This window comes from Arachis ipaensis, chromosome B5 (assembly GCF_059453495.1).
Source record: "Arachis ipaensis isolate K30076 ecotype BB chromosome B5, ASM5945349v1, whole genome shotgun sequence".
In the NCBI taxonomy this organism is placed as follows: Eukaryota; Viridiplantae; Streptophyta; class Magnoliopsida; order Fabales; family Fabaceae; genus Arachis; species Arachis ipaensis.
This window is the reverse complement of record NC_142440.1, coordinates 121,261,516-121,322,463: the sequence shown is the minus strand read 5'-3', so window position 1 is coordinate 121,322,463 and position 60,948 is coordinate 121,261,516. Positions and strand designations below refer to the sequence as shown.

The 60,948-nt window shown below is 34.4% G+C and overlaps 5 protein-coding genes across 6 annotated transcripts; 4 read left to right on the top strand and 1 right to left on the bottom strand.

The window, feature by feature from the left end:
- Positions 1–6,072: 6,072 nt before the first annotated feature.
- On the top strand, positions 6,073–7,527 carry LOC107641988 (large ribosomal subunit protein uL15c-like). Its single transcript, XM_016345332.3, has 2 exons — positions 6,073–6,222; positions 7,097–7,527. Exons 1-2 carry the CDS (start codon positions 6,073–6,075, stop codon positions 7,316–7,318), a joined length of 372 nt encoding a protein of 123 aa, XP_016200818.1. The 3' UTR covers positions 7,319–7,527.
- Positions 7,528–10,787: 3,260 nt separating this feature from the next.
- On the top strand, positions 10,788–12,708 carry LOC148565609 (FH protein interacting protein FIP2-like). The gene is made up of 5 exons (XM_088489159.1): positions 10,788–11,180; positions 11,362–11,471; positions 11,589–11,723; positions 12,325–12,449; positions 12,570–12,708. Exons 2-4 carry the CDS (start codon positions 11,418–11,420, stop codon positions 12,373–12,375), a joined length of 240 nt encoding a protein of 79 aa, XP_088345285.1. The 5' UTR covers positions 10,788–11,180; positions 11,362–11,417; the 3' UTR covers positions 12,376–12,449; positions 12,570–12,708.
- A 396-nt stretch (positions 12,709–13,104) lies between these two features.
- LOC107643818 (acetyl-CoA acetyltransferase 1) lies at positions 13,105–16,447 on the top strand. The gene is made up of 9 exons (XM_088487195.1): positions 13,105–13,200; positions 13,275–13,478; positions 14,424–14,441; positions 14,665–14,750; positions 15,305–15,344; positions 15,497–15,583; positions 15,678–15,763; positions 15,893–15,970; positions 16,171–16,447. Exons 1-8 carry the CDS (start codon positions 13,105–13,107, stop codon positions 15,927–15,929), a joined length of 654 nt encoding a protein of 217 aa, XP_088343321.1. The 3' UTR covers positions 15,930–15,970; positions 16,171–16,447.
- A 387-nt stretch (positions 16,448–16,834) lies between these two features.
- On the bottom strand, positions 16,835–19,625 carry LOC107643816 (large ribosomal subunit protein uL15c). Its single transcript, XM_088489158.1, has 4 exons — positions 19,408–19,625; positions 18,981–19,326; positions 18,134–18,285; positions 16,835–17,265 (listed from the first exon to the last, which is right to left on the bottom strand). Exons 1-4 carry the CDS (start codon positions 19,513–19,515, stop codon positions 17,044–17,046), a joined length of 828 nt encoding a protein of 275 aa, XP_088345284.1. The 5' UTR covers positions 19,516–19,625; the 3' UTR covers positions 16,835–17,043.
- Positions 19,626–19,636: 11 nt separating this feature from the next.
- On the top strand, positions 19,637–26,325 carry LOC107643815 (Metallo-hydrolase/oxidoreductase superfamily protein). 2 transcript variants are annotated; one of them, XM_016347568.3, is made up of 8 exons: positions 19,637–19,975; positions 20,101–20,197; positions 20,988–21,113; positions 21,219–21,377; positions 23,365–23,483; positions 24,098–24,289; positions 24,635–24,725; positions 26,139–26,325. In XM_016347568.3, the coding sequence occupies exons 1-8, from the start codon at positions 19,812–19,814 to the stop codon at positions 26,217–26,219; spliced, it is 1,029 nt and encodes a 342-aa protein (XP_016203054.1). In that variant the 5' UTR covers positions 19,637–19,811; the 3' UTR covers positions 26,220–26,325. The 2 variants fall into 2 exon arrangements, with proteins under 2 accessions (XP_016203054.1, XP_016203055.1); XM_016347569.3 differs by having other exon boundaries at positions 19,683–19,975; positions 20,104–20,197.
- The last annotated feature ends 34,623 nt before the right edge of the window (positions 26,326–60,948 follow it).

Below are 60,948 nucleotides of genomic sequence, written 5' to 3'. Positions count from 1 at the left end.
TTAATTTATGATGGTTGATATTTTTAGTCAGCATTCAGCAGTCTAATATTCTTAGTTTAATAGTTAATGCTATTGTTTTAGTTTTAATTGGGTCTGTAGTTATTTTTTGTGTGAAGTTCTTATTTACTTCATGTTTATTGTTTAAGTTTATTGCTTTTTGAGTCATGGTAGTTGAGTTTGGTTTGAATGTTCTGATACCAATTATTGAAGAAAATAAGTATCCATTTCCAATCTTAATTCAACCAAATTTAAACTTATATTCATATGTACGGTTAATCTTGGTACCTGATTAAATAGTAACATTGAGTAATAACTTCTAAGCAATAATAATTGCTGAAAAAATAATAGACAACGATGTGTATTTATTTGCAAATAACTCCCATGCTTTTAGTTACGAGTTCAGGAACAAGACTATTTGATAAACATCTTTTTGCAAATTAAGTTAAAAGAATAAATGAATCATTGAAACAATGAATGAAATTTTAAAGAAAAGGACCTGACATATTAGTAACAAACAAACCTCTTTTGTTTTGGTATGCAAATGGCAATGTAGCCTACCACCTAGTAAAACCAGCTAACAATAGGAGCTGTGCAGGTGAAAATTTTTATATGTATTAATGGAATTTCAACCATGTTCCATAATTATTATAAACTCTCTAACTCTTTGACTAGTTAAAAGACAATTTCAAGTTACCACTCATTATCTATTTTCGAAAAGCATCTATAGATGGATGTTGATGCTTTTCTTCAAACATAATTTATTTTCCTAATCACATTGTTCTAGTTTTACTTTCTCTTTAATGTTAAATGATACAATAACCATTGGAACCTAAAATTTTGAATTCAAGCTAATAAAGTTTTATTTTATCTAAGCATCAATATTTATACAAAATATATATAAAAAATAAGTTATCATTATTGTTTTATGTGCATGTAACATTTTTGTTTAATAATTCATCTTGTAAATATATGTTGGTGTTCACTTTTAACACATACAAAAAAAATTAGTTATCATTATTGAAGAAGTAGTTAGTATTTATGTTTCTGGGTATTTGTTGGTACGAACAAGCGGTTCTAAGTGTAGGATTATTTGGGTCAATAGTAATAGCAAGAAATATAATTAAAAAAAGTTCCAAATTACAACTAGCATTCTCAAAGAAGAAAACTTAAAAAAATAAATTAGTACTAGAAATAAAATTAGTCCTATACCTGGAATAAAAAGTTTGGGTTTAACTATTATTATTGTATATATGTACATTTTGTTTTGTTATGTATGTCCATATTAATCTTTTCGAAGGCAGTAATTTAATGTTGTAATTTAAAGTTATTCGATAATAATAACTTAAATTCCAAGGGAAATTAAAGTATTATGTACAATATTTTTAATTTTTAAAGAATAATAGTAATTTTTCCAAAATTTGATGTCTAAGCATTAAGGATATTATTTTTAGAGGAACGCTGACTAATAAAATTTATTATTTTTTATTAGTAATTAACCAACCATGTTTAAAGTATAAATTAAAAATATGTTATTAGACTGTTAAACAAAAAGTATTACCAATAGTTAAAAATATTGATAAAAAATAATAAATTTTGTTTTTTTTTATTTGATTAATATTTTGCCAACTTAAATAATTTTAAATCTTAAATCCTATTAGTATAAAAATAAACTAATGATGCAATTAATAAAAAGTATTAGTTTTTAATATTTTTTATTTTTATTTTGGTAAAATGACGATAATAGCTAAGATGTATATATAATTATATATTAAACAGTTTAATAAAACATGTGGAATCATTTAATAACTAGTAGTTATTAGTTATTATTTTCACATGAATGAATATGGAGTGATTCGATCTGGTGTGACTTTGGTTGGGAGTTGGGACTAACATAAAGAAAAGAACACAAGAAGGAATGGGATGTTTGGAGGAAAAGGTGAAGAGAGAAGAGTATTATGGTAAGAAAATAATTGATGAGCTTGGAAGTAATTAGTTACGAGACGAAACGAAATGAAAGCTGGTATATGGTGAGAAGAAGAATCAGATAATTGTCTTTATCCCCTATGTGCCCATTACCATATGGATCAATAGTAGTGATTGATTGGTCTTATTATATATTGACCCCCAAAAATGGAGGTCAAAGAGTTAGGTTATTATATTGTTCACTACTCACTAGTCTTCCGCAATGAGTACTGTGCCTCCCTCATTGCCACTTCATTGGGGGCTCAGCCTCCATCTAACTTTCTGTGATCGAATAGCTGTTTAGTTATTACTTCGAAATTTCGGTTGCAGTTTCCCTTTGCATATAGCCATTTTTTCATTCTTATAAAAGTAGCTTCTCCTCCTAATATATATCTAGCTCCATAGTTTTCACCATAATGTTACCACTTCCTATCTCTTCTTCTCTATCGTAGCTTGCCTTCATTCCCAACCGGGAACAAATATAATTAAACCCCCCTATATAAAATCATTTTCAACTTTTTCGGCATGCATATCAGAACAATCATAGGACTCGGATATGATCTTCAATAATCATTTTTTTAAATAATTTCTATTGTCTTTGGTTCCACTAAATTATAATAATCTAAGAATACTCAGTTAATACTCAAATTCATCCCGAAAAGATCACTCATTCTTTAAATTAGTCCTCAAATAATTTTTTTTAGTTATATTAGTCCCTTAAAGATAAAATGTAAGTCAAATTAGTCATTCCGTCAGTTGGATGATGACGTGTCACGTTAAGTGCCATGTGTCATAAGATGATTGGTTGACGTGTCAGGTCAATGACACATGGCACGCCACATTGCAGGTCAATGCACTTGACATGTAAAAAAAATTTTTATAATAAAAATAGTCCTTAAAAGTTCAGACATGAGTCATTTTCATCAAATTAGTCCTTATATGAACAACCACTAGACTAATTAGTTAATTTAGTAATCTAAAGCATTAATTTTTTATTTTTTATTTTATTAATATGTATAAAATTTGGAATGATTGAATTTTATATTTGTTTTGAAAAAAATTGATATTTCAGCCAGTAGAATAGAGTAGGGTAGGGTTTAGAACTTTAGGATGCAGGTATAATTAGTGTTGAGAGATTCTCGACCTACAGATAAAGTAAAATAGAGTTTTAATAAAATTTTCAACTCGCAAATAGAGTTAAACCCTACTCTACCCTACCAATTACCAGTCCTAATTTACACGCATTTATAATTTATAATAAAAAAAATTTAGCCTTACGAATATCTAAATATAAGAATATGAATGCAAAAATAAGAAATAAGAAAAAGGTGACATACATCAACAAAATTTATAGGGAATCTATCTACTTACAATATAAGTTGAGAAATCCAGAATAGCAAAGTGGTTAATTTTGTTGGGTGGTGGTTGTAAATGAAGTTAGAAATGGACTCCAAGCTAAGAATTGCAACTACAGTAACCTCAATTTGCTGAAACAAAGAACTACAGTGGGCTAAACAAGCATAGTGTGTACCTCTTAAGAGAACGCATATGTCATGATGGTGTTGGGTGACATTTAATTTACCACGCCCTACGATGCGAAGCTAAATAAAAATGACATGATATATTTGGGGTGGATTAACTAGTATGATGAACTTGGAAAAATATCCTGAAATGGTATGTTCTAAGTAAGCTAGGTATGGACATAGGGTAATCACACTCGGGCCCCGAGGGCACACTCACCAACACCAACCTAATAAGAGGTGTCATTCTTCTCCTATTCTATATTTATACTCAATTTATGATGCCAGTACCTACTAACTACTAAGAGCTCTCGCTTAAGTATGCTAGTTTGTTACCTGCCTCATCTTATCTCCCAGGTTTTATCTATGTGCTATTCTTGCCTGCTAACACGTATTTTCTAAGCCAATATATATGCTTAAACTCTTAAATAATAACTTAATAACTAGTGCTCTCTAGTGTAGTCAAATAGTGCTTTCAAAAACATAATACAACAAAGATTAGGATGGATGACGTTAAATACATCCAAATCCAATTAGTGATTAACATGACTTATTTAAAAATATTATATAGATACAAAATATCAGTCATTATATATTTATATAAATATATGAATTATTTAATTTATTTTATTTTTATTATATATTTTATAAAAATAACTGATTGTTTTCGTATGATTTTGTTTTTCTTGCGTCCAATACATGTTTCATCTATTTGTTTTTCTTTTAGTTTAACTTTTTTTTACGTTGAATGGTTTCTCTTACGTTTAAAAGCCCAATATATCAGGACCAACTACTGGATCTTATTGAAAAATAAAATAGGAGGAATAGCCCAAAAACATCAAAAGCCCAAATCACTGCACGAGAGTTGAGATTCAGGAATAAAACAACTGCAAGTGAGAATACGATACTGTGCCCAGCCCAAAAACAAATAAACCGACCCGGAGAAAAGAAAAAGGGAGAATAAATTAACAGTAGGTAGAGAAAATCGAGATTTTACGTGAAATCGAACAAGTAAATAAAAAACGTAAAACGTAAAATCTTAACAAGATTTAAATCGTAAAATCGTCAGACTTAGTACAAATTTCGTAAAATCGATAAACTCATTTAAAATCGTAATTAAAAGTGGACATTTTAATCTTTAAAAAAAATTAATACACAGATCAATCTCTAAGGTTTTACTTCGACAGACAAAGTCTTAATTCATTTTTCGGCAAAGTAATTACCCAGATCAGTCCCAAAGATTTTAAAAACGGACATTTTAGTCCCCAAAGAAAATTAATATACCGATCAATTCTCAACGTTTTCCTCCGTCAGACATAACAGTCCTCCATCCAAAAAAATTATTATTACTATTATACCATAATTTTTTTATATTTTTTGGACAAAAATAATGATAAATTTATTCATTAGATTCTTATGTATGTATTTCTAATATAAAGAGTAGGGCAATGTACTCAAATAAATAAAAGGGGGAAAGCTTTACGTGATTGCAACAATTGAAAATTCCTTACCTGCATGTCCTTTTTTGTTATTATGTAATCTGTAGGAGCTAACCATTGTTACCTATTTATGAAGGATTTTTTAAATTCATAAACCTATGTAGGCTGTCACGGTTTATGAGAAAAATTATTAATGTTCAACAAATTAAATAGTGATGAGCATAAAGATTTTGAAAAAGCTTGAACACAATTTGATGTCAACTACAATGCTACGATTTAACTGTAACTATTAGATTTAATAAACCTTATTAGTAGCACTATAATTTAAAATTATTTTGACTAGTATACAAAAATTAAATTGATTTCAATTAAAAGTTTTAATAAATATAGCTGTTAGAAAAATCCTAACAATATATTTTAAAAAACAAAGTTTCATTAATAAAACTAAATAGTTAAATTTACAATATTTAATTAGTAAGGAAGAACCAATATTTAATTAAATAACATTTTACAATTATTTTGACTGTCAAATTATTTTTTAAACTTATTTTTTTAAGAATTTAGAATTTTTATTTATTTCTTACATATGTTTTAGTACATTCGAGTATGACGGATTAAGCATAGATTTAAATTTTATTTAAGAATTTGATATTGAACCAATGAATTTGCTGTATACTCACATGTACTCACAAGGCAAATTCATTGGTAGAGTGTAATGCTAGATTGTTCACTACTAGATAGAGTGTAATGCTAGATTGTTCACTTCTGTTGGTAGACCAATAATCTGGTGGTTGGTCTTCGCCTAACAAAGAAGGTTATTTCCGGTGATGTGCTGCATGGAGTTTTTCTTTCTAGCTGAAAATAAAATTCTAGTTAAGACTTAAGAGAACTGCTATATACTAATTTCATATGCACTGTTTATGTCTAGCTGTGTGGTTCTACCTTCATGGCTCATAACCTTTTGTGGAGTTGGCCATACTGCGCCTGGTTCTTACAACCGGATCATGATTTAATCAGCGCTATCATAATGTTATAGTATCTAATAAGGAAAGCAAGTATTCTTGCAAAAGATAATTTGCATGTGCATGTATCTCTTCCGGAACCATTTTTTTGATGCCGCTTTTCTCCCTTCTCTTCTCTTTTGATAAGGTATGCGTGTTGGGCTACGAAAATATGTCCATGTAAATCTGAGGGACATAGAGGATGCTAGATTTAAGGATGGTGAAGAGGTGTCTCTTGAAACTCTAAAGGAGAAGGGTGTGATTAATCCATCAGGAAGAGAAAAGAAACTTCCTTTGAAGGTACAGATCATGTATTGATTCAATTGCATATAAATCATGTGGCATATTTTTCTCTTACTTTCCCTTCTTGATGATTATTTTTGTAATGAGTTAGGGTATTAGGATATATATGATCTTGAACAGCAAATGAGGATGCCACATTTTCTTAGCACAATCTACCATAAAAGAACTATACCATTTTCATGCTTAGAGTAAATTTCCTTGAAATTTCCAGATGTTCTTGGATCAGACTCATGTTTAATGGATTTGTCTATAAAGTCAAATTTTAAATGACATTTTAGTGGACATGTCAATGACCTGAAACTCTAAATATGAAATATCGATCCTTCCCCTATCCAAATCGATCTTTGATAGGAGACCAAACACTTGAAAAAGATTGATATTGAAATAATGAGATCTAATGACATTTCTGTCACTGCACAGTGAATTATTAAAGGATCATTTTCTACAGAAGGCAACAAAATTTGGGTGAACCAACTGTATTTTCACATTGACATTGCTTTCAATAATATTTTGAAGAAGCCATTTGAAATAACTCTAGTAATTAACTTCTATTCTTCTGAAAGCATATTGGCTAGTGTTTAGGGACTGAAACTATAGCACATGGAGCACCATGCATTTGTTGATTAAATTCTAGCGTATTCATATCTGTAATATGCAAATGCTTTTCTGGTTTTCCAAGAAGCACACCTTTGCAACAAGTGTATTTAAGAAAGCCTTTGCTTCGAGTTAATGATGCAGTGAATTTAACTTCTTCTGGTCCAGAATCTTGTTTTGACTTTTGATAGATCAACAACCTGTACAAAGTATCTGAGATAGAGATTACGAAAGAAGAAAGAAAATAATGTGTTGCAAACTTGTGCTTTTGTTTCAGATTTTAGGTGAAGGAGAGCTTAGTAAGAAGTTGACATTTAAAGCCCGTGCTTTTTCAACATCCGCAAAGGAGAAACTAGAGAGTGCTGGTTGTTCCCTCACTGTGCTTCCTGGCCGTAAGAAATGGGTTAAGCCATCTGTTGCTAAAAACCTTGCGCGTGCTGAAGAATACTTCGCCAAGAAGCGAGCTGCTGCAGCTGCATCTGAACCAGCTTCCGCATGAAGTTGAAACATTCATGTGCATCACATGTAGAAATCTTGTACGGTGAAAAGTAGTTTCATAGGAACCACCACATGTTTCACGTTCTTTAGTATCTATGTGCTGCTTCATTTAGTTATTTTTCTACATAAAGGCAGTAATTCTTTGTTCATTTTGCATTGTAATGTATTATTATGCAAATTCAGTAATTCAATGTTGTATACCTCATTAAATTTTGTCCAGCCATCACCGATTTAGTTTTGAAAAGTATAAAGCAATTTTAAAAAAGAAAATGTAAGTTTTTTTTTTAAATCATTGATTCAGGGTTAACGGTTGGGGGTTGTAGCCTGTTTAGTTTCATAATAATATAAATGAAATCATTGTGTGGGGAGCTCTCGACAACCTTAAGGTATCAAGTTAATGGGTCTCTCATTTTATAAACTCCCACTCTTCCTTGCTTTCTTTGATGTCATCACATCTAACTCAAAACCTTAAAGTATCAAGTTAATGAATCTCTCATCTTATAAACTCTCACTCTTCCTTGCTTTCTTTTATGTGGGACTAACTTCAACACTCCTCACACTTGCAACACTAACACTACTTTCTTGTTGAATGTAGATGTTGATTACTGAAAGTTCCTCTTAGGTGCAAGTTTCCTTGTTCAGTGATGCAAAATTCATTCCAATTTCCAAACCTAGTAGAATCCATGCGTCAGGAACACTGCTTTTCTTACTGTTGCCAAATACAACTTTAAATTACAACGTTATGGTCCTTATTCCTTCCAAAACTAGAAGCCTTCCCTCTTCTACTTTTCCCTTTCTTTTTCCTATGCTCTCTATAAAATAACCTCAAGTTGAAAATTTTGGTGTTCAATTAGTTTGTTGCTTTTGTACAACGTTTTTCCCTCACTTTTTTTCCTCATTATGGTGTCATTTACCGCTTTTAAAATAACCTATTAAGTTTCTCTTAAAAGTTGAAAGCCTAGGAATTTTTCATATTTGAAATTTGATGAGAATGACTTCCATCCAAACAATAGAGAAAAGTATTAATGTATCACTACTAGATAGTGTGTAATGCTAGATTGTTCACTTCTGTTGGTAGACCAATAATCTGGTGGTTGGTCTTCGCCTAACAAGGAAGGTTATTTCCAGTGATGTGCTGCATGGAGTTTTTCTTTCTAGCTGAAAATAAAATCCTAGTTAAGACTTAAGAGAACTGCTATATACTGGTTTCATATGCACTGTTTATGTCTAGTTGTGTGGTTCTACCTTCATGGCTCATAACCTTTTGTGGAGTTGGCCATACTGCGCCTGGTTCCTACAACCGGATCATGATTCATTACAACAAAATTTATTTTTAGCGACAAACTTTTAGCGGTAATAATACAATAGCTATTATTTCCTTTATTTAACTTATATTTTTGTAGCCATTACAAATTTGCCATTATTAATATATGTTATAATGGCAATTATTAATTTATTATTATTGCCACTAAATTATTATTTTTTTTACTTTTATATTTATTTTTTTAAATTAATAACGACCATTGTTATTATTGCCAGTAAACATTTTCCTATTTTCCTAAACTAAATTGCAAGGTTCTGAAAACCGTTCGAACTACAAACCGCTATCAATTATGATTCAGACAGAAGACAAAACCGACAAATTTGTAAACCGCGGTTGGATCGTTGAACCGGCCGGTCGAACCGAACCGTGACTCGACCTGTTTTTGAATCTAACAAAAACGCTGTGTTTCGCTGTGCAGGGATGGCAACCCTAAGTTCCATAACCCCTCTTCCTTCTAGTCTCTAGCCTCCACAACGCGAAGCAGCAGTCCAGCCACCGCCGCCGTCCCAACTTCGAGCTTCGAAGGCAACGGCGCAACGTCTGTCCAGCCACCACCGTTTGAGCTTCGAAAATCGAATCAACTATCGCCGGTCTCGCCTCTTGCCTCCGTCGCGCAGTCACTTCCTGCCGGTGGCAACTCTGTTCCACACCACCACGTCGGCCACTATCTTCCCAGCCACTGTCCCCAACCACTTCCATACCCTCGCCAGCTCTGCCCTGTTCCAGCCTTCCAGGATCCAGCTTCTAGCTTAGGTATTAATTTTTTTTGTAATAATAATGTTGAATAATTGATTTATGTTATTCTGTTGCTGCTTTTTTTAATTTCTGAATGTGAAATTATGAAGGAAAATCAAATAATTAATTTTGTGTTGTTGAAATTATTGCTAAAAATGAATTTGATACTCTGTTGCTGCTTTTTTTAATTTCTGAATGTGAAATTGTGAATGGAAATCAAATAATTGATTTTGTGTTGTTGAAATTATTGCTAAAAATGGATTTGTTACTCTATAGCTGTCATTGGAGCCATTCACACACCACTTTGGCCAAGCTCTCTACTAAAAGGCAAGAAGTTCTTTCTCCAGCAGGCAACATTGTTGAACAGGTCAATAATACACCAAAGTATTAATCTTGGGAGCTTCTTTTTTTTTCATCTGGGGTGGTGTTGTGATTGTTGTTGATGATGTTGAGGCTTTTTTTTTTTTTGCAGACTATTGTTCAAATCAGAGTGGTGTTGGGCTGTTGGCATTTGTTAGGGAGAATAGAGCATTGCAAGGTTACTCATCTGCACTGAGGATTACTCAGCAGCGGCTCTGAAAAGAGCATGATTGTGTCCCTCATAGAGAGATTCTATCAGGTAAACTTAAAAGTTACAATTTCTCAATTTGAGTGATGGCTAAGTAAAGTTGCATTCTTGTTTAGTATGTAGTTTATTTGCTTGTTAAAAAATTTGGAACTGAAGTTATGCATATTAATCAAAAGCCATATGATATGGTATAGTATGTTATGTGCAGTAATTAATTGAAGAAATTGTATGTAAGACAAGTTTTGCTAGATGGGAATGATGTTAAGAGTTTGAAGCTAAAATGGTTGAGGCAGCAAATAGGACTAGTGAGTCAAGAACTGGCTTTGTTTGCGATAACAATTAGAGAAAACATGCTCTTAGAAAGATCTGATGTTGACCAAGTTGAGATTGAAGAAGCTACAAGAGTAGCCAATGTTCATTCTTTCATTATCAAACTTCCAGAGGGTTATGAAACACAAGTCAGCCAATATAGAGTTTCAATTTCTATTCTGATTTATTGGAATCAAAATTGTTTAATTTTTTGTATCATTGAAAATCTAGATAATGACTTGTAATTCTATGTTTAATTTTAGTTTTATAGTATATTTTAATAAGATCATATGGCTTTGGTCGATGACATTTCATGTAGTGTTTTAAATTTAGAAGATAGTTTAAGATATATATTAAACTATAATTATATTTTAAAATGTTTATTTATAATTTATTTATTATTTTATATTTTTTATTTTAAAACGATTTTTTCGATTGAATCACAATTGGACCAATTGAACTAATAAACTAATAAACCAGTAACTAAAACGGTTCGATGACCAGTTCGGTTCTCAAAACCTTACTAAATTCATTGAAAAAGAAAAAGAAAAAAAAACTGTTCCTGTGTTGGGGTTTGGTTCTTCAGAAGACTCACTTCCCTCCGTCACTACCTTAAAGGAACTCACTTCCCTCCATCATCGACCATCACCGCCATAGGCCTTGCCACCGCTGACAGCCGCTGTCCATCGTCCTACACTCATTCAAACCGCATCTCTATTCCTCCACCTCAGATCTGCGTTGTAAATTCCTGATTCCTTTGATCCAAATCGGAAAACCAAAAAATAGTGTCAGTGTTGTGCCATGGAAGCTTGAGCTCGTAGTTTTGGTGTGAGTCCTGCGACTGCAATACTCTTCCTTCTCTTTCTTTCTCTGCTTACAATGAAGGACTCCGAATCCCATTCGCCTTCTGTCGTTCGCCTCACATCGGTATGTTTCTTATCCTCTCATTCATTCCAATCTTTTTTTCCCCAATTCTCTAGAATTAGGGATTTTATGTAATTGCGAATTTATTATTTTGGAGTTTGGACCGTTCAATTCTTGGTTGAGGAAAGATGAATATCTGTCATAATTATGTATTTTGGTCCTTGTTCGTGAAAATTTTTTGCAGGGGGCAAGAAATTCTGCACCACAACTGATACGTTGACTCAGCGGGAGCCTCATCCAATGCTGGCTACTATGTTCAGTGGTCGCCATACTCTCTTCCTAGATTCTGATAAGGCAATGTCAAATTCTGTCTTTCTTTGTTTCTTTGTTTATACTTGTATATGGTTTCCTCAATTATGCACGTTTGGCTTTGTTTATTGATTTGGTGAAAATTGCAATGACTGGTTGCAGGGATATGTCTTTGTTGACATGGATGGTAAGCACTTCCATCACATTCTTAATTGGTTGAGAGATGGTGTGGTTCCCATTCTGGAGGACTCTGAATATAATGAACTATTGCGGGAGGCTGAGTACTATCAATTGCTTGTAAGTATTGCTCTTTTCCAATGGATTGTGGTTCAATGATTTGGAAGCTAAAATTTACATTCTTAGACTGCTTCTTGTTTGCTTTGTGTAGTTCTAAGATTGTCATCATTGTACTGTCTAGTTTTCATCTTTGACTAAAACATGTGTAAATGAGTTCCTTTATCGATTTGTCATAAGAATATCATCATCGTGGGAATGCCATGCACCATCATTATATTGATAATGTGTTTTTAAATTTTAATCAAAGAAAGGTTTTGATGTTTTTAAATTTTAGTACACAGTTCACATTTGTTTTGACATCTGTATTGAGAAGAGCAATCTGTGATGGAATTACCCCCTTCTTAAATGTAAAGAATGTCCTTCATTGTATCATAAACGAATAGAATGCATACTTGCACCTGCTATTATTGATTTGATAGCTCCATATGCCTTAATGTTGAACTTTAATTTCCTCATATACCTTCCTATAGCTTTGCTCCAGTTGCTTGATTATTTTGAAAAGAAAGTAAGAAACTTAAACTTCAGGCCTTCATGGAATCCCTGATCGGCTGATCTTGTGAGTACTTTTTAAATATCAGTGGCTAATAGTTTGATGGTTTAGGTTTATGTTCGATGCATTATCATCTATGTGAGAGATGAAGAGTTACCTTAATCTTGACAGAAATCATGCTACTACAATACTGTTTTGCAAGTTATCTTATAATTAGCTCTGTTCGGTGCTGAGTGGTGAGTGACACTTGAAAACGCAGGCTCTCTTCTGTTGAGTTTAGTTGAGTTGTTCAATATCTTGTCCTGTTAACAAAACCGACGATTTTAGTATTAATAATTATTACTGCTCGTGCTCAGTTAGTAACAGTGATTAGACACAGACAAAGAAGGGAAAAAGAGAAGAGAAATAAAGGAGAGGTTCCTTCCTGTTTTGCTGTGAACTGGAAGGAAGGAAGCTGAAGGTCAATTGGGATTCACCACTCTTGACACCCGTAAGTATTAGATCTTTTCCAATTTCTATTTCAGTTACGATTAATGGTTTCACTCACTCCCTTAGGCATAGATCGTGTTGCCGATCACTTCAGATCTACTGCATATTCTATCTAATTTCTTGTAATTAGAATGGCAATCAAATGGTTCACGATATATCCATTTAGCGTTTATTATTTACTTTTTTATTTTATTTTATGAAATAGTGAAGCGAACAAGGGAGGAATCCAAGAAGCAAGTGCATTGCATTGCATTCTGAGTAAGAGTTTGTGGAGAGTGAGTGTGGGATTAAAAAAGGGAATTCAAAATTCAGCGACTGGGGTCAGGGGGTGACTTGCCCCAATCTGGTGGTGAGTACAATCCTTATCGCGCGCTGCGCAGGGTCAATTCCAGCCACGGCATGATGATCGATGACGACAAGGAGGCTGGTTCTTTGGGGCCTTACCACGACAGGCCAAGAACTTTCCCCAACATGCGCACCAAACCTTACACCCCAGTGGTAAATTAACTCCACTACCACTGCTTCCTTCATCATCTAATTTCAACCATTTTCTCACTCCCATCTTTCTGCAGATATTTCGTATTCTCCTGGGAATAAATGTCCGTGTTCTATTCATTCTTTTGCTCCTCGGATTTGGGGCTATCTTTTACATGGGAGCCAGTACATCTCCCATCATTGTCTTTGTCATCTCTATTTGTATTCTCAGCTTCCTTGTGTCTATATATCTTACAAAGTGGGTGCTTGCAAAGGATGAGGGCCCCCCTGAAATGGTTCAGGTAACTCTATTTCCTATGCTTAACTTTTTATGTCCTGCTCCCACAAATATTCTAGATTTATATTCCCTTTTATTGAATTCTGGTCTTCATTTCGGTTACTGGGTTTATCAATATGAAATGTTGATATAAAATGTGATGTGAATCACGTAGAACAACTATATCTTTTTTATCAAATAGAGAAAAGTTGATTGTTGTGGATTCTGTAAGAGAGGATGAGGTCGATTGCTGTAGGTTGCATCCCTGGCTAAAACAAAAGTGGTATTTCATCCATAGTCTTTTGACAGAACAATTTAGCATTAATATAACTTTCATGTGGTTTTTATAATAGTAGAAAATTTAGAATTCTCATTCAATTTTCTCAAATTTAGTTGATTCGGGTTACTGAGCGTTAAGTAGCCACCTATATACGACAAGATGATGAAAACTTGTCTAGAGAGTTGATTGGAAGAAGAAGACAAATAAGCAACAAAGGCACTAGTGCAATACCCTAAAATTAAGTTTTCAATTACTATTATAATTTTCTCATAATGCATTAGGATACTTGTCAAACAATTACAATACATCATATTAAAATAATAAATTAAATACTCTAACCTAAAGGCCTAGTAGAGAATTCTTTAATTATCCACAAGTGTACTTTCAGTTACTGCCGATTATATTATTATTATATCTTTTTTTCATGGATATATTATATTACTACTTATATCTTTATTAGCTCATGCACCTTTATTATTCGCATAATGACAATGATCATTAGTGTTAGAGCACTCTTTATCATTTCTTATGTACTATGTGGAACCCCCTACCATTTATTATTTATTTGAATTAATATAGTACTAGTAACTTATAAGGGATTATTATTCTTGTGTTTAAAGGATGTTAATGGTGCAATTATTGATTTAACGTTCTTGTTATTTGTGTTTTCAGTGTTATCTCAGCATCTAGCCTTTTGGTACCGCCAAGGTTAAGGTTCTTCTGAACACCCTAAAATTAAGCTCTGTTAATATGGTATCATACAATGGTTAATGTTGGTGTGATTACTTCTGTTATTTAGTTCAGAAGTTCTTCTGACTTTTTATGATTCGCAGTTTACTTGATTTATGGTCTTTCTGACTTGCTTGGCATTGGATTATGGTGGAGACTTGTGCATTTTGATTGATATCTATATTATTGTTCTTGTGGCTAGTTTGATGCTGCAAAGTTAAAGAAGCTTAGAGCAAACTTCAAGCCGAATGGTGGTACTGTGACTGCTGGCAATGCTTCTAGCATAAGGTCTGTCTCTAAAATCTAGAGTGCATTCTTTATTCTTATGTGAATTCATGGGAATGGTTCCATGCATCATTGCAAGAAATTCGATTAGTTTTAATCATACCATTCTAGAAAACTGTGATAAAGCAATCACAAGGTTGTCAAGTGCATGCCCTTTTATTGATAATGAACTGGTTTATGGATTTGACTAATGATGGAGCTGCTGCGATAGTGCTAGTGAGTGAAGAGAAAGCACGTGAGCTCGGATTGCATGTAATAGCAAAGATAAGAGGATTCGCGGATGCGGCTCAGGTCTTGTGACTGATTATTCTAAACTGTTTTGATCTTGATAAATATGATCATGTAGAGCTGAATCAAAATGATTCTTACAGGAACCTGAATTATTTACAACTGCTCCTGCCCTTGCAATACCAAAAGCTATATCAAATGCTGGTCTAGAGGCTTCTCAAATTGATTATTATGAAATAAATGAAGCTTTTTCTATAAGGAATACAGCACCCTTTACTCATTCATTCTTATTTCCTTTATCTTTTGTTCTTCTAATTTCTTCTATACAGGTTGTCTCTTGCAAATCAGAAGCTTCTTCGTCTTAGTCCTGTGAGTGTTCATGTGACTAAACTAGTTCTTTGCACATTAATCTGACATTTTCTTTTGGCTAGCATGGCTGCTTCTCCAATTTGATTCCTTCATTCTGCCCCATTACATGACTAAATATTGTATATAATTTATGCATTTCTTATTAAATGCAGGACAAACTTAATGTACATGGTGGAGCTGTATCATTAGGCCATCCACTGGGTTGCAGCGGGGCTCGAATCCTAGTTACATTAATAGGGGTAAATTGCTATCTTGGTTACTCTAAGCATCTTATTCCTTCACCCTTACATACTTTCGCATGTATATGAACCAACTTGGGTTCGGCTGTTTTAGGTATTGAGACAGAAGAATGGGAGATATGGCGTTGCTGGCATCTGCAATGGCGGAGGCGGAGCATCTGCACTTGTCCTTGAGCTCATGTAAGCACTTTTTTACCTTGCCAAATAACATTACTCTATCCCTTGGAATATATTATTTCAACTCATTGAAAACCTTAGTTGAATCAAGTATTCATCTTGCTATTCTTTTTTTCTATGTATATCTGTTAGGACTTGTATGCCATTCAAAGCTTTGAGAGAGGAATAGCTGCTCAAAATGCTGGTCATTTTTCTTGGGAGATAGTTCTGGTGTGATTTCTAACTGCACTGAACTGTTGATAGGTTTAACTGATATCACTGACTAGTGTTTCAGCATGTCTTAATGTTCTAAAATCTCACTAAGTTTGTTTTGTTATCAGATACTTGGTTTAGCATGTCTTAATGTTCTGACTAGTGATCCTTTGATGATTTTACTTACTTGTGTTAATGATATATGGTTATTATTGTAGCAGAGGCAGCTATTCTGTTGAACCAGGATCTTGTCTTTGGCACCACACCAATAAAAGACTTGGTCAGGCAAATGGAGTACACACTTTGGCATTTTGGTCTAAACATGTTGGGACAAAGTCCATTTTGTTTTCTAAATATATAATGTAGATTTACTTTTAAATTCTTTTTTTTTTGTAATATTTGTGTTGTTTAAATTTGTATTATGCTTTATTACTTTTCAAGAGAAATTTGTGTATAAATATTTTGAATTTAATGAAATATTTCATTTTGTATTAATTAATTTTAGTGTATTTATATTACGTACAATAATAATAATTGTTGGTAAAAATAATTTGAAATTTAAAAAAAATGATAGATTGTCATTTCTAAAAGAGTGAACATAAGTAAAGTTTTAATATTTTAGTGGCAATAGTAAGAGGAACTTTCAGTAATCAACATCCACCTTCAACAAGAAAGTAGAAACAGCAAAATATCTTGTTATCTTAATCCATTACGGCTAGTTGTCACAGATGCAATGGTTTCATTTATATTATTATGAAACTAAACAGGCTACAACCCCCAATCGTTAACCCTGAATCAATGATTTAAAAAAAAAAACTTACATTTTCTTTTTTAAAAATGCTTTATACTTTTCAAAACTAAATCGGTGATGGCTGGACAAAATTTAATGAGGTATACAACATTGAATTACTGAATTTGCATAATAATACATTACAATGCAAAATGAACAAAGAATTACTGCCTTTATGTAGAAAAATAACTAAATGAAGCAGCACATAGATACTAAAGAACGTGAAACATGTGGTGGTTCCTATGAAACTACTTTTCACCGTACAAGATTTCTACATGTGATGCACATGAATGTTTCAACTTCATGTGGAAGCTGGTTCAGATGCAGCTGCAGCAGCTCGCTTCTTGGCGAAGTATTCTTCAGCACGCGCAAGGTTTTTAGCAACAGATGGCTTAACCCATTTCTTACGGCCAGGAAGCACAGTGAGGGAACAACCAGCACTCTCTAGTTTCTCCTTTGCGGATGTTGAAAAAGCACGGGCTTTAAATGTCAACTTCTTACTAAGCTCTCCTTCACCTAAAATCTGAAACAAAAGCACAAGTTTGCAACACATTATTTTCTTTCTTCTTTCGTAATCTCTATCTCAGATACTTTGTACAGGTTGTTGATCTATCAAAAGTCAAAACAAGATTCTGGACCAGAAGAAGTTAAATTCACTGCATCATTAACTCGAAGCAAAGGCTTTCTTAAATACACTTGTTGCAAAGGTGTGCTTCTTGGAAAACCAGAAAAGCATTTGCATATTACAGATATGAATACGCTAGAATTTAATCAACAAATGCATGGTGCTCCATGTGCTATAGTTTCAGTCCCTAAACACTAGCCAATATGCTTTCAGAAGAATAGAAGTTAATTACTAGAGTTATTTCAAATGGCTTCTTCAAAATATTATTGAAAGCAATGTCAATGTGAAAATACAGTTGGTTCACCCAAATTTTGTTGCCTTCTGTAGAAAATGATCCTTTAATAATTCACTGTGCAGTGACAGAAATGTCATTAGATCTCATTATTTCAATATCAATCTTTTTCAAGTGTTTGGTCTCCTATCAAAGATCGATTTGGATAGGGGAAGGATATTTCATATTTAGAGTTTCAGGTCATTGACATGTCCACTAAAATGTCATTTAAAATTTGACTTTATAGACAAATCCATTAAACATGAGTCTGATCCAAGAACATCTGGAAATTTCAAGGAAATTTACTCTAAGCATGAAAATGGTATAGTTCTTTTATGGTAGATTGTGCTAAGAAAATGTGGCATCCTCATTTGCTGTTCAAGATCATATATCCTAATACCCTAACTCATTACAAAAATAATCATCAAGAAGGGAAAGTAAGAGAAAAATATGCCACATGATTTATATGCAATTGAATCAATACATGATCTGTACCTTCAAAGGAAGTTTCCTTTCTCTTCCTGATGGATTAATCACACCCTTCTCCTTTAGAGTTTCAAGAGACACCTCTTCACCATCCTTAAATCTAGCATCCTCTATGTCCCTCAGATTTACATGGACATATTTTGGTAGCCCAGCACGCATACCTTATCAAAAGAGAAGAGAAGGGAGAAAAGGGGCATCAAAAAATGGTTCCGGAAGAGATACATGCACATGCAAATTATCTGTTGCAAGAATACTTGCTTTCCTTATTAGATACTATAACATCATGATAGCGCTGATTAAATCATGATCCGGTTGTAGGAACCAGGCGCAGTATGGCCAACTCCACAAAAGGTTATGAGCCATGAAGGTAGAACCACACAGCTAGACATAAACAGTGCATATGAAACCAGTATATAGCAGTTCTCTTAACTGGGATTTTATTTTCAGCTAGAAAGAAAAAACTCCATGCAGCACATCACCCGAAATAACCTTCCTTGTTAGGCGAAGACCAACCACCAGATTATTGGTCTACCAACAGAAGTGAACAATCTAGCATTACACTCTATCTAGTAGTGATACATTAATAATGTTCTCTATTGTTTAGTTACCATGTTGGATCAAAGCTCACCATGCAATAGATGCAATGAAAAAAACCGATTAAGCTATACATGGCAATCATAATTTACTGTTTCTTGTAGCCCTCATCTAAGTTGCAATAATTGCATTGCAGAAATGACAAAATTGCCTTGAACATCTCTCTGAGGTTCAGGTCATAATCTAATGAAATCCAATCTAGAAGCCCCTATTCTGTAGAAATAAAACATAAAGCTTTTATATTTTAAACATAATAGCATACCGCCAGCAATTCCTCGAAGTTTGGGGATTCGACGGTAAAGGGGCATCTGACCACCCTCGAAACCCTTCCTGACGCCGGGGCCAGACCGTGACTTCTGACCCCTCATCCCAAAACCACAGCTTGCGCCTTGCCCTGCCGATATGCCTCTTCCCTTTCTCTTCGCCTTCTTCCTCGAACCCGGTTGCGGGCCCAGGTTGTCAAGCCTGAACCGCACGCTCGAAGCCCCCGCCGCAGGGGCAGGGGCAGAAGCCGCCTTGTTCACTACCACCGAGAGGGGTCTTCTGAGCTGCACCCTGAGCGTTGCCGTGTAGCCGCATGGTGTCGAGTTCAACTTCTTGAGGGATCCCTGCAAGTTGAAGCCATGAAATACATGAGCATGGAGTGAAAGGAAACAGAGAGAGCGGTAATGAAGAGAACAGGTGGCCACCTTGAATGGACAAGCAAGAGACGGAAATGCGGGTGGCTTTCTGGTGCCGAATGCGAGCGAAGTCGTGGTGGTGGATGATACCGGAATTAGAGAAGCTGAAACTGCCATGTCTATCACTCACTCCACACGCTTCACAATAATTTCATCGATAGATAGGATAAGTTTTCTTTTCCCACTTTTTTCTTTCTTTATTTAATTATTTCTTTTATAATTTATATTTATATTTAATAGAAAAGCCTCGGAGAAAAAGCAGAATTCACCACCACCGTGATGTTTGAGTCATAGTTCGACATGTGGCACATTCACGTTCATATGTCATCACGTGACGAAACACGAATGTACATAAGAAGCGGTTCACAGTGGCAACGAACTCTCAAAAGCTCTCAAGACCATCATCAACCACCATGGCCACGCTTCACTGCAATTCACTCACTCTTAATAAACCGTTTTATCAACAATCCTCAAGAACAAGACCACCCTTCTTGTACCCCGTTTTCTCATCCAATCGTTTTGTACCAAATATTGGATCCTCTACCTCTAGGTCATTCAAGACCTCAACTTCTTTCAGGTAATTATAGCTTTGTGGGTCTCTCTAATTATAGTTTTGCATTAGAAAGTTGTAAACAGCATTTTTCCATGATTTCAATGTTTCTGTTTAGTTCAGATTAGGAATTATAAATTTGGTTTTTTTAGCAGGTGGAGTGGGACTGTTTCTGCTGTTGTTTCAGAGGGGAGCGCCGTTGGGGCGAGTTTTTCTGCGACTGAGGTCTTCAAACTGACATATTTGGAGGTTGGTTTTATGGTTCTTTCCCTTCAATTGCCTTAAGTTTTATTTATTTATTATTTTTTCACTTTCGTTTGAATGCTATTTTTTTAGCATAGCTTTCCCAAAAATCCTATTTGATGATGTTTGGCATACAGATTAATATTAAAAATTGCTGGAATGTTACAAAATATGAGAATCAACATTCCTATGTTAGTTAATTTTTATATGCCCGGGAATATTATAATATTTTTTTGGAAACACTACTAATAATTCTAGCTGAAAAAGTTAACATTGTTAACTAAAAAATCAGTGATGTTTACTTTCATGATCCTATTGCATACAACATAGCATTCTTATTATGTGCTCCAAGAGTATCTACAATCACTTTCACTTTGATTTATTTAGTCTTTACTCTTTTGCTGTAACTTGTATTAAACTTTATAAATTTAAACAAGTGGCTTTGAATATTTTTTTAGAGCATGAATTAGACGTGCTCTAAGTGCAGAAGTGCATTTCAACTCACATCCCATCCAATGGTAGATGGGGGGTGTGAAGGGCATGGCTCTCAAGTGGTGTTATCAAATATGATCTCTTACGATACACTTTACGTGAGACTAAGAGAAAATATGTGAGAGAAGAATCTTGTATGGTAAGAGATCACACTTGACAACACCATGTAGGAGAAAAAATTGAGAAGATCTATTCCTGGGTGTGAGTTTGCACTCAGCATGGTATTTCGCGCATTATATCTACACTTACATACCCCCCTCCCCTCTCTCTCTCTCTTTTGACATGGGTGATGTTTGGCTCTCAGGGAAATAGTTGGCTGTGGAATGTTGGTGGGGCTAACATATTGGTTGATCCAATTTTGGTTGGTAACTTGGATTTTGGAATTCCTTGGCTATATGATGCTGCTAAGAAAGTGTTAAAGAAGTTCCAGGTATCTTTTGATGGATGATAGTTACTTAATACTTACTGCTTCCCCATTTGTTATGGTGCTTTCTTTTTCTTCCTTCTCACTGGTGTATGTAATTTTGTAGTGCAGCTCAGTGATCTTCCTGAAATCGATTGCCTACTCATTACACAAAGCCTTGATGATCATTGCCATTTGAAGACCTTGAACCCTTTCTCTCAGAAATTCCCAAATGTTAGAGTTATAGCAACTCCTAACGCCAAAACTTTGCTTGATCCTCTGTTCAACAATGTAAGTAAGTATTCCATTCAGTTAAAACTGTACCATGTATGTTTGAATTTAAACCTTTCCGTTGCTTCATCTTGGCATATCTAATCTATATAGATGGGTTGGTTGGAAATAAAACCAGGTTTGAAGCTTTTTATTGATATGATATCACTTGGTAAATTATATGATTATACTGAGGTGGTTTAAATTGGTTTGAAAGAGAACCTTTACTGTTATAGCCATTTGTTGTGCTCTGAGGTACTGCAATGTAAAACATCTTTATATCAATGTTGCTTAGCATTCCGTCTTCGGAATGAGGAGGAAGCACTGGAATTTAGAACCTTACACCTTTAAATAAATATCTTTCTGTTTCTATCTTCCTTATTTTCTAAAATTTAAACAATTTCCCTCTTTTATTTCCTTCATGTTGTGAATACCTTCTTCAGCAGAGGAATGCATATCTTTTAAAAGACCTTTTGTACACTTCCATATTATAATTTTGATAGTCAAATTTTCACAAATTTTGTCAATTTTGTCCCAATTTCCGCCCCTTTTCTGTTTAGCTTTGGGACTTCACAAGTACCTGTCTATATTGGTATACTTGGAATGGTGGTCATCTCCTGTGAATTTATAAGTTCCTGAAAATGAGTAGCAACATCTATTGAAACAACAAATGAATATTATTCTGGGTACTCACATGACTAGCAAAAAAGTGCTTCTTTGACCTTTTGGCATCCTGAGACTGTTCAGGATCTTTGGCTTATAGTAGAAAAATATATTTTTTTCCCATTTTTCTCATAGTTCTTTGTAGAACAAGATTGTACTACTCAATAAGAAGCATGATTTTCAAAAATCAAAATTAAAATGAAGAGTAAATGCTATGCTATTCAGTTAAAAATAATTGAAGGTAGGATTAGGAAGTCGTAGTGGCTTTGAGGTAGAGCAGCTACAATGGGTGTAGTGAGTCCTAACATTATTTTTTCGTGGGGTTCGTATGTATATACGTGTTTCCTGAGTAAAATACTTGCATGTATAAGGAGGGAGGGAAGTTCTTTGACAGAGGACATTTCTTAAACTTGTCCAAAAATGTTTTAGTGTGATGATTAAAGACTGTAAATAGCAGATGATGACAATGCATGCATCCTTTCTCTAAATAGTCAGTATGGAATGAGGATTTTCCCTTTTTATGTCTCTTTTTTATATGAAACACACCACAAAGTGTGCTGCTCTGGGATCATTCATAGGAAAAAAGGAGCATGTAACATGATAACATTATATCATAAGAATTTGGATCCTCTAAAGTGAGGAAGTTGGTAAAATGTTAAGGTGAATGGTTAATCATCATTGATTTTGTAACTTCCATGAAATGTGTTCCTCACTTTACCACTTTACTAACTTCCTCACTTTAGAGGATCTTGATCCATATCATAAAATGTGCAAACGGTGACAAGAAAGAGGGAAGTAAAGATACAAATTTTATCATACTGATGCCTAAAGCATGAGTCCCATATTGGATGGCCGGGAAATACCAATTTCCGATTTTATGTGGCAACCCATGTAAAGTATAGGTTTTATCAGTGATTCTTCTCTACATTGTGTGTATTGGGAACATATAGCTCGGCGTCGCAGAACAACAAACCACGAAAATTGTCTCAATCTTTTTCTGCTCTCTAGCATTGTTCTCGACAGGAAAAGATAATCGCAATGCTTAAAATACTTGCTGAATTTGTCGTCCCAAACTTCTATACATGAATATACACTTGTACCCTAATCTAGTTTTAGCATTATGACACAGAAAATAGTGTCTTGGTGCATTCAGTTATATATTCTTTTAAACTGTTAAATACATGTAGTTTATTGTAATGCGTTCGATTATGCTTATCGTTGTATCCTTTCTATATTAAGAACGTAATTGTACCCATTAGTATATACAAAGCCTTATGTCATATGTTTAGTTGAGTGTTGACAAGTCATTGCCACTAAACTTTCCATGTAATTTAACTATTTTCAGGTTACATATGTTGAACCTGGAGAGAGCTCTGTTATTGAATCAAAGAATGGTTCCAACATCTGCATTAAGGCTACAGCAGGACCAGTTCTTGGACCTCCTTGGCAACGCCCTGAGAACGGGTAAATACTGTAAATTTTTCGAGCATTTTTTCTTCTTTTACGTTTTTATGTTGTTGCTTTTGCTTTTATGTATTTGGTTGTATATACAAGAAAAATGTGGTGTTGTCCCTACTAATAACGGAATTCGGATAGAATAACTACCTTACAATTTACAATTGCTTTTGTCCCATTGTGCCCCTTCACTGGCATTGAGAGATAACTACTCTAATTTTCTACTTCTCTACTACCAAAGAAGATAGTATAGAATAACTACCAATAGTTTTAACACTAAATTTTAATAATTTATTTTTTCATTTATACTTTTTAATTCAACCATGCTAGCTATACACAAAAAATCAGATACCAAATCAGCCATCCCTATAAAATATATGTTGAAATCCAAAATATACATTGAAAATGAGTTAAACAATACATGTATTTATATATGAATACATAGTGGCTGATTGTTGGTGTGCATGTAGTAGTTTTGTATTTCATTAAAGCAAATAAAAAATGTGGATTAATAGGCCTGTTAGAGCCTATTGATCCACTAGTTACCATTAAGCTTATTTTCCCCTTTCTTTTCGTTCAAATTTTAACAGAATTTAACATTTTCTGCTCCATGTGTTATGTAGGTATATTGTTAGATCTCCACAGGGGCAATTGTCTCTTTACTATGAACCTCACTGTGTGTACAATCAAAATCTGGTTGAGAAGGAAAAGGTAGATATCGTGATCACGCCGGTGATAAAGCAGCTTTTGCCGAATTTCACCCTGGTTTCAGGACAAGAAGATGCTGTGAAACTTGCTAAGCTGCTGCAAGCCAGGTAAAATTTTCGTATTTAAAGAGATAACCACGGAGAGGTCAAGAGAATACATCACCAAAATTGTAACTTTGGTTAGTAGGAATAGAACCAGAATTTACTAAATAAATAAATTGAATTGAATGTCAATTTGTACAAGTAAGTAATCATCCAAGTGATTAAGTCAATTTGTACTTTTGTAGTTACTCATTAATTAACAATATCATCCAAGAATTCCTTTAGCTGCGTAGTTTGGTTTCTTTTGGAATGATATATTTGAGTTCTGATCAATTTTTGTTCTTGGAAAGTTCAATTGGATTTTCCTATTTCGATTTACACAACTTCGATTCTTTTCCGTTTGTTTAATAGGTTCATTGTGCCAATGAAAAATGGAGACCTAGATAGCAAAGGAGTACTAGCAAGCTTAGTTCAGTCTGAAGGAACAATAGAATCATTTAAGGTTAGGTTTCTTTCAGTTTCTGTTGACAATTTGCTCAATGTATCATTTTTGTTTTGCATGTAAAAGAATTTGCTTCCTTTACGTAAGTAGCAATAACATATTGGAGACCACGGAGGAGGAAACTACTTGGAAAAGAAGTGGCCTTGTGGTTGATCATTATGGTTGGTGTTAAAATCAGGATAGGGACATGGCCCTTTTTTCAAAAAAGAAAAATTCTTTATTTACCAATTTATCTTGGAAAAGGTTTTTGGTGGCTGCCCAGGGAATATGTGAAAGAATTTGCCTCCCCATTTTTGCATGCATAGACAACGAAAATGAAGCACAAAAAATTCCCTCCCATTTTCACAGCCACCAAAAAGAAAATTGAAGGGAATTTTTTGTTCATTTTCGCAGCCATCAAAACCAAAAATGGGAGGGAATTTTTCGATTCATTTTTGCAGGCATCAGAATCGAAAATGAAAAACCGAAAATGGGAGGGAATTTTTTTTATTCATTTTCCCTTCTCCATTTTCGTAGACTGAAAAACCGAAAATGGAATGTATCATTTTAGCAGCAAAAATGACACTAAATGCGCAAATTGGTAAATTTCTTATTCTTATTTAAATTCTAAAATAGGGAATTTTTTTATTTAAATAAAAAAGCTAGTGAACATGATAGACCCTATTATAGAGGCTTAAACCTCTTACAATAGTTTGGTGTTTCTTTTGGAGTTAAAATTCAATTCAAAATACCACTTTTTATTACTAAAGGTTACTACCTTTATTTTGGATGTCGCTATTACCTTTTATATATCATTGGATCATCGTATCTTAATACAATCGGTAGCAAATGATGAGTTTAGTTTTGATACACAGTGTAAAGTCATGCAATCACATCTGTTCTTTTGGATGACCTTTCACTCTATTAATATGTAAGGTAGTTATTTTTACTAATATGACGTTACGTAATTGGATGCATGTGTAAAATTACTTGACATTGAGAGTGTATCAAAATTAAATTCAGCAAATGAAATGAAACAGAAAGATTAGATTTTAAGAATTTCTTTGGTGAAAAGTGAAGATTGTACTAAATTATTAAAGGGAGTCTGCATTGCACATGATGTTTTTATTTTTTAATATTTTTTCTATTGTAAAACAAACAATTTTCACTTTTCATCCAATTGTCCTCTTTACCATAGTAATACCCTTAGATTTTCTCATGTACAATGACAATGAAAGTATTGCTGTAAGAACAACGGCATAATGACTCGGTTCATTACAAATGATTTGGGATGGTATTGGTCTTATGTATAGAATGTATCATTAAAGTTTCTCTAGAGGTAGTTGTAATTGGCTAATTACAATGGTTATGTAACACTTTTGATTTGGCTTTATCTTCTGTGAATGATTTGTCTTGAAATGTTTACCAATGCAGGATCTTTTATCAAGAGAGTTACCAGATGCAAAGTTTATAGAGCCTGCCATTGGCGTTCCACTAGAAATTTCAGCAAACTAAAGATACAATGTAACAACGTAACGTAATGAATTCACTATTTCACAATATAGTCTATGGAGATTTTTATTTACAATGAAACATTAATAAAAAAAATGATTAATTTTCATTCTTGGTCAGAGTATAACAATCCAGATTGGGTATATGGGAAGAATAGATTTTTATTTAACTTTGAGATGTGTATATCTTTAATGTACAATATTCTTTTTAAGGTAGATTATAGCATACAGATGTTATTTCATAAAGAGATAAAGATATTCTCATTTGTGGAATGGTTATTCGACACCTAGCTCTTCTTTCCTTGTGTAGGGAGCAGCTTGACTAAGCTTGGCAGAGCTTGTCCTAACAATGGCTAGTGATACTTGTGATGGAGTCATATGTGAGATAGTAAAGCCTTATAACCAAGCCTTTTAATAAGGAATACACGATTTTATATATTTTAATATTATAAAAAAATTGTTCACCGTTTAAATAACCATATTAAGTTGAGATCAATAATTTTTATTCTGATATATTAAAAAAATCTATTCACAACTGATTTAATACATAATAATTAATAATTTTTTAATGTATATATTTTGAGTTTATTGAAATAATTATTTTGTAATAAATCAATAATCAGTTTATTTATATTGTGTAATATAATTGAAATATTAACTAATGAAATATATTTATTGAATAAAATATTTATTATCACAAAAATTTAGAAAAAAGTCATACTATGAAATAAATATTTTATTAAAAACACATTTAGTTAAAAGTATGATAGTTTGAATTTGGATTCTCTAAAGTTTGAATTTTTATTTTAGAGGATAAAGTATGATTTCTTATCTTTAAATATTTTTTCTTTTATATTTTCTCTTGATCCCACCTATAAAATAAATAATAGAAAATTATATTTTATTCTCTAAAATAAAATTTAAAATTTAGAGGATCAAAATCCATGACAATTGGGTGGAACATATCAACAAAGTATCAAATTGTCCATTTTATTTTCTGATTATAGTGCAATAAGTATAGTATATTTAGTTATAGTCCAATTCTCTTTTAATTTATATTGAAGATGGTTGAAAGCATTTAGTAGGATGAGATATTTTCGGCAATCCTTGCAATTCAATCCCATGTTTTGTTACTTCTTTGTGTGGGGAAAATTTTTAAAAATAAAATTAACTAATTAATTTATATCTCTAAAATAAACTAAATTAACTTTAAGAGTATGAAATTTTATGATTTAAGGGGGTAAGGGTTAGCTTATATAGTTTAAGATTTGAGAGTATAGGATTTGAATTTAAGTTTAGGGTTATAATTATTATGATTTTGTAAGGTTTAAGTTTTAAACTTTTAGATTTAAAGTGTATTATCATTTATTTAATTTTTTGTTTTTTGTTTTTATTTTTAACAAGAAGTTAATTTCACAAAGTGCTGCACTCTTTATTTTATTTTTTTTAAATGTATTAATATTTGTTTGTATTAATATACTAACATTTAACGTATTAAGTCCAAAATTATTTTATTTATATTGTACATATTAATATACACAAAAAATTAAATAAGATATTAAATCAGTTATTCACCTAACCTAAAATGTCAATAATTTTATCTAAAATAGTAAAAGAGAAGTCATAACAGTAGGTTGATCAGTGCACCTTTATGATAAATCTCAAATTAATGAGTTAATAGAATTTAAAATTATACACTCATATATTATTTATAGTGAATCAGTGTAAAACTTCACCACTTGTATTTAGTATTCTCTTCAATTCATATTAGTTATTATTATTTTTTTTTTTGCAAATTAAGTGTCATTTTTTAATTTTAAAAGGTCATTAATTAATTTTTATATATTATTTTTATTATTATTAAATAGAAAGAGAAATTTAAAAATTAAAGAATTAATATAAGAAAAATATTATTAAAAATATTTTAATATGTTTTTATTATTTATATTTTTAATAAAATTTAATAATTATCTTAATACTTATTTATGTATAACTTGTTGAGTTTCGTAAATAATAATAATAATTTTGATAATGACAAACATAATTTTAATAGGTTGATAATCTAAAAGTATTGTATGTTATTCTTATGAAAATTTGAGTTTCATTGAGAGTTTTTCTATTGTTTTTGCTTAATATTTTGGAAAATATTTTTATATCAAAGAAATATTCTGCTAAGATATATCAAAGAAATATTCTGCTAAGATAGATATATGAGAGTGTTGAATTTGGTTCATTCTATAATTTTAGAATTGTTCAACATCATCTCCATCATAGTTTATCATTGAATATTTTGTTTGTAAGATTTATTTTTTTTATTTATTTCACTTCAATAAAGAAGGTGTAAGACCCAGAATTTTCGAAAAATAGTATTATGAGTTAATTTTAATTTATTAATTCATTAAAGACTTTATTTTTAGAAATTATTGTATTAAAAGTAATTAAATTAAGTTTTGATAATTAAATTAAAAATTTTACTTAATTTTATAATATTGAATAATTTTATAATAGACTTTAAGTGTTTGAGGGATGGTTTGGTTTGAAACTGTTTAAGAAGACCGAGAATTCTTAACTATTGATTGATGCTGTTGGTTGAAGTCGGTTTAAATTGTGATTTATAGGATTGGTTGATTGAATTCTGGATTTTGTAATTTTCTTGGGTTGAGTGCTGTTGTTGTGATAACGGTTATTGGAAGTGATTTGACTAATTAACAGGTGTTTGGTTTGGTTTGGTTAGGACCCAAAAAGGGTGGCAGAATCTGAGTTTTAGAGGAGATGTTGACGAAATTTTATAAAATTGAAAGTTTTGTTTGAAGTAATTGTTTAAAAAGATTTAGTTCTTAAACATTATTTGAGAATGAACTTTGGTGCTGAATTAATGACTGTGTTGTTTGATTGCGTGGCTGGTTTCTGATTGAGATTTTCTTATAAAAAAAGAAAGGTTTCGGACTTCTACAAGATTAAACATTATTTCTTTGAAAAAGTTTTTAACGATTTCCTATTGGTTTTAAAAGATTCATAAGGTAATGATAATCACTGAGCTTGAAAATAGTTTTCTTATTAAATATCTTTTTATGACAACTTTGTAACACCGTGGTGAGACCGTGTGGTTAGGTTCTCACCCCCTACAGCTTTACCTTTTCAGGAACCAGATGAAGAAGCATTAAGAAGAGTTATAATGCGTTTGGTTTATATGCTGTTGTATTAATTATATTATTTTCTTCCCTCATCTTTATTATTACAAGTTTGTAAGAGGGATAGAAATTGTATGTTTTATATGTATAATATATTGAATTATTATGTAAGGATTCTTGTATATGAATCTATGCCGGTTTGTATTTTTCTTAAGATAAAGTATTTATTTCTGGTTTTTCAAAGAAATCAGCGATACAGTGTCGAGTCATAGGCTCCTATTTTAATATTTAGTATGTAAAGTAGTCGTAATACTTCTTGCTATCAGAGTAGCGTAGCCGGAAGCGTGACTTTTGATAGTGAGGGTGTTACAAAAGGCATTTAAGTGAGACATTAAGAAAAATTATAGAAAAAAAAGAGCAAAGAGAGATACTTAAAGAGAAAAGCCAAAGTTTATGTCTAATTTCTTTTTTTTATTATATTTCTGTTTTAAATCTTGTATCTATGATGTATCTCTTGTTAAGTTGGGTGAGCACTTAGTGTATTATAAGTCTAGAGAGTGTACCTAACCAAATTAAGATTGGTTAGAAGTTTGGTTTGTCTCTGATAAGATTATATTGGATCCTTGAAAATGAGTGTTTATAATATTTGAAAAGATATTGAAAATTTTACCACTGTTGTGGTGGAGACTACATGTAGGCTACATGGCACAAGAAAATAGTTGAATAAGGATATATAGTTGTGTCTTCTTCTCTTTTTTATTTTGTTTTTATTTTTTTTTAAAAGATAAAATAAAATTGTCTCATGCATAATTAATTTTATAGAGTGAAGATAGAAAAGCTAAGTTTCATTTTTTTATTTAAGAATTAATTGATCAAATTTAAAAGAATACTATAGATTCAACTCCTTATTTTCTATGTCTTAAAGAATTTTTATAACAGAAAAGAGATAGTTAAATTAAAATAGAAGAAATATTTTAATATATTTTTTAATTATTATTTCATAAAAGAATTAGATAATCTTTTAATTTTTAAATATTATATTTAGTATAGAGTATAAACATCTATTGAATCATTTTTAAAATTTTTCGTTTGAACTCCACTTTATTATACTAAAACAGTAACTTTTATTTTATAGTTATATTATATAATGTTAAATGTCTTAGATTTTATTGAATTAAAATTTCATGTACCATCTATTTAATAAAACTCTTATGTTTAATTTTTAAATAAGTCCAACATCTCATTGTATATTGTAACTAACTCTTTGTATTTTATAATAATAATAATAATAATAATAATAATAATAATAATAATAATAATTTATGGACATGACTGTGGGAATCAGATCTCGCATCATTCTTTTACCGGATTTATATATTAAAATAATATTTTAGATGAAAAGAATAAAAAAAAAGTAATCCACATGATATGAACAACAATTCATGCTAAAAAATCACGTTACTTGTCGGTCGATTAGAAAAGTAGGAGGATATGTAAAGCGACTTGGCTTGCACTCTTCAACAAGGCTTTACAAGAATTCAGACAAGCTTATCGGGATTTCTAAACATCTGCTACACGTGTCCTTCAACTATGTAAATCTATAAATCTGAATAAAATTGTATCTGTACACTAGAGTGACCCTCTTTTTAATAATCAGTTCAAATCAAGTATTGCGGCAATAATAAGAAAAATGTTTTATTTTTAAATCGCCTATTTTTCTTTTCTGTATTTTAATTAGGTGAATTCTACCTAATTTTTTTTAAAATAAAAGGTAAGTTATTTCTTTAATTGTCCTATTCTTTTCTTGCTCACTAAGATCTAATAATGCTACTTTGTATGCTTAATTATCTAATTAACATAATAAATTTTCATCATCGCCAAAAAAGAATAATGTTCTGGTAATTTCCGTGCTGAGAACTGAACATGCCTAATAAACTACTGTAATTTTGAAAAAATAAAACCTAGCTCGGGACATGATTACAATTTGACGATACAAAATACCAACCTTAAAATTGAAGTGGCAAGAAACACACAAAGAATGCTCAAAAACCATGGAAGCACTAATAGAAATGAAGAAAAAGGGGAACCTAAAAGCAAAAGAAGAGAACACGATAGGGTGACGAAAAGGAAGAGCTTCTAATAAATAGGAAGAGGGAAAGTTTTTGCCAAATGAAACGAAAAGAAAAAAAAGAAGAAAGAGACCAAATATATATGTGAGCGAGGGAAAAAAGATAATTTTATCATGTTTTAAATGCTGTGCACAATTACCAAGAAAACTAAAAAGGTGCATGAACAGTTATGAAAAGATAAAGCAACAGTCTCATCAAATTATGTCGAGTTCTCCGAAATTACTACCCGACCTATCAGAGTAAGAAGTTTTGCATCTATACAACTTAACAAATAAGAAAAATGGCAACAACATGACAACCTTTTATGCTAGAAGTCCGACTTTCATAAACTCAGTCACAAGCAGGAGAATTATTCGTACCATGGCCCAAAAGCATGGTCCAAATAAACATTCACTTCCACAAGGAATCCAAAAAGGCCAAATAGATCCATACAGATTGTACCAGTAAACCACATGGGATGATGATAAATTCATATTTTACGATTATTTTTTGTTTGAAAAGAGTGGATTTTATTAACTTACCTTGCATTTATTCATTAAAATTGCATGTTTTTGTGAATCTCTCTCTAATTGTGCTTAATTGTGAAAAACATATTTTTTATACTTAAAATTACCAATTTTAATTCACTTTTCTCCCATTTAATGTCTTGATATATTTGTTTGAGTGATTCAAGATTTTTAAGGGAAGAATAGATTGAAGAAATGAAGAAAAAATATGCAAAAGTGGAGAATTTATGAAGAAAATGAGTTTTGAAAATCTGCCCAGTTGCGTGTACGCATCCCTTGCAAGTACGCATCATCTGCAAGTTGTGCAGGTTGTGCGTACGCATGGCAGATGCGTACGCACAACTTCTTGCACGTGATTCACTTAAGTGAACATGTAGATCGCGATTTCAGGCCAATTTTGGGCCCAATCCAACTCATTTTTAAGCATTTGAAGCATGGACCAAGGGAGGATCAAGCAAGGAGTGTTAGAGTAGTGTTAGTTTAGGTTTTTATCATGTTTTAGCATAGAATTCTAGATAGAGAAGCTCCAACTTCTCTCTAGAATTTAGGGTTCCATAGTTTAATTTCTTCTTAGTTTTAGGTTTTGATCATTATTTTAGTTTAGTTTTCTTTATATTTTCATGTTCTAGCATCCTAATTTGTCTAGTTTTACTTTTTAGTTCCTTTATTTTGTCAATTTTAGTTTATAAACTCTCTTGTTTAATTTCCAATTTTCTTTAATGCAATTGATGTTTTTCATATTAATTGTTCCTTATTTGAATTATTGTTATTGATTTCTTGTTTTGGTTAGTTATATTTTTTTATTAATTATTGCAAATTACCATTTTTTTATGCCTTTCAAATGTTTGATAAAATACCTCTTTTAGTTATTGAGTAGTTTTTCACACTCTTGGCTTGGGATTGATGATTTAAGTGACCTTGAGTCATTGATGTCCAATATTGATTGGTGATTTAGGGTTGTTAATTGATTTTGTTTCTACTAATGCTAGTTTTTTACTAAGCTAATTAGTGAGTTAGTTAGGATTTGTGGATTAAGATCAATTATGCCTATTTGACTTACCCTCGATGTTAGGGTTGACTAAGTGGAATTAACTCTTCAAAATTGTCATGTTTGTGGTCAATGACTAGGATAGAAAACCTTACTCCCAACCCTTGCCAAGACCTTTTTTGCCATTTGAATTCCCTTTTCTTTACTTTCTTGTCTTTTAAATTCTTGTCAATTGACATCAAAATTTTCTTTTCTCATAGCCAATGATACGCACAACTCACTACGATTTCGTGGAAGAACAACCCAGAATTTAAAACTCTCGTTTTTTATTGATTTGAATTGTACAATCATTTAAACTTTGATTAGGGTCATTTGTTAGTTTGGAACTATACTATTGATGAAGCAATTCTTTTTGAGAAATTCTAAACCGACATTTGGCCCTCATCAAGTTTTTGGTGCCATTGTCGTGGAATTGCAATGTGTGCTTGTTATTGGCTACTGTGAATACGTAAATAGTTTGCTTTTTGGTCAATTATTAATTTTTGTTAGTAGTTAGAAGTGTGTTTTTATTTGTTTCTTGATATCTTTTGTTTTTATTTTCTCTCTTTTCTATAAATTCTCACCCTTTTAACTTGGAGTCTGGTTGTAACTATTGTTGGAAGAAATGGTAACCTTAATGATGGTTCGCATTATAGGATGAAAATCAATTAAGGGAGGACCCACATGCACATGGACAACCTTCATGGTAACAACCTCCTCCGTACTACTATAAGCATAATCCTCCCTATAGTACATACTAATCTAATGGATATAGTGGGCCTTACTACGGTAATGAACCTCTACCACCATATGCATATGAACTCTATCCTCAACATTGCCCTCAATCACAATACTCTCAAGCCCTATTCTACCACCAAACACCTCTATATAATCATAACTCATATCCACCATACCACCAACCTTATGTGCCTTATGAGCAACCTTATGAGCCATACTTAGAACCACCACCATTCCAACACCAATACTCTCATGAACCTCTTGAACAATTACATTCATACACACCACCTTAACACTCTTACCAATATGAACTACTTTCCATATATGAAGACCTTCTCCCCATTGATGAACCCTCTTTTTCTCTATAACCCTCAATGGAAGAAGCACTCAAAGTGTTCCTCCAAGAGCAAGAAGAAACCCAAAAGAGACAAGGAAATATCATGGCTACCTTAGCCAAAGCTCTATCTCGCTTAGCTTCATTACGCACTTGCAATAATCCAAGAACTTCCACGAGTGAATCCGAAGAACCAACTTCAATTGAAGCATGTAGAGTGGAAGAGAGCTTGGAATCTCAAGAGGAAGAAGAGGAGTTGAAGCATGAGTTGTAACAAGTGGAGGAAGTTGAGATCAATGAATCGAAAGAAGTGGTTGAAGAATTAGGAGAAGTTGAGCATGAAACAAGCTCAATTATTAAAGATGATTCTGCACCAATGATTCGTGAACATCATTAGTGTCTTTTCTATGTAATTTATAGGGTATTTTGTGGATTTGTTAGAGGATTTTAGTGAATTATACCCTAATAGATACTACTTTGAGTTTTTGTGGCTGTTTGTTGATTTCAGGTAGCATTCAGATGAAGATTTGGTGAAAATTCATAAAGAAGCAAAGGAGGCTCATGCGTATAGATCATGCATTCGTACGCATCACTAGCACACCAAGAAACTTCATGTGTATGCATCTATTGCATGTGCGCACGACTGCGCAGGCTCAACAAGACCAATTCTTCTCTAAACAGGTGGCATTAAATACCACGACTCAGCGTTTAGCGCCGAGGACCTCGTAAAGCGTGCAAGATTTCTGGCCTAGTGGCACTAAACACCACCTCACTTGCATTTAGCATCGGGACCATTGATTTGCATGCAAACTATTCTGGAATGGTGGTGCTAAATGCCAGATCATCGGCATTTAGCGTAGAGAGTGTAAATCGGAGTGGGGACCACACGCGTACAACACATCACGGAAGGCCTTCTATTTTATTTTCAAATCAAATAAATCAATATAAAATATTTGTTAGGTTTTAATTTAAGTTTTAAATCAATTTCAATTAGGACTATAAATAGGAAAGAGATTCGCCCTTGCGAGAGCTTCTCTTTTCCGATTCCTTATTCCGTAATTTACAGTTTTTTTACTCCTATGTTTTTCTCTGCACCATGAGCTAAACCTCCACTATTAAGGTTAGGAGTTATGTTTACTTTGATGAATTAATAATTATTTGTCTTTATACTCTTGATTAATGCAGGATCGGTTAGAAAGGAGAACAAATTGATCACATGTCCCCTTCTCAACAACCTTTCCCGCATCAATAGATAGAGTAGATTTCCTATCCTTGGCAGTAGTCTAGGCGGACACCTTTTATTTTGCCTTACCCGCTACGCCCCCTTTCTAAGTAGCAGCTTAGGGTTTGACAAAGCTTAATTCAAAAGCTTGAAACTCATATGCTAGTACACTTGCCCTGTATGCCCCATCTCCATGAAAGTCTTAGCCAGTGCTTCTTTCGTGCTTCCCATGGGTGTGATTGGCTTCTGGGTTGGCCTGGTTATGTTACTTGAGGTCTCCTCCGCCATAGGTAGGGATTTGAACTGATTTATATTTAAGAATTGATTTTGTTCTTTACCTTACGGATTAGTGTGTATTGGGAAATAACTCTGATCTAAATTGAATTCTTTTGAATCCTGAAAAAGTTACATCACTAAAATTAAAGCTTGAAACCCTTTCTCACAACTCCTTAATTGTCTGGATTTGATATGATACATGATATATAATCGCATAATTTTTGGGTTCTTAGGGTTTGTGTGGCTTATAAATCAGAATTTTAACTTAACCCTCTAATAAAATTGATTGATCAAGGGATTAACGGTTGGTTGGGTTTGAAGAGATTGAATTGCCTAGGAACAGGAATTCAATCACCTAGGGTTTTCCATAAACTCAATCTTTACATAATCAAGGTAGTTGACTTTGAATGCTAATCTAGAAATTTAAACATCTTCAAGCCTTAACTCTATTCTCATACTATTTTTCAAACCATTCACTGTTTGCATTTCTTAACTCACAGTCTTTTATGCTAATTGATACTCAAAACTCTCATTTTAACTTGTCTAACTAGAATAATTAATCAACAATTGCTTGCTTAGTCCATTAATAATCATGAGATCGACACTCACTCACCTGAGTTTATTATTTGGTATGACCCAATGCACTTGTCAGTAAGTTGTGGTTTGAAAATTCTGCACCAAATTTGTAGAACCTATGCACAATTACTCAAGAGGGGGGGGTGAATTGAGTATTGCAACAACAATGAATCTTTTTGCAAAAGTTAAAGACAATATATAAAAGTGTTATTGTACTAGTATTTTTCCAAGAGCTTAACTCAATTGCTAAGCATTTATAAGGAGCTTTTACTTTCCAATAGACACCAACTCAAATAAATTGATCAAGCTTTTCACCAATCGGACTTAAGCTATTCCTTAAGTACTTACGAAGCTACTTTTCGATCACAATTTATTTGCTCAAAGGTAAAAGACAATAATATTGAAGAGATGAGTTTGGAGAGATGCAAACGCTATTTAGAGTGGTTCGGCACAATCCTTGTCCTACGTCCACTTTCTTTCTCAATCGCTATTGAGAAGTTCCACTATTGCCAAGCTTCAAGGTGCTCGCGCAAAACCTTTTACAATCCGAGTCCTTAGTTTCTAACACCTCACGGTATATGATCACCACTCGTATACTAACCCACTCCACTTAGAGATACCTTCTCTAAGATTTGCCTTGAGTACTTAGTATACTTCTTTGGTATCCTCACCGACTATAGTGTTTATAACTCTTGACTCAACCTTGGAGATCACACTCCAATTTACAAAGTGTTACAAGAAAACAATTCTCAAAGAATTGTTGAGATGAAATGAGTACTCTCTAGAAGAGTGTATGATTACAAGTTTAGCACTATTGAACCAATTGATATTGCTCTCTCAAATTGTGTATTATAACACCTTAAAAATGTGTAGAATGAAAGAATATAAACAAGATAGTTTGCAAATACTCACATGTATGAAATAAGGCTTCAATCCATCTATTTATAGACTCCCCAAACCTTAGAAACGTTGGGGAGTTAATGGGATGGAGCCGTTTTGTCAAAACTAGCCGTTTTTTATGTTTTTGAATCATTTGCATCGATGCATAACACTTTGCATTGATGCAAATGTGTCTTTGAAGCTGAAATTTGAATTTTCAGCTAGGTTGCATCGATGCAAACATCTTTGCATCGATGCAGCAAGTCGTTGCATGCTTTGCATCGATGCAAGATGAGTGTGCATCGATGCAAACCTTAAAGAATGGCTTAAAATCACTTCAAAATACTTAGGATTGATCTCAAACTTGTTGGAGTCAATTCCTATGCTTTTGTACCTTTGAAAACAAGTTTTTAAACCATTTGGCTAGCATCGAATTGCAAGATGTGCATCAAAATATTTTGTGAGTGTGTGTTGAGAGATTTAGCAATTGGTTCTTAACAAGAAGTTACCTAAGTCCTAAGACACTATACTTGTCTTCAAATGTTGTGGACTTGAGTTTCTTGTTGTTGTTGTGTTGCTTTCAACTCTTCATTCCTCAATGTTGAATGTTGGTTGATTTTTCAACATGCTTGTTCATTCAAGTTGTTTGTTGGTTTGTCTTTCATGTCGTTTGTTGGTTTGTCATTCATCAAAACCTACGAATACAAACTTCGCATACAAGCAACATGATCTACAATTTCCCCCTTTTTGATAATGACAAACCAATTTTGAGGATATGCATTTATAAATGATTTTGAAAGCAACAATAATGCACTTTGTTTTATAGAAAGCTTTGGAGAAGACTTCACAAAAAAAAATTTTGCAGGAGTTCCCCCTAAATATGTGCATTTGTTCCCTTAAAGGGCGTTTATCAAAGAAAACGATTTAGATATCAAGAAGTTTTTGCTTAGCGGAAGTCTTTTTGAAATCATTGTTTCGCAAACTTATTTCTTCTTTTCAAATCCTCAAACTTCTTCTTTTTCAAAAGTTCAAGATTTCAAATATCCTCAAACTTCTCTTCCCCTTTTTGACATTATCAAAAAGAAAGGAGTTTGAAATGTGTCATAGAAGCATGCATAAAATAAGGAATTTTTTTAAGTTCAATTTCTCTATTAATTTCAAGGATGAGATATTCCCCCTTTCAAAAAGAATTTGATTTCCTCTTTTTATATATATAACAAGCATGCATAATTCCCCCTAAAGAAGTGAAATATATCAAGGCATGCACATTAACTTAAAATAGGGGTACCAAGCCTATTTTGAGTTATTCACCAAATAAGCATACAAGCATTAATCATTAAACAAAATTATGAAGGAAATATCAAAGTATTTAAACCATAATAGAAATCCTTAGCTTACTAGGAGTTAGTTTAACAATTCATATAATCAAATAAACATAAAGCAATAAAAAGTGACTTGATGTTAAAAAAAAAATCTTCAATTTGTTGATCCTCTATTGTTTATAATCTTCAAATACTTCAATCTACCTCAAGATTAATCACTCATTCATAAACCTACAAAACAATGGCTAATTGGATATCTCCAATGCTTAAGTTAGTAAGAGATACAAAAATAGCAATATAAATACAATGAATTCAAACAAATCATATTAGATTAGAATCCAAGATACCAAGTTCATTTCGGATGTTAAAAAAACTTTCTTTACATAAAGGTTTAGTGAAGATGTCCGCTAGTTGTTTACTAGTTTCGACAAATTCAATAACCACATCACCCTTTTCAACATGGTCTCTTATGAAGTGATGTCTAATCTCAATATGCTTGGTTCTTGAATGTTGAACCGGATTTTTGGTTAAATTTAACCCTTTGAAAGACTTAACCGTTTAAGGGAAAAGATCATGGCAAGCACAAGCTTTAACAACAACAACACTAGTGAAGGTAACTCAACCGCTAGACCTCCTCTTTTTAGCGGAACAAATTACTCTTCTTGGAAAAATACTAGTACAATAACACTTTTTTATATTGTCTTTAACTTCCGCAAAAAGATTCATTGTTGTTGCAATACTCAATTCACCCCCCCTCTTGAGTAATTGTGCATAGGTTCTACAAAATTTTTAGCACTGTTTCCGGGAAACTGTTACTAACAACTACCAGTTGATTAATTACCTAAATTAGACCTTTTCTTTGTTTTATTTTTGTTTTTTTCCCTTAATTTTTGCCACTTTAGTTCCTATTTATTTTAGTCATTTTCTTTCATCTTTGTGTGCTTCATCGGGGTTTTCTTCACTGTAACATTGAGAATCCCAATTTTTCTTACTTTTAGTTGTTTATAGAGAGAAACAAGGATAAAGAACCTCTTCTGTATGACGTTGAGATTGAGAGAACTCTTTGGAGACAAAGAAAACAAGCTAGAGCTTAAGAAGTTCAAGAAATCTTTGGGGACGAGTCTAAAGAGGAACTAATGTGCTATTTGAGATTGTTGAACCTTTTTCATTGCAGTGTAAAATTGATGTTGAGGAGAACCGTGCACAATTTCCAAAACATAACTTGAGCAATGAGGAATGTATGGAAGAAGTTGGTGAATAAGGAATCAAACTTGAAGAAGCTTGTCAAGAGGTGGAGATTATACAAGAAGAGCAAAAGAGAGTGGAAATCACATTGCCAAAACTGTTGGAAGCTTCTCTATCTAAATCATCAACATCCAACACACAATTTGAGTGGGTAAACATCCTATCCTTTCGCTTTATTAGCCTGCTCGAATATGTGTTTGAAATAGATGATCAACTTAGAGTTCTTCGTGGGTTGAAGAGTAAGAAAGAGATGGGTAGTGGTTGGTAACATGAAGCAAGGCTCACTAAGGTTGAAACCTCAAGGTTGGAGTTCCAAGATCGGCACAATGCTCAATTGAATGGATCTAGGAGGAGGTTTGGCATTTAAGGGAGAATTCCAAAGTTTGTCACCTGGATGGAATCATAGTAATCAACTAAAAGACGGGTGCAAAAATAAGGTTTGGGATCCCGAAATACAAAGTGAGGGTCAACAATTTTGGGAGCTCTTAGCTTGTTGGCAATTTCATCAAAGCTTGTTGCCTATTGACTGTAATTTTAGAGCATACTTGAAGTCCAAGCATTGGTGGAAGTACAAGGATAAGTTCAAGCATAAGCCGTCATAACAAAGAGCTCACCAAAATATCCAACACACAATTTGATTAAGTTTATGTTGAATTTTTGTTGAATTGTTGTTGTTTGCTTGAGATTTTGGTTCGGCTATGTATGAATAGCTAGCTGGGGTGTTTTGATTATTTTGGGGCTATTGTGATGTGGTATTTCAAGATAAATTTGATGAGGTTTGATGGCTGGGAGATTAAATTAAAAAGCTGTGAAAAATCAATTACCGAAACCGTTGAAAAACTAGTTAAAAATCAAGGAATTTTGATGAACTTTTGATGAGTTTGATTTGCTTCTTTGAAAAACACAAAACCCTCATATTTTGACTATTTTGTGGCCAAAATAAAATTAAGAAAGAGTTTTGAGGCTAGAAGTTAAATAAAAGAAAGTTTGTGAGTTAAAATAGAATTTTTAGAAGTTTAGTGATTAAAGTATAATTTCTAAAAAGTTTGGGGGTCAAAATGAATTTTCAATAGCTTTATATTAAAGAAATGATTATGTTTTTTATTTTTATCGAGAAGAGTATTATGTTTGAATTTGATTTATCAAGAAAAGAGTTTGAGAAACGGTTTGGTGGAACCCAAGAAGGGTGGCAAAGTCCGGATTTTAGGGGAGGTGCTGTTGAAATTTTTAGAAGAATTCTGAGGAGTTTTACTTTGGTTAATTTGAATCGAAAGAATTGTTTTATTTGATATTTATTTATCGAAAAGAATGAATTATGTTTAAGTTTAAATGATTTGGTTTTGAAATGATATTGGTTGTCGCTCCCCTAAAGTCTAGAGGCCTTGCCGAGGGGTTTAACTAATAAATAGTTTTCCTTTGTCTTTTGAAAATAGTTTAAATTCGAAAACAGTTTTGAAGTTAGCTGGAGGAATATGAGAATGAATGAGATATGATTATGGAAATGATGATTTGTAAATGAATGAGATATGTGACCCCGGGTAAGATATAGTGGTGTTGTCCACTTGTTTCGGGAAAGAGATGAGGAAGAAAACTGATGAAAACTGAGTTTAATTATGAAATTGAATGAATATGATAAATGAGACATAGTCGAGGATGATTGATGACAAGTATGTCTGTGTTTTCTCTCTAGTTGTAAGGGTGACAGGGCACCTATTCCCTCTAATGGTGACAGGGCACATAATCCCTATAATGGTGATAGAGCACATAATCCCTCTAATGGTGACAGGGCACGTATTCCCTCTAATGGTATTAATGTGAAACAGAGAGACAGTGCCCGGGTTAGCTACCGAACATGTCGGGTTTGGTTATATAACCGACAAATGAGCTCATTAGCCATAGGACAGACATGCATCATACTTGTTTGTGCATATTTGTTTGTGAGTGTGTTTCCTGTGATTGTGGGTGTGCTATATGATTGTTTGATTTTTGTGTTCTTTATTTGTTAAGTCTAAATGTATTCTATTGCTCTTTGTTGGCTATGGTAATAAAATGAACATAACTATATACCCTAACCCTACTAAAAACTTCCAAGTTCTTACCCCCTATTTCTACCCCTTTCAGCTACAGGTGCGAATGTTTAGTGCGGAGTTATAGGAGCATAGAAGATTATATTTACGAGTTGAGTTGTTAGAATTTATTTCCCATTGCCTTGTTAGTTAGAGTTTTATTCAGAGGGGTAGATTTTGTAATTGCTTTTTTATATAATACTATAATGTATTATTAATATTAAGTAAGTGAATATATGTTGTTTGTTCTTGTTAAAAAAGTTTTAAATTTTTAGTAAAACCATCGATAGATTTATGCGTAAAAGCTCATACCTTATTATTTAATATATGAGAGTCATTGTAATACCCCCGCTATCAGAGTGGCGCACCTGGAAGCGTGACATTCTGATAGTAAGAGTGTTACATCATGCATATCTCATTAAGAAACTATGACCTTACAAAGTGCAACTCAATAGCTGCAGCACTAACCAAGTCTGGAAACAGCTGACTCGAGCTCGTGTATGTCTGCCTCCCCTTGCCGTCTATATAACTACTAGACCCTCCAACAAAATAATCCCCACCTCCACCACCATCAGCTCCACCAAAACCATCTCCTCTACCATAATCAGCTCCACCAAAATCATATCCTCTACCACTATCAACTCTGCTTCCACCATTAGCACCACTACCGCCATCTCTGCCTCCACTATTATCTCTACCCCCACCATCATCTCCACTTCCACCATCTCTGCCTCCACCTTGACCTCCACGACAACCTCTACCTTTACCTCCACCTCTACCTCTATGTTGGCCTTGACCTCTACCTCGTCTAAGGGGTCAACCCCTCCCCTCTAGCACAGCAAGCTCATCCTTGACCTACCTCTACTTATGATCACTCACTCGTATCTCAACACGATATTTTCGCTCAACACGACACATGTTTGGAACATCAGGCACCTGCTCCATGGGAGGTGCCTGTCCTGGATCTCTCTGTGTCGCCTCGGCCGAGATTGCAACTACTCTAGGCTCACCGAGGAAGAGCTTTGGTGACAAGAACCTCCGCCCATGCTCATACCACCATTCTAATTATAACTGTGGTGGTCCTAAATCCAGAACAGCATCAAACTGAAGTACATGCTGGGCCCTGTGAGTCCAATGGAATTGCAAAGACTATAACGTAATAGGAAACTAATGATCACCACCCCTACCTTCCTTCAACATCAAAAAATTTATGTCGAGTGCTACATGAGGTCGATGTTGTACTCCACCTGGCTCTGGTAGCACCCTAACCACCTGATGCCACTCTATCTCATTAAGTATTGCTAAGATTTATAATCTAACTTGTTGAAAAAAATTCATTTACTAACCTCTTCATTGATGCTACCAACAATGTGAGAAACTCTATCCAATCGGTAGATACGATTCAGATCGTCCACCATGTCCGTAATTTTGAACCTTGTCATTTGGAAACTTGAGATTTCTCTCTTGTGTGGGGTATGGTGGGAGGAGTGAAATGTGGTTTTAAATCGTATCAAACTAATTTGAATTCTTATATAGAGTATGATAACACTAAATCGAATCAACTGATTTTGATTTATATAGAGAGGTTTCCTACTAATTCGAATCTATTTGATTCGATTTACCTTGCATTTCTTTCTTATAAATCAAATTCAATAGTTTCAATTTACTATGGGTTGTATCAAGGGTAAATCGAGTTTACTTGTTCGATTTACCATGTGCTACCAACCTGTACTAAATCAAATTTAATTTATTCAATTTACATTAAAAAAGTATAAATCAAAGTTAATTGATTCGATTTATATATTAGGTCAAACGAGCATGCATGTAACTAAATTTAGTTTATGATATCTGTGTAATTTTTATCCTCACTCAATTTATCTATATGATTTATACATATTATTATGAAGTTTATAAATCTCTTTTACTAAAAGAGTAAACTACTAAAATGGTACACGAAAGTTCGCATCGCTAACAAAACAAATACTAAAAGATGCTTACGACAAATAAGCCCCCGAAAGATTTAAAAATATGACAAAAAGAACTATATATTAAATATATATTCTAAAAAATAACTATAGAGGTCAAATTTTTGATGCAACTTTTTGCAATCATTATTACAAAAATATGATATTTTCATCCTTAAAATTTAGTAATTTTTTGTCAAGTGATTTTTTTTAAAAAAAAAAATATTGTGAATGATAACATTTTTTCGAAAAATAAAAAGAAAAATTTTTGTTTCAAATTTTTTGTACACTTTCTAAATATTTATTCAAATATTGTCACAAAAATTTAGATCTAATGGATAAGCCGTTTTTTAAATATGAAAGTTTTTTTACTTACAAAAAACATAATATTTGTTAGTTCTATTTCTCATATTTTCAAATCATTTAGCAATTATTTTGTCAATATCCTCTTTTGTCAACAATTAAATCTTTCGGATACCAAATTAATAGTTAAACCTTACTAAAATGTTTATTTCTCAAGACAACATGATGTGAAGAATGTTACCTTAAAATATATTCTAGGTCATATATGTAGTAGTTATTTAGATGTATTTTTTTTATGTCTTTTGTATATTTTGTTTGGTTTTGGGACTTTACTATATGTAGTGGATAATATAGTGTATCTAGACTTATGTTGTTTGAACAAAACATTTTTAGCCTATAATATAAATTTTATTATTTGGTTGAGTTGTATTTATTTATATTGTCTTTTTTAACTTATTTTGTAATAAATCATGTAAATTATTAAAGAAAAAAGTTTAACAAAACTCCTAGTAATGAAAGAAAAATTTCATGTCACCTTTATAATTTTTAGATGTGATTATGTTTAAAAAAAATAAAGAGTAAATATCCACTCTAGTCTCTGACCTTTACCCCGATGGACAAAATGATTCCTGACAAATTGAAAATCTCAAATCGGTTCCCATCTTTGCAACTTTTGCATTGGGTCAACGCGATTCTTTCGTTGAGTCCAACGTTAAAGGCTAATAGAGAATGCCTATATGAATCGTTAAGTGAGTGAGTTGTCCGTTTTGTGCTATGCTAGTAGCCCCGAATTGGATGGAGACTGATACAAGGTATAGTAAAATTGGATAAGAACTTATTCGTCCAAAGTTGTTAAAAGAATCTGCCAATCCTGCACCACGTAACCTGTAAGTTTTGGCGAGGCGGGTCAGCCCATCGGGTTAAAAGTTATTTTATTTATTTTTTATTAAATAAAAAGTGATTAGTACTATAAAAATTAATAATTATATAATTTTCAAATGCGTGTTTCTCATTTTATTTTTTTTATTCTTTTGTTAGTTATTAACTTTATTTATTAAAGTTAACTACCAAATTAGTATTCGAAAGTTTTTGGTACTGACAAAAACACCCTTAAAAGACGCAAAAGACCAATTAACTCTCGAAATATTTAAAAGTTTGACAAAAATATCTGGTGCACGAATTGTAAATCACACTTTTCACAACTCGTACCACTAACCAGCAAGTGCACTGGGTCGTCCAAGTAATACCTTACGTGAGTAAGGGTCGAATCCCATAGAGATTGTTGGCTTGAAGCAATATATGGTTATCTTGTAATTCTTAGTCAGGATATCAATTATAATTATCAGTTTGGATTGCGAAGAATAAAAGAGCATGTATTAAATACTTGTTATGCAGTAATGGAGAATATGTTGGAGTTTTGGAGATGCTTTGTCTTCTGAATCTCTACTTTTCCCCTGTCTTCTTCTTCACGCACGCAAGGTTCCTCCTATGGCAAGCTGTGTGTTGGTGGATCACCGTTGTCAATGGCTACTGATGAGCGGATAATTTATACGCTTTTTGGCATTGTTTTTAGTATGTTTTTAGTAGGATCTAGTTACTTTTAGGGATATTTTTATTAGTTTTTAATTAAAAATCACATTTCTGGACTTTACTATGAGTTTGTGTGTTTTTCTGTGATTTCAGGTATTTTCTGGCTGAAATTGAGGGACCTGAGCAAAAATCAGATTCAGAGGTTGAAGAAGGACTGCATATGCTGATGGATTCTGACCTCCCTGCACTCAAAGTGGATTTTCTGGAGCTACAGAACTCCAAATGGCGCGCTTCTAATTGCGTTGGAAAATAGACATCTAGGAATTTCCAGAAATATATAGTAGTCCATACTTTGAATAAGGATTGATGATGTAAACTGGTGTTCAACGCCAGTTTCATGCTACAGTCTGGCGTCCAGCGCCAGAAACAAGTTGCAAAGTGGAGTTCAACGCCAGAAACACGTTACAAACTGGCGTTCAACTCCAGGAATGACCTCTCCACGCGTAAACTTCAAGCTCAGCCCAAGCACATACCAAGTGGGCCCCGAAAGTGGATTTCTACATCATTTACTCAATTCTGTAAACCCTAGTAACTAGTTTAGTATAAATAGGACTTTTTACTATTGTATTTACATCTTTGGATTATCTTTTGATCCTTTGATCAAGTCTTGGTTACTCCGGTTCCCCTCTGGGGCCGAGACCAATGAACTTCATTATCACTTATGTATTTTCAACGTTAGAGTTTCTGCACTCCATAGATTAAGGTGTGGAGCTCTGCTGTTCCTCATGATTTAATGCAAAGTACTACTGTTTTTCTATTCAAATCAACTTATTCCGCTTCTAAGATATCCATTCGCACCCAAGAACACGATGAATGTGATGATTATGTGACGCTCATCATCATTCTCACTTATGAACGCGTGCCTGACAAACACTTCCGTTCTACATGCAAACAAGCTAGAATGAGTATCTCTTAGATGTCTAATACAGAGGACCGAGTCTGAGATATTAGAATCTTCGTGGTATAAGTTAGAACCCATGGATGGCCGTTCCTGAGATCCGAAAAGTCTAAACCTTGTCTGTGGTATTCCGAGTAGGATCTGGGAAGGGATGGCTGTGACGAACTTCAAACTCGCGAGTGCTGGGCGTAGTGACAGACGCAAAAGGAGGGTGAATCCTATTCCAGTATGATCGAGAACCTCCAGATGATTATCCGTGCCGTGACAAAGCATTTGGACCTTTTTCACAGAGAGGATGGGATGTAGCCATTGACAACGGTGATGCCTTACAGAAAGCTTGCCATGGAAAGGAGTAGGACTGGTTGGATGAAGACAACAGGAAAGCAGAGGTTCAGAGGAACGAAAGCATCTTTATACGCTTATCTGAAATTCTCACCAATGAATTACATAAGTATTTCTATCTTTATTTTCTGTTTATTTATTATTATTATTTGAAAATTCCATAACCATTTGATATCCGCCTGACTGAGATTTACAAGATGACCATAGCTTGCTTCATACCAACAATCTCCGTGGGATCGACCCTTACTCACGTAAGGTTTTATTACTTGGACGACCCAGTGCACTTGCTGGTTAGTTGTATCGAAGTTGTGACAAATTATGAATTAAGATTAGAGCACCAAGTCTTTGGAGCCATTACCAGGGATCACAATTTCGTGCACTAGCTACCCTCCGTCCTCTCAGTGAAAATGGTCTAGGTGCGCTGTCACCGCATGGCTAATCATCTGTCGGTTCTCACTCATGCTGGAATAGGATCCATTGATCCTTTTGCGTCTGTCACTACGCCCAACCCTTGTGAGTTTGAAGCTCGTCACAGTCATTCAATCCCTCAATCCTACTCAGAATACCACAGACAAGGTTTAGACTTTCCGGATTCTCAAGAATGATGCCAATGGATTCTAGCTTATACCACGAAGATTCTGATTAAGGAATCCAAGAGATACTCATTCAATCGAAGGTAGAACGGAAGTGGTTGTTAGGTACGCGTTCATAGGTTGAGAATGGTGATGAGTGTCACGGATCATAACATCCATCATATTGAAGTGCAAATGAACATCTTAGATAGAAACAAGTGTGTTTGAATAGAAAACGGAAATAGTTGCATTAATTCATCGAGACACAGCAGAGTTCCTCACCCCCAACAATGGAGTTTAGAGACTCATGCCGTCAAAGAGTACAAAGTTCAGATCTAAAAATGTCATGAGGTACAGAATAGATCTCTAAAAGTTGTTTAAATACTAAATTAGTAACCTAGGTTTACAGAAAATGAGTAAACTATGATAGATAATGCAGAAATCCACTTCCGGGGCCCACTTGGTGTGTGCTGGGGCTGAGACTTGAGCTTTACACGTGCCTAAGCTATTTTTGGAGTTAAACGTCAGGTTAAAACCTGTTTTGGGCATTTAACTCTAACTTGTAACCTGTTTCTGGCGTTTAACACCAGAATAGGGCAGAGAACTGGCGTTGAACGCCAGTTTGCGTCGTCTAAACTCGGGCAAAGTATGGACTATTATATATTGCTGGAAATCCCTGGATGTCTAATTTCCAACGCAATTGAGAGCGTGCCATTTGGACTCCTGTAGCTCCAGAAAATCCACTTTGAGTGTAGGGAGGACAGAATCCAACAACATCTGCAGTCCTTTTTCAGCCTCTGAATCAGATTTTTGCTCAGGTCCCTCAATTTCAGCTAGAAAATACCTGAAATCACAAAAAAAACACACAAACTCATAGTAAAGTCCAGAAATGTGATTTTTATTTAAAAAATAATAAAAATATTGATGAGCGGATAATTTATACGCTTTTTGGCGTTGTTTTTAGTATATTTTTAGTAGGATCTAGTTACTTTTAGGGATATTTTCATTAGTTTTTATGTTAAATTCACATTTCTGGACTTTAATATGAGTTTGTGTATTTTTCTGTGATTTCAGGTTTTTTCTGGCTGAAATTGAGGGACTTGAGCAAAAATCAGATTCAGAGGTTGAAGAAGGACTGCTGATGCTGCTGGATTCTGACCTCCCTGCACTCAAAGTGAATTTTCTGGAGCTACAGAACTCAAAATGGCGCGCTTCCAATTGCATTGGAAAGTGGATATCCAGGGCTTTCCAGCAATATATAATAGTCCATACTTTGGCCGAGTTTAGATGACGCAAAAGGGCGTTGAACGCCAGTTCTACGCTGCAGTGTGGAGTTAAACGCAAGAAACACGTCACGAACCAGAGTTGAACGCCAGAAACACGTTACAACCTGGCGTTCAACTCCAGAAAGAGCCTCTGTACGTGTAACATTCAAGCTCAGCCTAAGCACACACCAAGTGGGCCCCGGAAGTGGATTTATGCATCAATTACTTATTTTCAACGGTAGAGTTTTTGCACTCCATAGATTAAGGTGTGGAGCTTTGCTGTTCCTCATGATATAATGCAAAGTACTACTGTTTTATATTCAATTCAACTTATTTCACTTCTAAGATATTCATTCGCACTTCAACATGAATGTGATGAACGTGACAATCATCATCATTCCCTATGAACGCGTGCCTGACAACCACTTCCGTTCTACCTTCGATTGAATGAGTATCTCTTGGATCTCTTAGTCAGAATCTTCGTGGTATAAGCTAGATTGATGGCGGCATTCATAAGAGTCTGGAAAGTCTAAACCTTGTCTGTGGTATTCTGAGTAGGACTCTGGGATTGAATGACTGTGACGAACTTCAAACTCGCGAGTGCTGGGCGTAGTGACAGACCCAAAAGGAGGGTGAATCCTATTCCAGTATGATCGAGAACCTCAGATGATTAGCCGTGCTGTGACAGAGCATTTGGACAATTTTCACAAGAGGATAGGATGCAGCCATTGACCACGGTGATGCCTCCAGATGATTAGCCATGCAGTGACAGCGCATCGGACCATTTTCACAGAGAGGATGAAAAGTAGCCATTGACAATGGTGATGTCCTTACATAAAGCCAGCCATGGAAATGAGTAGGACTGATTGGATGAAGACAGCAGGAAAGCAGAAGTTCAGAGGAACGAAAGTATCTCTATACCTTTATCTGAAATTCTCACCAATGATATACATAAGTATTTCTATCTTTATTCTCTGTTTATTTATTATTATTTTCAAAAACTCCATAACCATTTGATATCCGCCTGACTGAGATCTACAAGATGACCATAGCTTGCTTCATACCAACAATCTCCGTGGGATCGACCCTTACTCACGTAAGGTTTATTACTTGGACGACCCAGTGCACTTGCTGGTTAGTTGTATCGAAGTTGTGAATGAAAAATGATTTATTAAGACGTGCGTATAGAGTTTTTTGCGCCGTTGCCTGAAATCACAATTTCGTGCACCAAATATACTAAAAACTAATCAAATCATACTAAAAACTATGTAAAAACAATGCCAAAAAGCGTATAAAAATTATCCGCTCATCACAACACCAAACTTAAATTGTTGCTTGTCCCCAAGCAACTGAAAATCAAATAGGATAAAAAGAAGAGAATATACTATAAATTCCAAAATATCAATGAAACTTAGCTCCAATCAGATGAGCGGGACTAGTAGCTTTTTGCCTCTTGAATAGTTTTGGCATCTCACTTTATCCATTGAAGTTCAGAATGATTGGCATCTATAGGAACTTAGAATTCAGATAGTGTTATTGATTCTCCTAGTTCAGTATGTTGATTCTTGAACACAGCTACTTTATGAGTCTTGGCCGTGGCCCTAAGCACTTTATTTTCCAGTATTACCACCGGATACATAAATGCCATAGACACATAACTGGGTGAACCTTTTCAGATTGTGACTCAGCTTTGCTAAAGTCCCCAATTAGAGGTGTCCATGGTTCTTAAGCAAACTCTTTTTTTGCTTTGGACCTTGACTTTAACCGCTCAGTCTCAAGTTTTCACTTGACACCTTCACGCCATAAGCACATGGTTAGGGACAGCTTGGTTTAGCCGCTTAGGCCATGATTTTATTCCTTTAGGCCCTCTTATCCACTGATGCTCAAAGCCTTGGATCGTTTTTATTACCCTTGCCTTTTGGTTTTAAGGGCTATTGGCTCTTTGCTCTTGCCTTTTGGTTTAAAGAGCTTTTGGCTTTTTCTGCTTGCTTTTTCTTTCTCTTTCTCTCTTTTTTTTGCCATTTTTCTTTTCTTTTTTTTCTTTTTTTTTTGCAAGCTTTTGTATTCACTGCTTTTTCTTGCTTCAAGAATCAATTTTATGATTTTTCAGATTATCAAACAACATGTCTCCTTTTTCATCATTCTTTCAAGAGCCAACATATTTAACATTCATAAACAACAATTTCAAAAGACATATGCACTGTTCAAGCATTTATTCAGAAAACAAAAAGTATTGTCACCACATCAAAATAGTTAAACTAGTTTCAAGGATGAATTCGAAACCATGTACTTCTTGTTCTTTTGTTTTTTGAACAGTTTTCATTTAAGAGAGGTGATGGATTCATAGGACATTCATAGCTTTAAGACATAGACACTTAAACACTAATGATCATGTAGTAAAGACACAAACATAAATAAAACATAAGGCTCAGAAACAAAAAAAAGGAAAATAAGAACAAGGAGATTAAGGAACGAGTCCACTTTAGTGAGGGTGGCGTCTTCCTCTTCTTGAAGAACCAATGGTGCTCTTGAGCTCCTCTATGTCTCTTCCTTGTCTTTGTTGCTCCATCCCTAGTGATTTTGGTGCTCCTATCCTTAGTTGCTCCCAATAGTTGTGTGGAGGAAAATGTATCCTTTGAGGTATCTCAAGGATTTCTTGGTGAGGGAATTCCTCATGCTCTTGTTGAGGTCCATGAGTGCGCTCTCTTGTTGTGCAGTCAAATGCTCTACTATTGAGCTATGGATCCTTGAAATGAATCTCTCCATCTCCTATGACTCGGAGGTGGATTCCTTTGTCTTCCCTTTCCCTTTTCTAGAGATTTCTCCGGCCTTAGGTACCATTGATGGTTATGGAAAAACAAAAAGCAATGCTTTTACCACACCAAACTTAAAAGGTTTGCTCGTCCTCAAGCAAAAGAAAAAAAAAAGGAGGAGAAGAAGAAGAAATGGGGGGGGGGGGTGGAGAGGGTGAGTGGTTCGGCTAAGGGGGAATTAGGTGGTTATGATGTGTGAAAAGGAAAGAGTGATGGTTTGAATTTGAGTGGGTGGGTGTAGGTGGGTTGTATGATGATTTTGGAGGAGTAATGGAAGTGATTGGTGGAGGTTATTTTAGGGAAGAGTGTTATGGAAAGGTGTGAAGAAGAGAGAAGAAGAGGTGGGGTAGGTGGGGATCCTGTGGAGCCACAGATCCAAAGGGGTCAAGGACTTAACATCCCTGCTCCATTTAGGCATGCAAAAACGCCCTTAGAGTGCAATCCTGGCGTTTAACGCCAGACTGCTGCTTGTTTCTGGCGTTAAACGCCAACTCCATGCTCTGTTCTGGCGTTAAACGCCAGTCTGGTGCTTGTTTCTGGCGTTTAACGCCAGCTTGATGCTTCTTTCTGGCGTTAAACGCCAGTTTGTTGCTTCTTACTGGTGTTTAAACGCCAGTAAGCTCTTCCTCCAGGGTGAGCTATTTTTAATGCTGTTTTTCATTCTGTTTTTGATTTTTTAGTAGTTTTTGTGACTTCACATGATCATCAACCTACAAAAAATATAAAATAGCAATGCAAACTAAATAGATATAGTTAAATAACATTAGGTTGCCTCCCAATAAGCGCTTTTTTATTGTCTTTAGCTGGACCTTGCTGAGCTTTTAATCTAGCCTCAGCCTTGAGCACTCTTGCTCAATATTGCCTTCAAGATAATGCTTGATTCTCTATCCATTAACAATGAACTTCTTATCAGAATCAATGTCTTGAAGCTCCACATAGCCATATGGTGACACACTTGTAATCACATATGGTCCCCTCCACCGGGATTTCAGTTTCCCGGGGAATAGCCTGAGCCTAGAGTTAAACAATAGAACTTTCTGTCCTAGTTCAAAGACTCTAGATGACAGCTTTCTGTCATGCCATCTTTTTGCTTTCTCTTTGTAAAGCTTGGCATTTTCGAAAGCAGTGAGTCTGAATTCCTCTAGCTCATTCAGCTGGAGCAATCTTTTTTCTCCAGCTAATTTGGCATCAAAGTTTAGGAATCTGGTTGCCCAGTAGGCCTTATGCTCCAGTTCCACGGGCAGATGACAGGCCTTACCATACACAAGCTGGTATGGAAAGGTCCCTATAGGAGTCTTGAATGCTGTTCTGTAAGCCCACAGAGCATCATCCAAGCTTCTCGCCCAATCCTTTCTACGGGTACTTACAGTCCGTTCTAGGATTCTTTTTATTTCTCTATTAGAGACTTCAGCTTGCCCATTTGTCTATGGATGATACGGAGTTTCCACCTTGTGACTAATTCCATACCGGACCATAGCAGAGTAAAGCTGTTTGTTGCAGAAGTGAGTGCCCCCATCACTAATTAGTGCTCTAGGGACACCAAACCTGCTGAAGATTTATTTCTGGAGGAACTTCAACACTGTCTTAGTATCATTAGTGGGTGTGGCAATGGCCTCTACCCATTTGGATACATAGTCGACTGCCACCAGAATATAAGTGTTTGAGTATGATGGTGGGAAAGGCCCCATGAAGTCAATACCCTATACGTCAAACAACTCAATCTCTAAGATTCCTTGCTGAGGCATGGTGTAACTGTGAGGCAGATTACCAGCTCTCTGGCAGCTGTCATAGTTACGCACAAACTCTCAGGAGTCTTTATAGAGAGTGGGCCAGTAGAAGCCACATTGGAGAACTTTTGTGGCTGTTCGCTCACCTCCCAAATGTCCTCCATATTGTGATCCATGACAATGCCATAGGATCTTCTGTGCTTCTTCTCTAGGCACACACCTACGGATTATTCCATCTGCACATCTCTTAAAGAGATATGGTTCATCCCACAGGTAGGACTTTGCATCAGTAATTAATTTTTTCTTTTGTTGCTTGCTGTACTCCTTGGGTATGAATCTTGCAGCTTTATAGTTTGCAATGTCTACAAACCATGGTGTTTCCTGGATGGCAAACAGTTGCTCATCCGGAAAGGTTTCAAAGATCTCAATAGAGGGGAAAGACATCCCTTCTACTGGCTCTATCCGGGACAGATGATCAGCCACTTGGTTCTCTGTCCCTTTTCTGTCTCTTATTTCTATATCAAACTCTTGCAGAAGCAACACCCATCTTATGAGCCTGGGTTTTGAATCCTGCTTTGTGAGTAGATATTTAAGAGCAGCATGGTCAGTATACACAATCACTTTTGATCCTACTAAGTATGATCTAAACTTGTCAATGGCATAAACCACTGCAAGCAATTCTTTTTCTGTGGTTATGTAATTTTTTGGGCATCATTTAAAACGCGGCTAGCATAATAAATGACATGCAGAAGCTTGTCATGCCTCTGCCCCAATACTGCACCAATGGCATGATCACTGGCATCACACATTAATTTGAATGGTAATGTCCAGTCTGGTGCAGAAATAACTGGTGCTGTGACCAGCTTAGCTTTCAGGGTTTCAAACGCCTGCAGGCACTCTGTGTCAAACACAAATGGCGTGTCAGCAGCTAGCAAGTTGCTCAGAGGTTTTGCAATTTTTGAAAAATCCTTTATAAACCTCCTATAGAATCCTGCGTGCCCCAGAAAGCTTCTGATTTCCTTAACATTGGCAGGTGGTGGTAATTTTTCAATTACCTCTACCTTAGCTTGATCCACTGATGCGAGCGGAAATTGGCGAGTTAAGAGTGATTGTAAAATATGTGTTGCAAGTATAGTCTCAACCAACCAGAAATCCGCTTATCAATTTAGAAGGGTGTCACAGAAATTAAAATCAAAATACTGGGAGTATGAGTCCCAGGTCGTCTCCCAACGAGTTGTAGAAAAGTGTGCTATTTTATTGATCAGATGTTTTCAAAAAGGTTTGAGTTGAATGGTGATGCCAGGGCATTTTGGCCAGTTTCACTGACCTTTTCTTTACTGTTTTTAAGGTAGTTTCATGCATTTTCTTAGGAAATAAGCTAGTTTTGGATAGATATTCACTTACATCTTGATTCAAGCATACATTGTGCACTTTACATAATTTCATGAGAATTTTGCATGACTTATATGATAAATTGGATGATGCATGATCCCATGATTAAGAGCAAGACTTTGATGCACTTTGTTTGATTGATTTCAGGCCAAAAGAAGGAGAGAAGAGCCACGTTAGTGGCTACGTTAGTTACACTAATGTGGGCACTAACGTGGAAGGAAGGAAAGTCCCAACGTTAGTGAGAAAAGTTAGTGGCATTAACTTTGAAGAAAGGAAATGGAGCCAACGTTAGTGACACTTAACATTATCACTAACGTTGGACCAAGCTCATAAGTGGCCACGTTAGTTGCCACGTTAACTTAGTTAACGTGGCCTCTAACGTTAAGAAGTAAAGGGGAAGCCAACGTTAGTGACATTCAACTTTATCACTAACGTTGGCCAAGTCACAATAAGCTAGGTTAACTCCCACGTTAACCTAGTTAACGTGGAAGCTAACGTGAAGAAACAAGGTGGTCGACAACGTTAGTGACACCAAACATTGTCACTAACGTTGGAAGGAACCCACACAAGCCCCAATAAGCCACGTTAACTCCCACGTTAACCTAGTTAACGTGGAAGCTAACGTGAAGAAGGGAGGTGATCGCCAACGTTAGTGACACCCAACATTGTCACTAACGTTGGAATGAGCCCACACAAGCCACTATGAGCCACGTTAACTCCCACGTTAACTTAGTTAACGTGGTAGTTAACGTGGGCAAAAGTCCCACCTGGCAGCCTGACCATGCCTTCTTTAAACACGCATAACTTGAGCCACAAAACTCCAAATGAGGTGATTCCAGTGGCATTGGAAAGTAGGATTCCAGAGCTTTCCAAGAATATATGGCACTACATGGTTGACACTAAATTTTAGGGAGAAAACCCGCCCCGAAAGTGCAATGATGAACATGGTATCAACCTATATTAAGGCCAACTGACCTCTTCACCTTCCAAGAAGTGTAACTTGAGTTGTAGAGCTCCAAATGATGCGCTTCCAAAGGCATTGAAAAGTAGACATCCAGGGCTTTCCAACAATATATAATAGTATGGGGGTGGACAATAAGTTTGAGCTCCAGAAACTGGCAATAATGAAGCCCTGATCGCTAGCGTTATTGGCACTCAAGTTTTCCAGTAACGCTGGCAACTATGCCAGCGACCATGTCCACTTCAAAGGAGCATAACTTGAGCTACAGAGGTCCAATTGAGATGATTCTAGTTGCGTTAGAAAGCTGACATTCAGAGCTTTCCAACGATATATAATAATCTATAGTGGGCATGAAATTGGAGCACAAACAAGAGGCATATTTTATGCCCCAAAACACCAATTGGGCAGCAAGTGCAACGTTAGCCACAATAACTTTAGCACTAACGCCACACTTATAGCGTTAGTGTGGCTAAATTTAGCACTAACTTTAGCACCTGGACCTCAACTTGACTCACTCTCTCTCAAGTCCACTTCAAAGCTCAAGCAAGCAAGCCCACAATTGTCAACCAATCAAGACCACAAGAAGCATCTAGAATAGGAATTTTCATTTAATTGTAATTTGCTTTTAATTTTATTTTGTAAGTTAGGAGAGCATATATAAAGTTCTTAGTCTTTACATTGAAAACATCTTGGAAAGGGGGGGGACTGAGATTCTAGAATAGGGATTGAAGAGGGGTCTTCGGACTCCCTCCCCTCACACACTTTTCCTTCTCTTTCTTTTAGTTGTAATTTTTATTTTATGAATGTTGAATTTTCAATTTCAGTTTGAATCTTCATCTTTGCTTTTCTGCACTTCTTTCTTTTCTATTTTTGTAGAGCAATGATCAACTAACTCTTTACATTGGGTTAGAGAGCTCTATTGTGATTCAATGGATTAAGTGTAGTTCTTATTCTTCTTCTTCTTTCTTTCCTCTTGATTTTACTTGAAAGCTTTCGATCTTCAACCAATTGGGTAGTATCTTGGAAAAGAGGCTATTCAAACTTGGATCTCTTCTGAACCTTGAAAGAGGAATGAAGAGATCATGCTAGAAATACTTTCTCATGCTGGACCAAATTGGGTTTGGATGGATATGTGACTATAATCCTCTCAACACTTGATTTGGGAAATGCATGTGGTATAATCAGTGACCATACTTCATCTCTTCTCATGAGCAATTAACCAAGGAATTGGCTATTGATCAAGATTTGAGAGATTGAATTACAAGGAATTGTAATTCGATCAATTAAGATTGCCAAGGAGATCAATGAGTGCATTGATTGAGGAAGAGATGAGAATGAACATGATCCGGAGGATTGCAATATCTCTTGATCCCAATGTTCATTTTATTTTTAGTTCTTACATTTACTTTTCTTGCCATTTTACTTTTCTGCACTTTATTGCTTTCTTTACTTTTCTGCCAATTTACATTTCCTTTTTGCTTATCACTCCAATTTGATTTGTCTAACTAGGATAATTAATTAACCATTGATTGCTTAATCCGTTAATCTCTGTGGGATTCGACCTCACTCTTTTGTGAGTTATTACTTGACGACAATTCGGTACACTTGCCGAAGGGAGATTTGTTATGAGACAAGTTTTCCGTGCATCAAGTTTATGGCGCCGTTGCCGGGGATTAATTGTGATTAACAAACTACCGGTTGATTGATTTACTAGATTAGACACTTTTCTGTTGTCTTTGTTTTCTTTTGTTTCTTTATTTTCTTTTGCTAACTAACTGTTTGTGATATTGCCTCACTGGGAATTTCCTCATCTGTGACAATGGAGATTCCAATTTCTTTTGGTGATTATTGTTTGAGACAGAGCTTTTTGCAGGAAAGAAAGGAGCATCCATCATATTTTAGTCAATCATATTTCATGGGAAACTCTCCACCACCACAGAATGATTCACTTTACTATGCTCCTGGTGGGTGGGAGTATCAAGAACATGAAATGGGGTACTTTCCAGAGCCACAAAATGGTCCATATTTTGGTGAAATTGATCACTACTCAAGTTGTGGCTGGAAAGATCATAATCAAAGAGATTTCACTCATTCATACCCCATTCATCAAGAGCCATCACCTCTCAATTATACAACCTCACCTCCAAGTTTTACATGCCTAAATTCTTCATCATTTGAGTATGCCTCAGCACAAAAGTCTATCCCAAATCCATACAATTCATTTCACCATCCACAAAACTCAATCCACTACCCACAAGAGTCATACCACTTTCAGAACACACAATGACGTTAGGATTTTTGCCAGTAAAGAATATCATAAAAACAGTCACGTTGTAGATATAGTCTCTAAACCGACAAAAATCCCTTCGTACAAACGTTTTGGTTGTCACAAGTAACAAACCCCTTTTTAAATTGATAACCGAGTATTCAAACCTCGGGTCGTCTTCTCAAGGAATTGCAGGGAAGTATGTTCTTATTATTGGTTATGAAGATTGTAAATTGGGGGTTTTGAGAAATTTGGAGTTTGGGCAATGTGCACAGGTATATTTTCAAAGCAATAAAAATAAATAAATAACTGTAAAATAAACTCTTGGCAAGGTATGAGAACCGAAAATCCTGTCCTCGTTATCCTTATCAGATGTGATGAGAATTGGATTTCAATCCCACTTAGTTAAGTCAAGTGGACTAATTAGCTTGATTCTCAAGTCCTAGTCAACTCCTGTGGAGAGACTAGTGTTTAGAGCAATCCTAGCTAAAGCAAAATCAGCCAATTTCAACCACCCCTGAGTTTGACAACTCAAGTGTTACCAATTATTTAACCAAACCCAAAAAGGAAGAAAATATCTAAATTAAATTAAAAGCAAAGCAATCTTAAATCTGAAATACCTCAACTAATATTAATTAAGAAAATCATAACATGAATGTAGCATAAGCCAAATAGGCAACATAACTAATATAAGCATTAAAGTATCTGAACGTAAGAGATAAATATAAAGTAAAAGAACGTTGAACCTGGGATTGAGAGTCACTCCTAAAACTAAGAGAAATCCTAAATCCTAATCCTAAGAGAGAGGAGAGAACCTCTCTCTCTAAAAACTACATCTACTCCTAAAATTATGAATTATGAGAGCCCTTTTTTTGAATGGATGTAGTCCCCCATTTTATAGCCTCTAATCTGTATTTTCTGGGCCACAAACTGGGTCAGAAACAGTCCAGAATTTGCTGGTTTCGAATTTTGCCACGCTGGATTTTCGTCACTGCGATGCGGCCGCATGGATCACGCGGTCGCGTCACCTAGCGTCAGGGGAACTATATCATATTATATATCAAATCGAAGCCTCGGACATTAGCTTTCCAACGCAACTGGAACCGCATCGTTTGGACCTCTGTAGCTAAAGTTATAGCCGTTTGAGTGCAGAGAGGTCAGGCTGGACAGCTTAGCAATTTCTCCAACTTCTTGCATTCCTTCCACTTTTGCATGCTTTCTTCCCATCCTCCAAGCCATTCCTGCCTTATAATATCTGAAATCACTTAACACACATATCAAGGCATCTAATGGTGATAAGAGAGGATTAATAATAAGTAAATATAAGATCAAAGAAGCATGTTTTCAATCAAAGCACATAATTAGGAAGGCAAATGTAAAACCATGCAAATAGTATGAATAAGTGGGTAAAGAGTTGGTAAAAACCACTCAATTGAGCACAAGATAAACCATGAAATAGTGGTTTATCAACCTCCCCACACTTAAACACTAGCATGTCCTCATGCTAAGCTCAAGAGAAGCTATAAAGATGAAGAGGAATGGTATGAAATGCAACCTATGAATGCAACTACATGCTAAATGCTTTGACTTACTTGGTTAAGAGTAAATAAGTTCTCCAAGACAAATACAAACCAATTTTCACTAATTTAAATCATACAATAAAAAGCAAGTGAACTAGTAAGAAGACAGCTCATGAAAGCAGGGAACATAGAATTTAAGCGTTGAACCCTCTCTGGAAGTGTATATCACTCTAATCTCTCAAGTGTATAGGGTTATTCACTCTACTCTTCTCTAGTCATGCTTTCTAAACCTTGTTTTTCATCTAACCAATCAACAAAAATTTAGTGTACCAATGCAAACATCATGAGGTCTTTTTCAAGGTTGTAATGGGGCTAAGGTAAGGGTAAAGGTATATATATGGCTAAGTGAGCTATAAATTGAATCTTTGACTAGCCAAGCTCTCACCTAACATACATACACTCTATATAACTTTAAAATCATACCTAGCTACCCATAATTCCCACTTTTGTATGATTCCCATACTCATGTACCAAATTTTTCTTTTTAATTTATCACATGTGCATGATCTTTTATTAACTTAACATTGGGGTAATTTTGTCCCCTTATTTATTTGTTTATATTATATATATATATATATATTTTCTTCTTTTTTTTTGTAGAGAAATAAACATAACTTATCAATGCACATGGATTTTTCTATTATTTTTCTATTTTGGTTTTTCATGAGTAGGTTCCCAAATTTCTAATATTCAAATAAATTAGAAACATGTTACATTCCCTTATCAACCCATGTTCCCAAAATTTCCCCACACTTATTTGCTACACAATCTCTATCTTAAGCTAACCAAAGATTCAATTGGGATAATTAATTTGTTTTCCGCTTAAGGCTAGTGATGTGGTTATATAACAGAAGGGGATTAAAAGCTCAAGGGGGCTAACAAGGGTGATGTAAAAGGTAGGCTAATTTTGGGATAAGTGAGCTAAAATCAAACAATGGCCTCAATCATATGCAAGCATGTAAGCACACTAAATATTGGACATATAGAATGGAACAAAAAAAATAGATTACAATCATAGAGAAGGGAACACACAGGAATAAAATATTTATGGTTAAATAATGTAACCATGTAAATAAGCTCAAAGTCTCACAGGTTGTGTGTTCTTTGACTCAAAAACCACGTTCCAAATACAACTTCAAACAAGTTTTAACATAAAAATTTTAAAATTTTTTTTATTTAAATTAGTGAATTTTTTTCAAAAATAGGATCTTAAAAAGAGATTTATTATTTTAACCAAGTAGTAACTAAATGCACAAAATCAAATAAATATGCAATCAAATATGCAGATGCAACAATGAACAAATAAAGTAAATAAGATTATTGGTGTTGAAAAGAAAGTACTAACCCACGGAGATCGGTATCGACCTCCCCACACTTAAAGATTGCACCGTCCTCGGTGCATGCTGAGATTTACAGGTGGATGGGTTGTTTCAACTGTTGCTTTTCTCTAAGGATTGTGCAGATGGACTTGTCTGTCTCCCCATGTAAAATGTCTTCCGCTTCCCTTTCAGGTGGCCATCCTGAAAGAAAAAGGGAAGAAGAGTAACCCAGAAATAGAGATAAGAAAATAAAAGAAGTATGGGTGGGTTAATGCCAAATGATAAGGGTC

What these genes read in the sequence shown, in the direction of transcription:
- LOC107643816 (XM_088489158.1), bottom strand. Translation starts at nt 19,515, where the DNA reads ATGGCAGTTTCAGCTTCTCTAATTCCGGTATCATCCACCACCACGACT. An exon ending in CTCTTGCTTGTCCATTCAAG is followed by an intron (nt 19,327 to 19,407) that starts GTGGCCACCTGT and finishes TTCAACTTGCAG; the next exon opens with GGATCCCTCAAGAAGTTGAA. An exon ending in ACTTCGAGGAATTGCTGGCG is followed by an intron (nt 18,286 to 18,980) that starts GTATGCTATTAT and finishes TCTTTTGATAAG; the next exon opens with GTATGCGTGCTGGGCTACCA.
- LOC107643815 (XM_016347568.3), top strand. Translation starts at nt 19,812, where the DNA reads ATGGCCACGCTTCACTGCAATTCACTCACTCTTAATAAACCGTTTTAT. An exon ending in AAGTGTTAAAGAAGTTCCAG is followed by an intron (nt 21,114 to 21,218) that starts GTATCTTTTGAT and finishes TTTGTAGTGCAG; the next exon opens with CTCAGTGATCTTCCTGAAAT. An exon ending in TGGCAACGCCCTGAGAACGG is followed by an intron (nt 23,484 to 24,097) that starts GTAAATACTGTA and finishes TGTGTTATGTAG; the next exon opens with GTATATTGTTAGATCTCCAC.
- LOC107641988 (XM_016345332.3), top strand. Translation starts at nt 6,073, where the DNA reads ATGCGTGTTGGGCTACGAAAATATGTCCATGTAAATCTGAGGGACATA. An exon ending in AAAAGAAACTTCCTTTGAAG is followed by an intron (nt 6,223 to 7,096) that starts GTACAGATCATG and finishes CTTTTGTTTCAG; the next exon opens with ATTTTAGGTGAAGGAGAGCT.
- LOC148565609 (XM_088489159.1), top strand. Translation starts at nt 11,418, where the DNA reads ATGCTGGCTACTATGTTCAGTGGTCGCCATACTCTCTTCCTAGATTCT. An exon ending in TCTTCCTAGATTCTGATAAG is followed by an intron (nt 11,472 to 11,588) that starts GCAATGTCAAAT and finishes GACTGGTTGCAG; the next exon opens with GGATATGTCTTTGTTGACAT. An exon ending in CTGAGTACTATCAATTGCTT is followed by an intron (nt 11,724 to 12,324) that starts GTAAGTATTGCT and finishes TTGATGGTTTAG; the next exon opens with GTTTATGTTCGATGCATTAT.
- LOC107643818 (XM_088487195.1), top strand. Translation starts at nt 13,105, where the DNA reads ATGATCGATGACGACAAGGAGGCTGGTTCTTTGGGGCCTTACCACGAC. An exon ending in AGCTTCTTCGTCTTAGTCCT is followed by an intron (nt 15,345 to 15,496) that starts GTGAGTGTTCAT and finishes TATTAAATGCAG; the next exon opens with GACAAACTTAATGTACATGG. An exon ending in GCACTTGTCCTTGAGCTCAT is followed by an intron (nt 15,764 to 15,892) that starts GTAAGCACTTTT and finishes TATATCTGTTAG; the next exon opens with GACTTGTATGCCATTCAAAG.